The sequence below is a fragment of the Neoarius graeffei genome, chromosome 28 (assembly GCF_027579695.1).
Source record: "Neoarius graeffei isolate fNeoGra1 chromosome 28, fNeoGra1.pri, whole genome shotgun sequence".
Taxonomy (NCBI): domain Eukaryota; kingdom Metazoa; phylum Chordata; class Actinopteri; order Siluriformes; family Ariidae; genus Neoarius; species Neoarius graeffei.
The window spans coordinates 10,860,924-10,933,012 of record NC_083596.1 but is presented as its reverse complement, the minus strand read 5'-3'; the positions used below and the strand labels follow the sequence as shown (position 1 = coordinate 10,933,012).

The window sequence follows — 72,089 nt, the reverse complement described above, 5'->3', positions numbered from 1 at the left end:
CAGTAAAAAGCCCTATTCCACAATACAACTGTAGTAATCCATACAGTATTATGTCAAGAACCAAACAACTAAGTAAAGAGAAACGACATCCATCATTACTTTAAGACAATGAAGTGTCTTTTAATTCATAAAAATAAAGAAAAATAGTTGAATTAGAAGCTGTGTCCAAATTTTTGACTGGTACTGTAGGTGGTAGGGGTCCAAGTAACATCCACATGAATGCTGTGAAATGTCTTAATGAATGATCGTGACAAAATCGGTTTTCCATTTAGTCTTCAATAACCTGATGTTTTCTTTTTTTGTTTACCCAGTCAGTTTTTTTTTAAACTGGCAGATAACCTTTTTTTTTTTTTTAGAATCATTTGGAACAACAACAGGTCCATAATCCCCCATATTGTTTCTCTAAGACGAGGGATTATTGAATTACATCTCTCCTTATAATGCAACCCTACTGTTTTCCGATGGACTGCAGGTAATCTTAATTAATGTCCCACCAAACAAACCACTTCAACACTGCTTGAGGTCTCATCAGATGTTATAAAAAGATTTTGTTCATTATCCATAAAGACGACAAACAGCAAGGCCTGAATCACTTCATCATGGGATAACGTGGCACCTTCAGGTATATAAAAACTCAAGGAAGCAATCGTAGTCAGAGCAATTTGTTGGAGAATCAACAGAAAGCAGCAGAATCAAAACGCAGAATGAAGCTGACCGTCTTCTCCGTACTCTTCACCATCGCCTTCTTGTCTGATGGCAACATAAAATCAGAGGCACTTCCACTGGAGAACATTGAAGACATAGACCTCATCCAAGACTCTACTGGAGAAGGACTGGCTGAGAACACAGTGGGTTCCGGACCAGGCGTTTCTAAAATCATCATGGTGGCAGACGCCGACCTGCTGCTGAGAGCACTGAAGCCTCTGGAAAGGAAAATTCCCGAGAGGATCCTGAGTCCCGAACGCAAAGATGGAAGCCCAGATCTCAGCCCAGGTATCTCCATCATCAGGAGGGACACCAAGCTGTGCATGTTGGGAAGGGTGTACCGACCATGCTGGGACATCTAGTTCCTGTGGAGGAGTCCAGTGACGACTGCAAGGAAATCCAGATCAAAACTTCTGATCCTGTGCAGCACATGATATTTATCTGTATCATTAAATAATTGAAAAAGTATTTTGTCTTGTGTCTTCCATGTTTATTTAATTAACTGTCATTCCTGCTTCGTGTAGATTTGTGCAGCTAAAATCTATGAGGAGAAGATTCTGGTTTCTGTAGTTTAAATCTAAAGCTCCTTATCACATCATTCCTTCACTTTCTCTTGATGTTGAATATGCTGTTGTATTGTTTTGAGTGCAATACAGCTCAAAGATTATCTAAAAATAATTGATTTTGGTGTCAATTTCAGTTTCAAAACCATCCCAACTTTTTCTGATTTGGCGCTGTAAGTTTTTTCAGCACTCATATTTGATGAACATAAAAAGTCTTTGATAAATATTGGTAATCATTAAACAATATCTAAGACATAATCTTTCATAAGACATGACTTTTTTTTGCTATAGCCTGCCATACATAATTTCAAAGCTGAGTTCTATCATTATTTCCATCTAGATCTATGAAATGCAAATAGCTCTTATTGAACGCTGCTGTTCTCCAAGTCAGTGTGATATGAGCACTTTTTTTGAGGTAGCTCGTCATGGCGCTGAGCACTTCTGTTTGTTATTGATCTGCAGGATGCTCTTAATCAGCACAGCTGACAAAGCTGCCAGAGACGGGAAAATTCATGGATCTGAAACACAAGAGGAGAACAACAAGGACGCGGCTTGTGCTGTCCTCCCATTAGTGGAACTGAAATGAGATATTTTTTCCTCGCATCTATCTTAATTTGCATTGTAGGTGTCTTCATGCTGAATAACAAATCACATCAGAGTGGAAATTCACAATATCATTTTTAAAGAGAAACACTGCATGTCGATCTGCCAAAACACTGTCAAGTCATTTTCTGAATATTTTGATCTAATTGGAGGATTTGTGGCTGTAATTTTAATCCCATTGCAGTAGCTGAGGAAATTCCTGTCTTGCTACCATATTGCAGTGTTGACTCTTCAGTGGGCGGCACGATGGTGTAGTGGTTAGCGCTGTCGCCTCACAGCAAGAAGGTCCGGGTTCGAGCCCCGTGGCCGGCGAGGGCCTTTCTGTGCGGAGTTTGCATGTTCTCCCCGTGTCCGCGTGGGTTTCCTCCGGGTGCTCCGGTTTCCCCCACAGTCCAAAGACATGCAGGTTAGGTTAACTGGTGACTCTAAATTGACCGTAGGTGTGAATGTGAGTGTGAATGGTTGTCTGTGTCTATGTGTCGGCCCTGCGATGACCTGGTGACTTGTCCAGGGTGTACCCCGCCTTTCGCCCGTCGTCAGCTGGGATAGGCTCCAGCTTGCCTGCGACCCTGTAGAACAAGATAAAGCAGCTAGAGATAATGAGATGAGACTCTTCAGTGCTTATAGACATACAACACTCACGTAATTTCTAGCACATCATGGAAAAACTGTGAGACAAAATATTCCCGTGTCATAGTTTTTCTTAGTTCAGGCATTTGTTGACATTTTTTGTGGTTCTGAAATCCATCTCGGAACAAAGTCAGGTCTGAAAAAAACTTGGCCTTTTCTTTTTTTCCTTTTGTAATCATTAAATCTCATAGAACGGGTTGTGTTCGAAATGTTAGAAGAGTGATTTATAGAAATTGCACTGGTAAAGAAGCTATACAAAGCAATTACAGTACTTTTTTCACAGGTTAAAATGGGAATATTAGATAGCTTGTTACGTTTTCCTCCAAATGTCACATTTCACTAATCTCTTTAACCTCTCCTCTTCGTTTCCCCTTGGGAGAATCCCAGATGCCATCTTTACTCTATTAGCACAAGTAAAATTTGTTAGATGTCATCTTGGTAGGTTGAGGGAACAAACCAATAGTGTAGCTGTAGACATCAGGAGAAGGAGCTGCCCAGAAATCATTGTGATCTGCTGCAATTTCATTCCTGGTTAAACAAATGGCGCATAAAATGCTGTATAATATAAATTATTCTATCCACATTCACTGGATATGAGCAATCGCGCGCTCTGATTGGCTACTCTACTACTAGGATATCAGCTCATATACCGTGAGTTGAGAAAAACAAAATGGCGGAGCGTGTTGCTGAACCAACCGAGGACAAAATAAAAATTCTACTCAAAAAGAAACCCCCCCCCCAAAATACAAAAAAAGCAACAAAATATGGAATAAAAGTGTTTGATGGCAAAAACGTATCTTTTTTATTTTTCAAGAATTATTATTATAGCATTTTTCACAAATTGCTCCTGTCATTTCGCCGGTTCGTTTACATTCTCAGCGGAAATGATTTCGTCGGACATTTTGTATAAAGTTTTTATTTATCGAATTTGCAAAAAATAAAATAAATATGTTCCTTTTCTCAAAATCCAGTGACTGTGGATAGAATAAAACAGTTATTCCACTCAATCTCGTCGTACATGGATTATAGCCGACTCAGTGCTACGCGCCTCGTCAGCTATCAGCTCATGTACGACTCGATTTCACGGAATAACTGTTAAGTATACTTTGCTAACTAGTTAGTGAGCTTAGATTTGAGCTAAATGTTATGTTATCTTGGGGTTTTTTTTAATGATGAAACAAGGACATGAGAAATATTGATACAATTTTGTTCGTTGTTCGTAAATGTAATGTGCAGCTCACAAGAGAAATTGCTTTATGTACACTCACCCGCCACTTTAATAGGAACTTGTTCTTGATTCTCAGATTCCTGTTCTTGGCTGCAGGAGTGGAACCCAATGTGCTCTTCTGCTGTTGTATGCTGAGATGCTTTTCTGCTCACCACCGTTGTAAAGAGTGATTATATGAGTTGCTATATCCTTCGAATCTGGCCATTTTCCTCTGATCTCTCTTATCAGCAAGGCGTTTTTTTCCACCCACAGAACTGTCACTCACTCAACTCAATGTTTTTGTACCATCTCATCTCATCTCATCTCATTATCTCTAGCCGCTTTATCCTTCTACAGGGTCGCAGGCAAGCTGGAGCCTATCCCAGCTGACTACGGGCGAAAGGCGGGGTACACCCTGGACAAGTCGCCAGATCATCACAGGGCTGACACATAGACACAGACAGCCATTCACACTCACATTCACACCTACGCTCAATTTAGAGTCACCAGTTAACCTAACCTGCATGTCTTTGGACTGTGGGGGAAACCGGAGCACCCGGAGGAAACCCACGTGGACACGGGGAGAACATGCAAACTCCACACAGAAAGGCCCTCGCCGGCCCCGGGGCTCGAACCCAGGACCTTCTTGCTGTGAGGCGACAGCGCTATCCACTACACCACCGTGCCGCCTGTTTTTGTACCATTCTGTGTAAACTCTAGAGACGGTTGTGTGTGAAAACCCCAGGAGATCAGCAGTTTCTGAAATATTCAAACCAGTCCATCTGGCTCAAACCAACACCCATACCACAGTGAAAGAAAGTCACAGTTTGAGACAGAGGTGGACAGTAGCAAAGTAGATTTACTTGAGTGCTGTACTTAAGTACACTTTTTGAGTATCTGTACTTTACTTGAATATTATTTTTTTGGAAACTTATTCACTACATTTGAAAGGCAAATATCGTACTTTTCACTCCACTACATTTCTGTCAAGGTCCTCGTTACTTGTCACTATGAAGCAGCTTTGAAAGTGGATGTTTTTTTCATAGGTGACACTGAGACAGCCGATCAGTAATCACTAGAGTCACGTCTTGTCCATAGACTGTATAAAATCAAGTTCAATGATTTCTCAGCGTTATTTGAACACGATCAGTTGATGGCAGAATGGAAGGAGGCGGTTCTTCTGGAGAATGCACGTACTCATGGCTTTACCTAGAACCCATGTTTCAGTTTTCAGAAAGGATTAAAGATTCATTTCATTTTAAATGTTTGCTTTGTTTGCCGAAAACGAACCATATCACGGCCTACAAAAACTCGCCGTCCAACCTGCGGAAGCATATTGAGGGATGTAAACGTTTTATTCCAAGAGAAAGCTTGTAATGAAGTTGTCTGTGCTTTTAGAGCTAGCGATAACGTTGCAAACGTAGCTATGCAGTCTGGTTAGTCAAATGACTTTCTGTGGATTTGCCCGCCAAGTTGCCGTAGCCTTGTCCACGGCTAACGTTAACACACAGCTAGTTAACTTGGACGCTGTTAGTTAGCATGTAAAAACGGAGTTACGCTAACATAAATGTTAACTTATCTGAATTCCTTTCAGAAATATGTTTTAGCATAATCTTGCCAAATAAACAGAATGTAGAAATCTTTCTTTTCTAGTAGCGTTAGCTACCTAATATGATTTCGAGTTTGAAAAGAGTTTGCTAGCATGTCAGGTGGAGTTTCACTGACTAGCTAGCTTAATGTTAAACCACCATGATGGCACAGCATGCATTCATTTTGTGAATTCACATTTCTGTCTTTGGTAATGGCGTTAGGTTTTGTAAGTGTTCTGGCAATAATATAACGATGCGTTGACAGAAAATTTACTTTTAATACTTAAAAGCAAGTACTTCAGTACTTTAACTTAAGTAGAAATTTGACTGGACAACTTTCATTTGTATCGGAGTAACATTTGACCAGTGGGATCCGTACTTTGACTTAAGTAATGAAGTTGGGTACTTTTGTCCACCTCTGGTTTGAGATCACAGTTGTTCCCCATTCTGATCTTTGAAGTGAACATTAATAAACTGAAGCTCTTGATTTGTATCTGCATGATTTGATGCATTGTGCTGCTGTCAAGGGATCGGCTGATTAGAGAACTGCATAAAACAGAACAGCAGGTGGATGGGTGTTCCTAATAAAGTAGCCGGTGAGTGTGTAAGAAATAGATTTTTCAAGGAGCTTCATTATGTAAAAGTATATTGATACTCACGATATTTACTGTAATGCCAGTTGCAGTATTAATGCATACACTCCATTTAGTTTTAAAAAGCTACAATCTGAGCCACTGAAAGAATGAAAAAGTCCATCTATAAATGGTAACACAGACAATTTGACACCATTTTATATGATACTCGAAGGATTGCCCTTGTGTTCTCTGCTCAACTGAACGGGACCATTCACGTGCATTTGAGTCAAAAATCAATCTAATCGTCATTTCCTTGTATTGAATTAGTGTGTAACCATATCCGATCATTAAAATAATAAATATCACTGCTGGTGTCACTGAGGATCCATTAACCAGTATCATGAACAAACACATGCTTGCATATGGCGTCAAGCTCCACAATCATGCTACTATCCATACGGAGAAGTTATTAGAATTCATAACAAACATCTCCCTCCTGCCAAATCCACTCCCTACGAGATGGTGAACTCATAAAAGCAAATTCCCTGGATGGTTTCCAGGATTTCCAAGTGGCTCCTCAGTGTGACCCAAAGCCAATCATTTAAACAAACCAAACGGTGAATATATTTCCAGCTAGCGAGAGAACTTGGCTGATCTACCACAGCTTTCTTGGAATTTTCTGAAAAGTGTCAGTATGCTCATTTTCCACAGCAGTGGGCAAAAAGGCCTGCTCTGGGAACACGTCGGCGATTCATGTTTCACATAAAATAAGTGAAAATATACTATAGTGCAGATTCTTGTTATAGTCTGAGGACAGAACATTGAGACGCTGTGAAGGAGACGAAGATCTAAAGCTCTGATTGCGATTGTGGTTTCTGAATATCCGAGATTAAAATAACAGCTCCTTCAGTATCGCAACTACGTGGATCCTGTTCCGTTTCTATACACAGATAATGAAATGATGTGCAGTCATGAATGATGGTAAGTACACACAAATCTAAACCTTCTAAAGGGTTCTTTGACTGACACTGTTTAGAAAGCCAGTCAAGTCAAGTTTATTTGTATAGCGCTTTGAACAACAGACATTGTCGCAAAGCAGCTTTACAGAAAATTAAAAACTTTAAACATGAGCTAATTTTATGCCTAATTTATCCCCGATGAGCAAGCCTGTGGTGACGATGGTGAGGAAAAACTCCCTCAGACAACATGAGGAAGAAGCCTCGAGAGGAACCAGACTCAAAAGGGAACCCAGCCTCATCTGGGTGATAACAGATAGCGTGATTATAAATAACTTGCTTCTATAACTGTGTCCTATATACAGTAGTCACAAAGTATAACTGTTAAACCAGGAAATTCATTATAGTTTTAACATGAAGCCTGCTTTTTTAAAGTTATAAACTGTTCGTTGATGGAAACTTGCGTGCAAAACTGTTCATGACAATTGCAGTCCTAAAGTTCACAAGTCAACTGTGGTCTTCAGGCATAAATGTATTACTGTAAGTGTCCAGAGCCGTCTTCCAAGTGCGACTTTCAACTGTCCATATGGGGCCATCCGACACAGGAGCGATGTGATGAGACTCCAGCCATCTTTAAAGCCTTAAAGGTTCATAGTTGAACCCTACAACAAGTAAAATATGTAAGTTCGACAAAAACAGATAAGTAAACGAGACCGTCAGTGACGGCGTAGCTCACTCCGGCCCCGTCTAGTCCAGAAGGAACGATCTAAAGTGGGCCACATTGCGCAATAAATGTTGCAAGCTATATACACTATACAAGCTATATATAGAAGCGATATCCACCCTAGGAATACCGACCTATTTGCAAAAATCCAAAATGGCGAGGAACTGACCAAGAAGAAGCAATTTTTGTTGAACTGCTCATTAAGGCTCAATTAGTCCATAACTTCATTAATAATTGTAATAAAGCAAATCTGGGTAGAAGTTATATGCACCCTGGGTACCCCTACCTTCATGCCAGAAAGAATCAAAATCGATGAAGAACTGAGGGAGAAGAAGAGATGTGTGTGGAAACTGCTCGTTAGGGCTTAATTACTCCATATCTTCATTATTAATTGCAATTATGCAAATTTGGGTAGAAGCTATATGCACCCCAGGCAGACCTACCTTCCTGCCAAAAGGAATAAAAATAGGTGAAGAATTGAGAGAGGAGAAGTAATTTCCATGAAATGTGGACAACGCTGGACAAACGACAGACAACACATGATGGCATAAGCTCATCGCCTATCAGCCAGATTCCTGGCCTGGGTTCTGCTGTCAAAGGACACAGAATAGAAAGAATCCTCCAGAAGACCCAGAACCAGATTCTCAACGAAAGAGTGAGATAAGTATATTTCACCATCAATGCCCTCCAAACCAAGACTGAACTGATGTTTGAAGAACTGACAGCACTTCTTCCCAGGGAAGTGTTGGAATGAGTCTGAGTTCTTTAAGAAGGCACGGATCTCACAACACAACAAAGGCAAAGAACGACAGATATGCAAATTTCAAACATTGCTATCTAAAACCACCTCTTCCCACAAGACAGAAGTGCTGACTTGGAGGAAGAAATCTGACCAGGCAACACAACCTGGCATCCAGTTGAAGAGGGTGAAGAACTTATCTGACAGGGAACTCACCCAACCAGAGAAGGATGTTTTATCCAAAGGACTAAACTTTGCAGTTTCACCAGAGCAGGTATCAATGTTAGATCTCATCACAGCCACAGAGTCAGCCATCAGAAACAACAATTTGACCAACACAGAAGTGGAACAATTTAGACTGAAAGTATCAGCCGCCCTCGCCAGTGCAAAAGCACCCCTCTCCAACCTCACCATCCAAGAAAGGAGGGCTCTTACATTGCTTCAAAGAGACTGGAACATCACCATCCTTCCTGCTGACAAAGGGGTGCTAAACACAGTGGACTACCACTCAAAGATGACCAGTCCCCTCAGTGACACAACCACCTACGAAACCCTGAGGCGGGATCCCACCAACAGTTACAAACAAAAAGTTGTGAGCTGCCTACAACAACTAGAAAAGGACCATGCCATCATCCTGAACATCCTTTCAACATGCCTAATAATATTAGTCTTTACTCTTCTACACCTCTGTAGCGTAATGACTTATAATCCCACTATCCATCCGTTATCTGTAGCCGCTTATCCTGCGCAGGGTCGCGGGCAAGCTGGAGCCTATCCCAGCTGACTATGGGCGAGAGGCAGGATACACCCTGGACAAGTCACCAGATCATCACAGGGCTGACACATAAAGACAAACAACCGTTCGCACTCACAATCACACCTACAGTCAAGTTAGAGCCACCAATTAGTCTAACCTGCATGTCTTTGGATTGTTGGGGAAACCAGAGCACCCAGAGGAAACCCACACAGACACGGAGAGAACATGCAAACTCCACACAGAAAGGCCCTCGTCGCCCACTGGGCTCAAACCCAGAACCTTCTTGCTGTGAGGTGACAGCGCTAACCTCTACACCACCATGCCACCATCCCATTATCCATCACCCAGAAAAGAAAGCTTTCTTCCTTATGTCTTCTCAGGGAGTTTTTCCTTGCCACTAGCCAATGTCTGGCTTACTCATTAGGGTTCTCTGTAAAGCTGCTCTGTGACAAAATGATAAAAGCATGACGGTATTTACCGAAAATGCATAACATGCTATTATCCTGTACAGGAAAACTTCACATAATGAATAATCAATTTACTTGGGAACAGTTAGAAATATAATTTGCTTTAATTTGCTATCTAGGTCTCAGTATTGCCATTACTACATTATTATCAAGCTTATGTATTTCCAAATGCTCCTTCAGGACGCTCTACTCCACATGAATGTATTTTAGAACAAGAACAGCTCTAAATTACTACAGAAATGGAGTGGATTGTAGTGTAAAGCAGCGCCCAATCTTCATCCTGCCATCCCTTGGGAAAGCGTCTGGCTCCGCGGGGTTGGGTGACATCATTAATGGAGGTCTGGCTGGGGGTGGGGGAGACATCCTGAATAATTTAGGAGCCTTGCATGCTGTAGATTGTGACCTGGGCAGCTGTTCAGACTGGGGCCTTCTCCATAAGTGCATTAAGATAAGCTTGGTGGAAACTACCAACGAATCAATACGCACTGTTTCTGTGCTCGTACGGCTTTGGGAGATGAAGCCTTGTAGAAAATGGAGTTAATGGGAAGTATCTGAATTGGATTTGTGCTCATCTCCAGATCTAGTTCCTTCGCATAATTGATATCATCAGGGTGCCAGAACCAAGGGAGTCCTGGTTGAGTACGAAGCAGATTTAACCCCCCCCAAAAAAAATTATGTAAATACAGCAAGAAAACAACAACGATATGATAAATTACGTAATTATATCACATCAGTGGCATATGTCCCCCAGTCATTTGACTCCTGAAGGCACTGAATGTCATTAATGGATAGAGTGTCATCATTCAATCATTCAAACAGCCATCCTGCTGTAGTAAATGAAGCACTCGTCATCACAAACCGACAGGTATAATTAAACAAAGATGTTGTGTATTATTGTGTATACAGTAAATTGATTTTTTTTATTACATTATGGACAAAACAGCTCTCATTTCATTGTATGGCATCGTATCTTTGAAACCAGAACTTAACAGAACACTACTTGGATTAGAGCAAGCCTGGTAATGTGACCCTGACAGGTGATTTACTGTGTGTCCACATTCACACACACACACACACACACACAAGACTCTGTTTAGATTTAAGACAAGTGATTAGAAGTAAAATAAAAACCGATTTTCAAGTACAGTATGACCTGAATGAAATTTTGACAGGATCATTTTCAAGTCTAAATAGAATAAACTTGTATCCAGGCATGTTTTATGTCTTTTCATGCCTACAGTGGTGCTTGAAAGTTTGTGAACCCTTTAGAATTTTCTATATTTCTGCATAAATATGACCTAAAACATCATCAGATTTTTACACACGTCTTAAAAGTAGATAAAGAGAACCCAGTTAAACAAATGAGGCAAAATTATTATACTTGGTCATTTATTTATTGAGGAAAATGATCCAATATTACATATCTGTGAGTGGCAAAAGTAAGTGAACTTTTGCTTTCAGTATCTGGTGTGACCCCCTTGTGCAGCAATAACTGCAACTAAACGTTTCCGGTAACTGTTGATCAGTCCTGCACACCGGCTTGGAGGAATTTTAGCCCGTTCCTCCATACAGAACAGCTTCAGCTCTGGGATGTTGGTGGGTTTCCTCACATGAACTGCTCGCTTCACGTCCTTCCACAACATTTTGGTTGGATTAAGGTCAGGACTTTGACTTGGCCATTCCAAAACATTCACTTTATTCTTCTTTAACCATTCTTTGGTAGAACGACTTGTGTGCTTAGGGTCGTTGTCTTGCTGCATGACCCACCTTCTCTTGAGATTCAGTTCATGGACAGATGTCCTGACATTTTCCTTTAGAATTCACTGGTATAATTCAGACTTCATTGCTCCATCAACGATGGCAAGCCGTCCTGGCCCAGATGCAGCAAAACAGGCCCAAACCATGATACTACCACCACCATGTTTCACAGATGGGATAAGGTTCTTATGCTGGAATGCAATGTTTTCCTTTCTCCAAACATAATGCTTCTCATTTAAACCAAAACGTTTTATTTTGGTCTCATCCATCCACAAAACATTTTTCCAATAGCCTTCTGGCTTGTCCACGTGATCTTTAGCAAACTGCAGACGAGCAGCAATGTTTTTCTGGAGAGCAGTGGCTTTCTCCTTGCAACCCTGCCATGCACACCATTGTTGTTCAGTGTTCCCCTGATGGTGGACTCATGAACATTAGCCAATGTGAGAGAGGCCTTCAGTTGCTTAGAAGTTACCCTGGGGTCCTTTGTGACCTCACTGACTATTACACGCCTTGCTCTTGGAGTGATCTTTGTTGGTCAACCACTCCTGGGGAGGGTAACAATGGTCTTGAATTTCCTCCATTTGTACACAATCTGTCTGACTGTGGATTGGTGGAGTCCAAACTCTTTAGAGATGGTTTTGTAACCTTTTCCAGCCTGATGAGCATCAACAACGCTTTTTCTGACGTCCTCAGAAATCTCCTTTGTTTGTGCCATGATACATTTCCACAAACATGTGTTGTGAAGATCAGACTTTGATAGATCCCTGTTCTTTAAATAAAACAGGGTGCCCACTCACACCTGATTGTCATCCCATTGACTGAAAACACCTGACTCTAATTTCACCTTCAAATTAACTGCTAATCCTAGAGGTTCACATACTTTTGCCACTCACAGATATGTAATATTGGATCATTCTCCTCAATAAATAAATTATCAAGTATAATATTTTTGTCTCATTTGTTTAACTGGGTTCTCTTTATCTACTTTTAGGACTTGTGTGAAAATCTGATGATGTTTTAGGTCATATTTATGCAGAAATATAGAAAATTCCAAAGGGTTCACAAACTTTCAAGCACCACTGTATGTTAATAATACGGTTTTCTATCAGAGCCTGATATCATAATAAAGGGTTAAAGAAAGATGTATTCTGTAGAGTACAGATTAATTTGCGACAACTTTCAAGCTCGCAGTCAGAAAATCTATTTCTCCGAAGCTTATTAGAGATTTCTGATTTTTTTTTCCAAGTAAATACAAGTGTTTAGGTTAGTGAACACTTAAATGTTAATCTATCCTAAAAATATATATATTCATTAATTACTGTAACTGGTGATGCATAAATATTGATATCAGGCCTAATCCTGTGCTCATTTACTCATTCATTTAAAAAAAAAAAAAAAGCAGCTTGGAGGGCGGCACGGTGGTGTAGTGGTTAGCGCCGTCGCCTCACAGCAAGAAGGTCCGGGTTCGAGCCCCGTGGCCGGCGAGGGTCTTTCTGTGCGGAGTTTGCATGTTCTCCCCGTGTCCGCGTGGGTTTCCTCCGGGTGCTCCGGTTTCCCCCACAGTCCAAAGACATGCAGGTTAGGTTAACTGGTGACTCTAAATTGACCGTAGGTGTGAATGTGAGTGTGAATGGTTGTCTGTGTCTATGTGTCAGCCCTGTGATGACCTGGCGACTTGTCCAGGGTGTACCCCGCCTTTCGCCCGTAGTCGGCTGGGATAGGCTCCAGCTTGCCTGCGACCCTGTAGAACAGGATAAAGCGGCTACAGATAATGAGGTGAGATGAAAAAAAGCTTGGATACCAACATCAGATATCACATGTGATGTAAGCCGAGTGTACAGTGCCACAGTGCCACACTAATGAACAGACAAAATAAAACAGCATTGATTTGGACATATTCACAATTAATAATGGCAAACAAATCAAATCAAAGCAAAGCAGACTGCAAACTGCTCTGTGATAAGGAGGAGGAACTACAGCATCATCCAACAATACAAGATTAAAAAAACTGAACTTATTCACTGATCTGTGCTGAATTTCCCAAAAGCATCATAGCACAAATATCATTGTTAAATGGTAGAGCGAGCAGCACAATGAACACTCTCTCTCCTAGTTAAGCTGCTCTTAGTGTTAAGAGGCTTTTGAGAAACCCACCACTGATTGACTCATACTAAGAGGTTTACTCATTTCAGTATCAAAATCTTAATTGTACTCATGTTCAGTATACGGTATTGATGCATCACTAACCGTAGCATATCTTGACGATATTACACAGTTGCACGAAGATATTAAGTTTATCTTCGAGTGGTCAATATATACATTATGAGTAAGCGAAGCAAACGAGTGATACATTTTTCAACACGAGAAAATAAACTTCATATCTTCACGCCACCGTGTAATGTTCTTTATATTATATGGACACATCCACACACACACAAACAAAAATACACAAATTAATCAAAAGAATTTTAATTCTGAACCGGTTCGCCATTTGACAATGCGCATCTAGTCAGCAGGAAAACACTTGGAGTGACATCATCGGAGTGAAATATCGGGAATTATTATCCATACAGGACACTTTTTCGATGGAATAAAAACGTGTTCTATTCCCTTCTAGCAGGTTTCATTCATTTGGTTTGATAGCATGCAATATTGTTAACATATCGCTTATCTTACGTGTATTACGTCACTCTACCCAATGGAGAATGAGCATTGAATATGGTTTACGATATTGCATGGTTGTCAAGACAACATGACGTCACATGTCGGAGACGTAAAACTTCCGCAATACGGAGCGACTGTGACAATTTGTAAACAAACATAGCCACCAGGTTTGCTTTTGAGAGAATTTTGAAAAAGAAAGATGCGTTGAACACCCAAAAAGTATCATCTCATCTCATCTCATTATCTGTAGCCGCTTTATCCTTCTACAGGGTCGCAGGCAAGCTGGAGCCTACCCAGCTGACTACGGGCGAAAGGCGGGGTACACCCTGGACAAGTCGCCAGGTCATCACAGGGCTGACACATAGACACAGACAACCATTCACACTCACATTCACACCTACGGTCAATTTAGAGTCACCAGTTAACCTAACCTGCATGTCTTTGGACTGTGGGGGAAACCGGAGCACCCGGAGGAAACCCACACGGACACGGGGAGAACATGCAAACTCCGCACAGAAAGGCCCTCGCCGGCCACGGGGCTCGAACCCGGACCTTCTTGCTGTGAGGCGACAGCGCTAACCACTACACCACCGTGCCGCCCCCAAAAAGTATAATATGTATAATAATAATAATGGCTTTTTTTAATGGTATTTCCGATATATTCCATTCAGCTAGCATGATATTGAACGAGTCGAAGATGAGTTCAGTATCATACTAGCTGAATGGAATATATCTCAATGCCAGCCAATACTATTTAAATATATCACTCAGATCCGCGATGTATTTCATATGAAAAATATGAGATAAACGTCATATCTTCAATCCAACATTTGATTTTCTTTTTATTATATAGACACATTCACAAACAAAGTACCCAATTTTATTAAAACAATTCATTGATTTCTTCACAAGTGACATACTGGAAAATGTGTCACAGTTTTGGTTCCCCATGTCCCAGATGTAGCTCATATGAAAAATACGAGTGGTGTATTTCCCAGTAAAACATTCGTGTCTACATTATAAAAGAATATCCAGTGTGATTAATAGTGATTTTATTATTATAAAAAAATAAGAAGAACTGTTTAGTTATTAGATAAATTGAAAACCTGAACTTACACCACTTACTAAAATCCCGGTAGTCTCGGATTTTAATTCTCTCAGGCCTGAACTGATTAACTTCTCCGAAGGTCCTGTTCACACCTGGTGAAACTCAATGCCACACTGGGGCACAATAGAGGCCTTTCTTTCCTTCATGTGCCATTGAGCAGCAGAGGTCTGTAAAGTTCAGTAAGCACATTGCGCATTTATTTGAAAATCTATAAATCCTGAAAGCGAAGGCCTCTGTGTTTATTTATGCATGGGGGCTCCAGGCAGCAGGAAGGCTCTCTCCGACTGCCAGCTTCGCTCCTTAGCACCATGTGGAAGCTTGGTGTAAGGCAATTTGAACAAACTGAGGAACACATGTTCTGGAGAGATTCTTGTCTTTAACTGTGGCTTGACGACGCTTACAAGTACACTTGTAAAAATGCGTAGTGCAGTAATATGGGCAGAGTGCAAATTATACAATTACATGTCACGGAGTTTAATATGTAAACCAGCTATCAGGAATGTTTTTTTTTTTGTAGATAGTAAATTCTAGCAAACTAGAATTTCTTAGGAATGGCAAAGACTACTTGCTGTTTAAGAGTTTTACAGATAAAATAGTAATAAATGAATGAGCACAAATTTAGCTAACAATTGAGAGAGGGCTCAACCGTAGCTAGCTAATAACTTAGTGACTAGCTAGTAGCAAGATAAGTTAACCAGCTTATTCAAATAAATAATGAACTTGTTGTGCTTTTACTCAAATGGACACAAAATAAACACAAAAGCTGTTTGGCGACAAATCAAGCACACTTGAGGTACCTAGCCAACAACCTAGTAGCTATCTAGGAGCAAGATAAGTTAACCAGCTAATACAAATACACAGTAAACTGGTTGAGTTGTTCCTGATAGCGGAAATAATAAACGCGTGTGGGGAAAAATTACTGACAAAAATAATCACAAGAGTGACTTAGCTACAAATGAGAGTGGGATCAACCCCACTTGAAGTAAAACATTAGCAGCTAGCCATTAGCAAGATCAGCTAACCAGCTAATATTTACAGCGATCCAGTGTTAATAGTGCATTTAACACATTTCCACTAAATTAGAAAGCTAATTCTCAAGTGTTGAGAAATGGTGTGGTCGGTTGTACGCGAGTTTGAATTTGTCTTTCTAAAAAGGCTGAAGAAACACACGTACTCCCTTACGAAAATTAACCATGGTTTTACCATGGTTTATAGTTATTCATGGTTTTCATGGTTTTTTGGGTAACCATGAAAACCATGGTGCATTTTACCTCAATGTTCACTTAAATTTTTAGGTTCTAAGTAAATGTTAATGTATCTGGGCTGTTAATCGAGATCCTTCTCTACAGCATTGACTGTTGGACGAAAGCATGGTAATACTACAGTTAGTGCATCCTTTTAAAAACCATACTATCCCTTTTTAAACTAATTTCGTAGTTACTATGACCTATTACACATACAACTATGATGCTACCACAGCTACTGCAGTACTATGGATAAACCACAGTAATGCTATGGTTGGTTCATAGTACTTAGAATCACCATGAAATACCATAGTAGATCCATGGTTACTACCATGGATGAACCATAGTAATACTATGGTTGGTTCCTAGTACTTAGAATAACCATGAGATACCATGGTAGAATCATGGTTACTACATAAAAACCATGGTAAAACCAAAGTAAACCATGGTAGATTTTTGTAAGGGCTATAACGTTGTGTACTATTTATACTGACCAGACATCATTTTTAAGAACCCCGCCAATGGTTTTTTTGTCTTTACTTTCTTTGAAACTTATGGGATAAAGTCTTTATCAGGGCTCTCAGATCCCCATAATTCGCGCACTAAATCTATTCAGATTTGGATTAATCTGATCAAGTAGAAAAAAATATCATGATAGCGAACTGTTAAAGAAACATTTAATGTACAGGGCTGTGTAAAAGATTTAGGCACGTGTAAAGAAATGCTGTCAACCAAAATGGCTTAAAAAATAATGAAATGAAATGTTTCAATCTTAAAAAATACTATAATCAGTAAGCCATAATAAATGAAACAAAGTCAATATTTGGTGTGAGACGACCCTTTGCTTAAAAAAAAGTAGTCGTCTCAGGTACAATGAGTGTAGTTTTATAAGGAAGTTTACTGAGCAGGGGTGGCACGGTGGTGTAGTGGTTAGCGTTGTCGCCTCACAGCAAGAAGGTCCTGGGTTCGAGCCCCGTGGCCGGCGAGGGCCTTTCTGTGCGGAGTTTGCATGTTCTCCCCGTGTCCGCGTGGGTTTCCTCCGGGTGCTCCGGTTTCCCCCACAGTCCAAAGACATGCAGGTTAGGTTAACTGGTGACTCTAAATTGAGCGTAGGTGTGAATGTGAATGGTTGTCTGTGTCTATGTGTCAGCCCTGTGATGACCTGGCGACTTGTCCAGGGTGTACCCCGCCTTTCGCCCGTAGTCAGCTGGGATCGGCTCCAGCTTGCCTGCGACCCTGTAGAACAGGATAAAGCGGCTACAGATAATGAGATTAGTTTACTGAGCATCTTCCAGAACCAGCCCCAGTTCTTCTGGACACTTTGACTCTCACACTCACTTCTTCATTTTGCACCAAAACCCAGTAGCCTTCATTATGTCTGAAAAGTGCACTCTTATGGAATATGCTGCTCAGATACAAACTTATTTTTCTGTAACATTTAATTTTGTGCTGGAAAACGAACGAACATTTGGAACTCTAAAATGTTTTGACTCGATAATGAATGTAGAAGTCATAAAATCGAAATCTATAACAAAGTTTGTACAAAAAAAACAACAGGGTGCCTCAGACTTTTGCACAGTACTGTTTACTTCACTTACAGGCAAGAAGCGTGTTAGTAATATTGCTACTATAATAAACACTTTACAGTCTGTTAGTCACCTCCATCACCACCACTATAACAGGCAATATAGCCGTCCATTAAAAAACCTGAACCCAGCTTCACAGCTTACGCTTCCTCTTCTGGAAAGCATTGGCAGTGTAAGATGATCTCACTGGCCAGCAGTGACCTCAGCCTGAAAGAATTAAAGGGACTCTCGACAGTTCAGGTCTTTCAGAGGAACCGAGCTTCATTATCACCACTTATTGGGGTGGAGATATGGAGATAAGCCCCACCTATTACAAGAAGCACACATTCATGAAAGGAGTAGAATCCGTGTCTTACAATGGTAGTTGTTTAAACTATTTTTATCCATCTATCCATCCATCCATCTAAGCCTACACAAATGTTATATACTGGGAACAAAAAAGGAAAAAAAAAAAAAAGTGAATGGACCAAAATTTATTCACTGAACTGTGCTTAAATGATTTAAAAGCATACATTATAAAAGTTTTTACTGCTAAGAATGTGAATTAGTGCTACGAATTTTAATTTATCTCACACATACCCAGTTATTGCATGAAATAGACTATTTCAAGAAAACTTTGTTAGTTTCTAAACATATTTACAGACCTAAAATATGAACAATTAATTTTATGATGAATGTTTTTATTACTACATCACAAAATCATTAAATATGTGCCCAAACCATAACCTATATGCTCTATATTCCTTACATATGCCTACCTTTAAAAAAAAACTTCACATTAACGTACTGAGAAATAGCCTCATATTGTACTTCATTTGAACTTTGTTGACCAAATCTCCAGAAAATAAAACACTTTGAACAAAACATGAGCATTTAATCTCATGCATACAGAGTGTGGATAGTTGGTTTTGGAACAAGCAAACTTTAACACAACTAGTGTTTTTAAATAAACTAAACACGTCCATGTTTAAATAATCATATTTATTAGGTCTTCCTGTGTAGAAGGCCCAGACAGCTGAATTTGAAGCACATGCTGGCTATCTGTCACTAATCAGCCATCTTGGATTTTGCAAAACAATCAAAGGAGCAACAGGAATCAGGATCTGGTTTATATTACGATGGGAAAAAGGCCTCATGATTCAACACTAAGGGTCTTGGAGGTGATTGATAGCTTAGATTTCATTTAAAAAAAAAAAAAAAAAAAAAAAAAAAAGCACGTTAAATTACAGTTTATCCGCAAGTAAAGACACCATGGATTAAAGAGTTGGTTTGGACCTTAATGTATCTACTCTTACTAATGTTTGTGACAGTAGTTGAAGCTAAGACATTAAAGTCACCTATAAGCACAATAATGAATATTTTAGACTGTTTCTCATTAACTGAAACTTCTTTTTTTTTTTTAAAGTCCTTGTTTTTTTTACCACTTAAAAGCATTTCAGTTCACATCCCACTTTGCTTATACGAAACCAATCCCTGACTTGTGTGAAAAGCTAGCAGGAACTTTATAGTTCATACATTTTTCCGGTGGTACATCTGGCCATCTGCTTAAAATAGTGAATGCTAAAGCAGAGGCCCCTGGTTTTTCATGAGTGGGACGTATAGGCTGTGCTCTATGACCGGTGGGTTACAAGCCAAGGTTAGAAAGGTCTGCTTTATCCTAGGAGTATAAATATAGCTGCAATCAAGGTTAAGAGGTTACAGCCGAGGCCTGGTTTATGCCACATTTATAAACATAGCAACAAGGTTAAGAACAATGGGACATTGTGATACTTGATGTAGCACGCTGTACTGGGAGACAAACAGAGCACATCACGTTCACCAAAGATTCCAGTTAAATACAACGGGAAGTTATATGGTTTAGATTCAGTTTTGAAAAAGTTGTAACATACAGAAAAAACAAAACATTCACTGATAAAGAGCTAAAAATAAATTTTGGAAATTGATTACAGGTTTGCATTTATAGGTTTTTAAATCTTACTCTTTCGCTGGACTTGGTATGAAATGTCTTCATTTAAAAAAAAAAAAGGGTATAATATCTAATGTCTGTATACTAGTAAAGCTGACTGACATTGATAAACCAGTTGGAAAGGCAGGTATATACATATTTTTTCCCCCCAGAACAAGGACTAGAATGAGATTAAAGATTAAAATGGTAGGAGAGCACCCTCTCTTGGATGTTCCAAAGAAATGAACCAAATTAGGTAAGAATCATAAATCCCAGTTATGCTCAGGCTAATGAAGTTATTAGGTTCAGATTCCCAAATACTTAAAAAGTTTAATTTAAAACTAGTGATTAATAAGAAAAAAAATTAATGAACACAGCCTTTTGTAACCGGCCATCCCACCAGCATGAGTCAAAACTGCCAGTTTGTAATTCACCAACAGAGCCATTCAAGAAAATCTATGATTAATACAAAATACAGTAAATTGCTGACAATACTATGATACATGAAATAAAGCCACTGACCCAGCTTGTTTGCATCACACAGGAAATAAGTCCAGCTGTTTGATTTTGTGACGGGGAGAAGGAAAAAAAAAATTGGAAAGACATTACAAGAATTTGATGCTTACAATGCGTGTCTAAGATTTTAAAATTTCCTTTATGTATCTTCCAGAAATTTTTGATTCTTATTGGCACTACTTGGAAAAGTATTGAGAAATTTAGATAAGTGTCAAAATGTTCGAATAAAAATGGACGCATCCAGCCAAAGAATGTACTTAAGGGGAAAAATGATCTCTCAAAACATACTGTAGTATTAAAAAGTTGTTTTCATGGGAAAAACCCAAGTAGCTTGCTAATGAATTAGCAAAAAGCAAGATATCCTGTATATAAAAAGAAATAAAATAAACCCCCCCCCCACACACACACACACCCCCCAACAGGGGAAAGCCACAGCCTAATGGTTAGAACTTTGAGCTTCAATTTCACTTAAAGTTAGGGGAGAGAAGAAAAAGCCCACCCACAAACTGTACACTCATGAAATCCCAAGTGCATTGCAATAGATTATGAATTGAACCATAGCACTGAAGGCACGAAGCAGCTTTCAGAAACCATTTCCAGATAAATCTATACCGAAAGAACCAGTTGAAGATAGGTGATGCAAGAAAAACCAAGACAACAGGAACAAACCGTGAGGACCCAGACTCCAAAGGGACATCTGGGTGATAACTCCTGGTGCTCTGGTTTCTAGAATCACACAGTGCCAGTTGTGTTCACCAAAGCTTACAAGCAACTTGAGTATTCGTCTCATCTGACTTCATTAAGATTCAGTCCATTACAGCAAACTGAAATTAATGTTCAATTATGGAGACATCAACAAAACCTTAGCAATTAGCACCCCTAGGCTGCACTCTAGAAGATAAAGAACGTCCTAAATGCTTCACTTGGTAGAATTTAAAAACCATTTACCAAAAACAGGATGCAAAGTTAATTTAAAAAAAAGAAAAAAAAAAAAGGGACCAGTGCACTCTTCCCAGGAGTCTTCGCACCATTTCTCACTCCCATGGATTTACCACCATTTGAAGGCAACACTCCCCCCCCCCTCCACTTTTGTATGATTCAGTTGTAAAAGGACCGCAACTGGAATCTACCACCTCGCAGGGAGGTGCAGAAACCTCTATAAGAGGTTTTTTACTTGACATCACAGGGTCACGTGACACCCCAGTGTCCACCATTTTGAAGGTCAAGCTAGCTAATGTCAACAACATAGTAGCTGGTATGTTACTGTAGCAATGTTTACATTCAGTCATTTGGATGACTGTTAACCTTTCAGTCTCAAGTTTTTCCTTTACTGTATTTACTAGTTTACGGAGCTAGCTTGCTCCGTAAACTAATAAATACAGTAAAGGAAAACTTGAGACTGAAAGGTTTTAACAGTCATCCAAATGACTGAATGTAAACATTGCTACAGTAACATACCAGCTACTATGTTGTTGACATTAGCTAGTGCTAACAGCTAGCTGCTAGTACATTGCTACAACTACACCGACCCTAATAATACAGTTCTTGGTCATTGCCTGGTAACAGCAAATTTATAACGGGCCATGTCTCAGACTAAGAAGTTATTTCAATGACATTTAATAACATTTTGTTTATCCTGAGGACCGAAAGTAAATGAAAATGTGAACAAACCTTAGCTGTAATAAGATGGCGACCACCGGCTCCAGGGACGACCCACTGATGTAGGCATGTTACCCAGCCTGACAAAATATTTGTAGGCATCCAAACTCATACGCTTTCAGATCAATACCTGTGTATGGCGATGGGTTTTTAACGACATAGGTATACAGATCATGTGGGCCGAAGTCAGGTAAAGACGAGGGCTTCGTGTACTTCCGTACGTCAGTGAACAATCCTGGTGGAAGCAAGTAAACATCGTTCTCTAAGCCTGCTAACCTCAATTTTTGCAGATACCTCTCCCTCTGCTCGCCCTGTAAATGCCCTACGTCGCTGGATAGTGAAGGTGTTTTCTGCATCTCGCTCCTTTTTCTTTTGTCACCTTCCTCGCATTCAAACCGATTCAAGCCGTGACCTCCAAAATGGCAGCCTTACATGACTTGGTCACGTGGGTGAAAAACCTCTATTCTGTTCAAAAACCTCCATGCAGGACGCCTAGCTGAAGTTTAAGATTGATTTCAAAAGGGATCAGTGACTTTGCAAGTTCCGCTGCAAAGTAGTCTAGCAGAATAGTGGTCACAGGACCAAAAACAAGCTGGATTTTGGAAAAATGGCAAGTCAACCCCTACAATTTAGGTCTTGATGCCAAATAATCCACAACAGCTCTGCAGGTCATGAACTTGACCTAGCCACTCCTCATCCCATACTAGAAGTAACAGGAACCTCTTTATTTGGTTCACAAAGTCAAGAAATATATCATTAAGCTTCAAAGAGGCTGTAGCTCATACTGTTGAGAGTTTGAAATCCAAATCAATCCTGTGGAAGTAGTGGTGATTTTTTGTAAAACTGCACGACACCCGTGTAGTCTCACCCATGCTAGGTGGCACCACCTGGTGAACAATTCTTGCTGGAATACGTCTAGAGTCTGAGTTTCAGCAAAAACATCAGCAGTTCGCAAACTGTAGTGTTTAAATGTGACGAGTCACCCAAAAATTTCAAACACCCATAAGATTGTAAATGACAGGTGGCACAACCATCTTGGCAACTTATGCACACCCACCTGGAAAACATACGAAATCTGATCAATCCTGTAGGAGGAGCAATTTTTGTAAGTTATGGATGACTGGTGATCGCATAAACTCGTCCAGCCTGGTCTGCAGCCAGAGGAGCTAAAAACCTGAAGTCACACAAGCCTTGATTTTCCTCCACCAAACCCTGTTGGGTTTCACTCCATCAGTATTGGTGTCAGGTTACAGGAGGAGAGAAAAAAACAAAAAACAAAACCCAAATCAGTTGTCGCAACACTTAAAATGTTTATTTTAAAATGCATTAAGAAAGTACAAGATTGCTTCAAACATGAACAGGTTAAATTTACCAAGACATTGGCAGTGTAGAGTAAAGCATCCTGGTAAAATGCACAACTTTAAACCATTCCATACACCCAAAAAAAAAAAATTTTAAAAATTAAGAGGTCAGGTAAAAGCATGCAGTTAAGTTACAATTTTTACAAATCAGCACATAGTGCTGGAGTTTGTTCCAGTCTCATTGGGAGACTTGCTTGGCGAGGTCCTTGACCATTGATGATTTAAGTTGAGACATGGATGCAATCCTCATTTGCTTCTGACTGGAGTATTTGTTCTTAACCGCCTACCAAGAGACATTAAAAAAAATCAATCATTCTGCAACAAACTGAAGAGCTGCTTGAAGAAGTTTCTTTAGATGTTATCCAAACCTCACTCACCAGGTGCTTGGCGAGTCCTTCATTGACTCTGACCACATTCTTGGCAATGTGCTGCATGACCGGGATCAAGCTGTCCTCCGTGTAGCCCATGTAGTATTGCAGTGTGGGGGTCTGTGGAGAGACAAGTAACAGGGTTGGGAAACCCAAAGCCACAAAAAAAGAGTCGGTTCTTACAAAGTGAGATTAAAGGGAAACTTACCCATTCACCACAGTTGAAGACTTTCAACATGAGGGCAAAAGCAGCACTGGCAACGAGAGAGGGAGCAAAATGCACCATGTCATAGTCCACCATGGTAAGCTCCACAAAGTACTTAACCAAAGTGTGCTGCTCTGCTGTAACCTATAAAGACATTTGAAAGTATTTTTACAAAAACAGACCAACAACCCACACATTACCGCAAGGTCAACATGACACCGTACTGCAGGGAGGGGAAAGTCCTAGATTTCAATTTATCCAGAGTTTTAAAAACCCACCCTGAGAAATTCATACACGCATGCTCCTGCAGTACCCATAACCACCAACTTCAAGGTTAGGCCAATTCACTACATGGATTTAACAGCATTAAAGGAACAGTCCACCGTACTTCCATAATGAAATATGCTCTTATCTGAATTGAGACGAGCTGTTCCGTACCTCTCCGAGCTTTGCGCGACCTCCCAGTCAGTCAGACGCAGTCAGACGCGCTGTCACTCCTGTTAGCAATGTAGCCAAGCTCAGTATGGCCAATGGTATTTTTTGGGGCTGTAGTTAGATGCGACCAAACTCTTCCGCGTTTTTCCTGTTTACATGACCAGTGATATGAAACAAGTCCAGTTACACAAATTGAAACGTAGCAAATTTCTATGCTATGGAAAGTCCACGCTATAATGACAGGCGTACTAACACCTTCTGCGCGCTTCGGCAGCGCATTGATACGGAGCTCATATCAACGCGCTGCCGAAGCGCGCAGAAGGTGTTAGTACGCCTGTCATAGTGCGGACTTTCCATAGCATAGAAAATCGCTACGTTTCAATTTGTGTAACTGGACTTGTTTCATGTCACTGGTCATATAAACCTATGCAAACAGGAAAAACGCGGAAGAGTTTGGTCGCATCTAACTACAGCCCCAAAAAATACCATTGGCCATACTGAGCCTAGCTACATTGCTAACAGGAGTGACAGCGCATCTGACTGACTGGGAGGTCACGCAAAGCTCGGAGAGGTACAGAGCAGCTTCTCAATTCAGATAAGAGCATATTTCATTATGGAAGTACGGTGGACTGTTCCTTTAAAGTGCTAGTCTTATGAAAATGGCATCACACAAAAGCTGGGATTTTTATATGCTGTGCTCAAACAGGTTGTAAAGTCCACTGAAATTAGTTAAAAAAAAACCTTCGCATCTGAATTAGTGATTTTTGGAACAGAAGAGCCTGTCTACCATTAGATCGCAGCAATTTATTGGTCAGCAGCCAACATCATATGTGCAACTGCCTTCTTTTGTAAAGCTCTACACACCTTTGACAACAAGGACGAAGAAGTGACTGCGTAAACATGATTTGGTTTGCTTTGACAGCAGTAGTTGTCTATTTGGCCACGAGCTACCTTAGAACATTATTGATCCAACTAAGCAACAGACTAAACACAGGCTTGACCCTTCCTGTGCAGCAGTGCGCTCTCTGGGATGGTGCTTCGGACTCTCGTTTCCATATTGTAGGAACGGCTTCGTGTACTAGACGTCACTCAAATCCTTCCAATGTGAATTTACCTTGCAAATTAATTTTTCCAAAGTGTACGGAGCAGACACCAAACCATCCTGTCAGTTTGAAGTGACCCCTCTGTCCATAGGAATCGACCCCACTCATTCTGCAAGTGTCCTGCTGACTTCGGGCTATAATGGATTGAAATTCTGCTTTTTTTTTTTTTTAAATGAAGTTGATTACACTTGAACACCACCTCAAACCACAAATGGCATAGTGGTTAGTGTGGCCACCTCTCAATTGGGAGGTCGCAAGTTCTACTCACAGTCAGGTCATACCAAAGACCATTTAAAAAAAAGGTACCTACTGCCGTCTGGCAAGGCACATCAATACAGATGCAAGTGGGGTGTCAAACTCACTGTTACCAGAAGACTAGGCACCCCCCACTGTAACCCTAGCTACATAAGTGAGAGGTCGAGGGCTATGGAAACAGATCAGCGCCACCCTATGCGCCACATGGCATGGAAAGGACTTTGAACACCACCTCATAGAAGGCATGCTTTGGTTTTAATTTTGGAATAATTAAAAAAAAAAAAAAAAAGCACGCTACATTTTGCAAGTCAGAAACGCTGGGGAACTTTCAAGCATTGCATGCATGACATCACTTCCTTTGAATTAACAACTTACCAGGAACGCATTCATGTAATGGCAGACTCCAAGAGCCAAACTTTACCAGCTAAATAGAACATGTTCCTGGTCTCATTAAAATACAATTTAGACAGTAAACTATTTAACATGCCTAGTTAAAACTAGGCATGTTAAATAGTTTACTGTCTAAATTGTATTTTAATGAGACCAGGAACATGTTCTATTTAGCTGGTAAAGTTTGGCTCTTGGAGTCTGCCATTACATGAATGCGTTCCTGGTATAATTTCCAGGGGTGACGTCATTTTCATAAGACTAGCACTTTAAACAAAATGCACCATTACACACCCTACAGAACAAAAGATTCGGGGGGGGGGGGGGGGGAACCCCACCCTTTGGTTTAACTTAAACACTTGCGCTCAACATTCTCTACATTGTGACCAAAATTAATGTTTCATTCCAAACCATTATACAGCAATCTTGCTTTTTCGCCAATGCAATAGTCCACCAAGACCCCTTTTCCACCAAATCAGTTCCAGGGCTGGTTCGGGGCCAGTGCTGGTTCACAACTCGTTCAACTTGCGAGCCAGCTGAGAACCAGTTTGCTTTTCCATCGCTCGGTGCTAAGAGAAGACACGTCATTACGTCGCTATGTTTGCATAAACCTTGGCGTGAATATTGAAGCAAAAACACGGAAGAAGCAGCAGCAGCAACAATAATGGATGACTTTGCGTTTGTACAGCTGCTGCTTCTCGTCGCTTAAAAATGGCGATCTTTCGCGGTCTTATTGTTGGTCTTAACAACTCCGCCCCCCACTGACGCAAGTGGTTCTTTCCTCTGGCCCAGCAGAGAGTTGGTGCTAGCCTGGAACCGGTTTTTCTGGCCCCAGAGCCAGTTCTTTGTCAGTGGAAACAGAAAACCCAGTTCCAAACTAAGCACTGACCCTGAACCAGCCCTGGAACTGCTTCGGTGGAAAAGGGGCACAAGTGAGATGAGCCACAGCACCATAGGATGGGCTCACACCAAAGCCAATTAGTCAATTAGGTAGCTACATAAATGCCTGACTTATTAGCCACTACTCTGTACCTCTCCAATTTTTGAGGCCCTGCGTAGGAACTGGAGTGGCAGAGGTCTGCCAAAGCTGAAATTCAGGACTCTCAGGATGTTCATCTCCATCTCCCGGATCTGTGCAGTGGTGTAGGCACGGTCTGTCACAAAGGCAAAGTCTGCAATCTCAGGTGGGTACATTTCCTCATATTTGGAGGCAATGAACATAGCCGTTACACCAACCAGCTGGAGCTGCTTTTTTGGAACAGGATGATCCTACGAGCAGAGACAACCTTTAAACAAAGCACTCGACCACCATTTGTACTGAATTAATCATTCAGCTGAAGCTACCTACCTGAAGAAAGCGGTCAATGATCGCAACAGTCATGTACATGGTCTCCTGCAGCAACCGAAATTTGATTTGGACCTGGACAAGCCAATCAATAAGGATGGCACGCATGTTCCCAGTGATTTCCCTTCCTTCCAGATACCTTGGCCTGACAGCCTGATCAGCCTTGGAGACAAGCGCAACAGAAGCAGGAAGTTAACACAAAAACCAGACACAATTCGACCCGACTTAAAGAAGAAAGGCCGACCTCAAGTTGCCGGAGGTATTTGTAGATGTCCTTCACATATTCGCCACAGAGTATGGGATTGTCATAGTCATCAGCATCCACATCTTTGATATTAAGAAGCACATCAGAGAAAGCCTGGCACAGATCATCTGGGGCACAGCCAGATGTTTCCATGGGCACAGGAGACGATGGCTCAGAAACTATCTAGTGTTCAAAAAGGAAAGAAAACCCGTAAGGCAGGTTTAATTAAACTAGCAACTCTAATGTTGATGTTCTACCATTCTGACCAAAACTGAACTAAAAACAAGATATTTAGAAGTAAAGCAAATTAAAGCCACAGAACCTCCTCATTTTCCACTTTCGGCAGCTGCTTTGGCTCCTGTTTTTTTGCCTCTTGAACTGGCTCAGGGACCTTCTCAACCACCACAGATGCAGCCTTCACATCCTGCTGCAGAAAGTCAGACACATTCATACAGATGGCAAAGTTTAGACAAAACACATTACCACTTTTTTGCCCCCCAAATAGTGATTTCAACCATGTCTGTACTGATACAGTACGCCCTCTGGTGGACAGACTGCACAACTCCACTGTTGGTTACATTTGGAACATGTAGTAAGGGATCTGATCTTCAACTATGGTTTTAACACATTAGGCTCGTCAAAATTAAGATTGTTGTACTTTTGTTCAAGAGTACTTGTGAAACTAAGACAAGCCCCCCCCCGCCCCTTTAAACTGCATTACATCTGGGTTAGGACTTGCATTTCTGAAGAAAACAAACATACCAGCCAATATCATGAGCAGATCTTTGAACCTGCATTGCTCTTAAACTATAGCGGTCATACTCAAGCTCTTGCCCTTTCCTCTGGAGGAATCATTCCTGAGGCTTTCATGTGTTTACCAAGTATTAACCGAGCCATGAAAAGGGATGTATTAAAGGTCCCATGGCATGAAATTTTCACTTTGAGGTTTAATGTTAAAATGAGTTCCTCTGACCTTCTTAAGTCACCCCAGTGGCTAGAAATTTCATAATGTGTAAACCAAACTATGCCCAACATTTGAGAATGGCGCGTCAAAACGGCGCATTGATAAACTCTTCCCTTTACTACGTCAGCAAGGGAGATGATCCCCACGCCCCCCCTCTGGATTCCCACCCACTGTATGAATTGCCCGCCCAGTTGTAGTGAGGAGACCATAGAGGACACAACATGGCATCACCTAAGCGAGCAAAACATGGAAATTGCGCTGTACATGGATGTGACAACACAGAAAAGAGTCCGCTTTTACTGCCGACGGGAGAGCCCCTGAAGACGCAGTGGCTTAATTTTATTTACTTCAATAATACGCCGTCGAGTCTACCTAAGACAGTGTATGTTTGTCAGAAGCATTTTCCTGAGGAATGTTTCCACAACTTGGGACAGTACAGGGCAGGTTTTGCACATCAACTGTCACTGAAGCCTGGGTCCGTACCAAGCATCCCTGCCGCATCAGCCACAAACACCGAACAAGTAAGTGTATAACTGTTAAGTCGTTTTGCCGTGTTTTAAAATCGGTGCCACGTTAGCCTCGCAATGTGCAGCTAACCACTTCCTACAGTTAGCCAGGTACTCTGTGCTACAAAACCAAAAAGCATGCAGCATGCTCTGTTATAATAGCCAATCAAAACAGTTTTTACAAAGACACCCACATTCTTTTTAAGTCACTCGTTCATTTTATTTGTTTTAGTAAAAATCCAAACATTTGTTGAATTTATTTTTTCCTCGCATCGCACCTTAATGACTTCAGCACGCAGTATTTTTCCCTTCGCGGTTTGTTCCTTCTCTCTCGCTATAGTAAGACACCCACATCCGCTTGTTCTGACCCACTGGAGGTAGCATCACAGTGCTGTTAGCCAATCAGGTAACGTTTACATGTCATGAATATTAATAAGCCCCGCCTCCACCCTCTACCCTTCCCCGCCTCCTGCTTCTCATTAGCAAAACGACGCACTGGGAAAAGCGCTGAAATGGGGCTTTCTCCCAGGAGGCTATATCTACGTGCCGAGGGCTCATTTCGAGAAAGGCTGCGGATATAACATCCGGAAACCTCCACGAGCCCGTTTAAAGCATCAACAAACCACCATGCCATGGGACCTTTAATGCAGAAAATAAGGGTGCGTGTAGAGATGGATTTCAACCTCAGGATCTTGAAATTAGTGTTTGGGGTAAGAAGCAAACTGAAGTGCACCATGGATGGTTGGATAGTTGCAAGGTTTGGACAACCCACTGAAGTGCAGCAGACCCCCCCCCCCAAAAAAGCAAGAGCAAGGACGCCTTGTCCTACACATTAGTGGACTCGACGTGAACCCAACTTTAATGCAGAGTCCGTTACAAGCAAGGAAGACACCAGGACTGTAAACTAGCAAACAATATAGTAAACACACTAACAATACCTTTTCTGTTTTTAAAAACAGTGGTTCCTAGTAAAGAGACGTTAATTTGGTGGAAGAACGCTAGCTTACGCAGGTCCCAAGTTATAGAATACTTTGCTGAGAAAACTTAAGTCATGTGTCAACTAGGGCTGTAACGATACACCCAACTCGCGATTCGAATCGCGATTTTTGACCCACGATTCAATACGCCCACGATTTTTTTTTAATGTTTTTTTAAAGTAGTAAATTTGACTTAAAACATTTACTTACTTACATTAACTATTTAATAAATAATTCAGACCACTGCAGAGAATGAGTAATATGTATGCAAAAATGAACAAATGTATATCCAAAGACTGTTTTATTTCTCAAAATACTGTTGAGCCGGAAGCTCTGTTTTTCGGTTCTGAAAAAGTCATTTTTCCAAATCGTGTAAATCCGTTAAGATTTTTTTTTTGGGGGGGTGGCTCTCTCACTGTCTCACATAGGGCCAATGATTTTCTGTGATCGCGGAAAACAGATGGAAATTACGGAATTTTTATGGTGAAACATTGCTCGCCTGTCAAAGTGTAACTGCCGCAGAAGGCTTCCGCCCAAGCAGACATGCCTTCAGTGTTGCGAGATATTGCTAACGTTTTCCACCCCAAAATATGTTCAAAACCAGCCAAAAAGCACCTAAACCTGCCCAATCTGGCAACACTGCATGCCTTTCCGGTCAAGTGATTGTGATTGGCTTGTGGCACACCTAGCCAGCCAATGAGCTGCTTGTTTACATATTCGCTCCCCGCGTCGCAACCAGAATGGCGACCGCTTAAAAGGAACGAATGCTCTGCCAGTGGCGAGTGTGGACGTTGCGTGACTCGCAGAAGATTGTCGCAGGTCAGCGAAAAAACGACTTGCTAATAGATAAAAAAAAAAAAAAGTAATTTAAGCAAGTTTAAAATGTAATTTAAATAAAGTATTCATAAATTGAAGTTTGGAAGTGCCTCTGTTTTTGGGCTGAGAAGTTTGAAAGGGTGTACCGCGATTCTGCCTTCTTGTATCGCGATACGGATCGTGGCTCTGCATATCGCGATTTCGATACGCATATCGTTACAGCCCTAGTGTCATCAATTTCAACAAACAATTGAAAACCTTCCTATTTAAAATCAGCTTGTGCGTTTTAGACTGACTTGTTCACTGAATTTTTTTATTCTGTAGTAATTTTAGATCATTTATTGCTCGCATTGTAAAGCACTATAGAGTGTACATATGGGTAGTTCTTTAGTAACAACTGAACACATAGCAAGATGTGGCACCTTTTAGTTGCAGTACTCAAGATAGTGCTATTAAATTTAAAAAAAAAAAAAGGGCATCTTGACTTAAGCAGAAAAAAAAAGGCCATTTTAACAACGTAACCTTATGAGGGGAAAAAAAAAAAAAAAAGTCAGTAACAGAATCACATCAGAAAAAGACCTCATTTCTTAAAATTCTTCCATCTTCCCCAGTTAGGCCTAAACACCTGTCAGTTGAGAGCATTTGCTGAGCTGTGCATCCTGGTCCAGGAAGACACCCTCCTCTAGTCCGTCAATCCTCCCCAGCCTTCCTCGTGTTGGGTACTCGTACAGAATTATTTAACATCTAGCATACAGCTTGCAGGGCCTGTCTAAGCCAACAGATGATCCTCCTTTTAGCAATGATCCAACTACCACCCCCTCATTTGAGGTTACAGAATAGGAGTTTACACCCATCCTAGGTATTGGTTCTTAAAGCATATACACAGAACCATGGCCTCACTTTCATTTATAAATGCCTTGAGACCAACTATTTGTGCCATTCTTAAGTGTTAAGAATAAGTCTAATATAGTAATTTTTACGATTAAAGTGATTCATATAGGAAACGGTCCGAGTGAATGACCTTGACAGCTGTAATGTCACAACAGGAAGTCTATCGGCCTCCTCTGCCATCCTAAAACAGAGCTGACTGCAACTCCAAGCCTCCATTTTAAGCCAATTTATCGCCATGCCACATAGAGGTGTTGCTGGCGAGTGCAGTAACATGACAGAAACTGGATTCATGTTGCATTCATGGCCCAAGAACGTTCAAACTGCAAAGATTTGGATGTGTTTTGGGAGAAGTTCACATGCCCCTTTTCCACCAAAGCAGTTCCAGGGCTGGTTCGGGGGCCAGTGCTTAGTTTGGAACAGGGTTTTCTGTTTCCACTGACAGAACTGGCTCTGGGGCCAGAAAAAAAAAAAAAAAAAACCCAGTTCCAGGCTAGCACCAACTCCCTGCTGGGCCAGAGGAAAGAACCGCTTACGTCAGCGGGGGGGGGGGCGGCGCAGCGGAGTTGTTAAGACTAACAATAAGACCGCGAAAGATCACCATTTTTAGACGACGAGAAGCAGCAGCTGTACAAACGTGAAGTCATCCATTATTATTGTTGTAGCTGCTGCTTCTTCCATGTTGTTTTCGCATCGATATTCACACCAAGGTTTATGCAAACGTAGCGACGTATCTGACGTGGCTTCTCTTAGCACTGCGAGCTATGGAAACGCAAACTGGTTCTCAGCTGGCTCGCAAGTTGAACAAGTTGTGAACCAGCACCAGCCCCGAACCAGCCCTGGAACTGATTTGGTGGAAAAGGGGTAACAGACATACTGGCTACCTATGAAGTGGTCTCTCCTCTGCACATTTTATACTGAAGACTCAAACCAAGATTTCTGTGAAGCGACATTGCTATAATTGGAGTGATAGTTTTCAGTCCAGTTTGTCTTGGATTTCATATTTTAGCAAGATCACCGAATTGACAGGTTAAGGTGAGCTTAACTTTAATTTTAGCCTCCGTTGACAAATTACCCATACAAGATTTATTTTCCTGCGAGTGAACTTCTAACATGCATTGAGTCACACGAGTCTCTAAACACAGACAAGGTACCCATATGGCCCTTTTCCACTACCCTTTTTCAGCTCACTTCAGCCTGACATGGCTCGCGTTTCAACTACCTCAGAGCAGCACGACTCAGCTCGCTTCAGCCCTGCTCAGCACCCAGAACTCGCACGGTTTTGGAGTGGGGCTGAAGTGAGCCAAACCGAGCCGAGTGGGGCTAGGGGCGTGAAGAGACACTCCCCGTGCACTGATTGGTGAGGAGGCGTGTCCTCACATGCCCACACACGCCCTGCGAGCACGCTGGGATCTGTAAACACCGTAAACTCGGAAGAATTACGAGAATTTCTGAAGCCTTATGCGCCTCGCCTCATCTATACGCTCTTGCCAGTATCTGTCCGCGTTGTCGGTGACAACAAGCTACAGCACCAAGACCAGCAACACTAACGACTCCATGTCCTCCATGTTTATTGTTTACTCTCCGGGTCATGAGACTACCGCTTAAAAGGTCACTGATGTCACTGTTTGCGCCGCCTAACGACATCACGTGACGTCCACCCACTTTCGCTAACTCCACCCAATGTGTCCACCCACTTCCAGCCAGCACGGTTGTAGTCGAAATGCAACTCCAACAGCCCTACTCAGCACCACACGGCTCAGCCCAACTCAGCCGCGTTGGTAGTGGAAAAGCGGCATTAGAGTAGGATAAAGGGGCAGCACAGTGGTGCAAGTGGTTAGTACGGTCATCTCACAGCAAGAAGGTCCTGGGTTCAAGCCCAGCAGGGGCCTTTCTGTGCAGAGTTTGCATGTTCTCCACGCATGTGTGTGGGTTTCCTCCGGGTGCTCCGGCTTCCCCTGCAGTCCAAAGGCATGTGGTTAGGTTAATACGGGACGGCCTTGAGTGAGGCACCGAATTCCCAACTGCTCCCCAGGTGCTGTTAGCATGGCTGCCCACTGCTCTGCGTATGTATGTGCATGTGTGCGTTCCCTGCTTCAGATGGGTTAAATGCAGAGAGGAATTTCACAAGTGTATGATGAATAAAGTCACGCTTGCTTTCTTTCTTTAAAAAAAGGTCCATAAAAGGACATCTGCACCTTTTCAGGTAAGGCTACAAGCAAGAAAGGGAAAAAAAGGCACAAGTTTGAGGGCACAACCCAAACAAACCAGAGTGTTCTTATACGCTCAGTACCATTTTCGGCACGGTGGTGCAAGTGGACAGCACAGTCGCTTCACAACAAGAAAAGTTCTGGGTTAGAGCCCAGCAGGTGCCTTTCTATGTGGGTTTCCTCCGGTTTCCCCTACAGTCCAAAGACACGTGGTTAGGTTAATATGGGACAGCCTTGGGCTGAGGTGGCCTTGAGCAAGGCACCGAACTCCAAACTGCTCCTCAGGTGCTGTTAGCATGGCTGCCCACTGCTCTGGGTGCATGTGTGTTAACTGCATCAGATGGATTAAATGCAGGGAGGAATTTCACAAGTGTGATGCATAAAAGTTGTGCTTTCTTTCTTTCAAAAAGGTCCATAAAAGGACATTTGCACCTTTTCAGGTAAGGATACAAGCAAGAAAGGGAAAAAGGCACAAGTTTGAGGGCACAACCCAAACAAAACGTGCGTTCTAGTACCCTCAGTACCGTTTTCAGCACGGTGGTGTAAGTGGTCAGCACAGTCGCTTCACAACAAGGTGGTTCTGGGTTCGAGCCCAGCAGGGGCCTTTCTGCATGGGTTTCCCCTACAGTCCAAAGACATGCGGTTAGGTTAATATGGGACGGCCTTGGGCTGAGGTGCCCTTGAGCGAGGCACAGAACTCCAAACTGCTCCCTGGGCGCTGTTAGCATGGCTGCCCACTGCTCTGGGTGTTCACTGCTTCAGATGGATTAAATGCAGAGAGGAATTTCACAAGTGTGTGATGAATAAAGCTGTGCTTTCTTTCCTTCTTTAAGAAGTCCATAAAGGACATTTGCACCTTTTCAGGTAAAGATACAAGCAAGAAAGGGAAAAAAAGGCACAAGTTTGAGGGCACAACGCAAACAAACCGGTGTCTTCTAGTACCCTCAGTACAGTGGTGTAAGTGGTCAGCACGGTCGCTTCACAACAAGAAGGTTCTGGGTTCGAGCCTGGCGGGGGCCTTTCTGCATGGGTTTCCTCCAGGTGCTCCGGTTTCCCCCGCAGTCCAAAGGCATGCGGTTAGGTTAATATGGGACAGCCTTGGGCTGAGGTGCCCTTCAGTGAGGCACCAAACTCCAAACTTCTCCCCAGGCGCTGTTAGCATGGCTGCCCACTGCTCCGTGTGTGTTCACTGCTTCAGATGGGTTAAATGCAGAGAGGAATTTCACAAATATGATGAATAAAGATGCTTTCTTTATTTTCTAGCAGAAAGAAGGGTGTGGTTTTGCACAGTGGCATTTTTTTGTTCACAACTATTTGGGTTGTCTTACAATCAGGGTACAAAGTTTGTGTCACAGGGGTCCAAAATTCAAATTGATTCAAACTGGTTCTTGTAGCAGTTTTTAAGTGAAGGACGAGTTAAAGAACAGATTTCAGGTAATTTTTTGACATGTGTGTATGGTAGTTTTGTGTAATCTGCTATAAGATAAAGAAGATTAAGTGGAGCTTTAAGCAGGGCTGGGAGAAACAAATGAAGTGATTCTCGGAGAGGACTTTTTTTTTTTGACAATTCAGAATCCACTACTTCCATAGCGCTTTTAAATATAAGGCTGTAAGCTTTGTGGTAGTTCTCATCTCATTATCTCTAGCCGCTTTATCCTTCTACAGGGTCGCAGGTAAGCTGGAGCCTATCCCAGCTGACTACGGGCGAAAGGCGGGGTACACCCTGGACAAGTCACCAGGCCATCACAGGGCTGACACAGACAACCATTCACACTCACATTCACACCTACGGTCAATTTAGAGTCACCAGTTAACCTAACCTGCATGTCTTTGGACTGTGGGGGAAACCGGAGCACCCGGAGGAAACCCACGCAGACACGGGGAGAACATGCAAACTCCACACAGAAAGGCCCTCGCCGGCCACGGGGCTCGAACCCGGACCTTCTTGCTGTGAGGCGACAGCGCTAACCACTACACCACCGTGCCGCCCTACCTTTGTGGTAGTTGTCTCTAATATTTATGTCCCAATATCTCAACCACATTTTAGGATGAAAAATAATCATTTTAGATATGTTGTTAGTTTATATTGAAAAATTAGCTGTCTCGGAGAGGACATTTTTTTTGACAATTACATACTAATTTGATCAAAATAGTCTGAAAACTTACTGGCATTCAACATTAAAACTTAACTACTGTATGTTTCCAATGATATGGAACCAAATATGTGTTTTATGGTATAAAGAATGATGTAAGTGCATCCCTTTTGGAGCTACCTGTGGTCAAAAAAAGCACTTTCTAAATGACACGAGTAATTTTGCTAAATATGACACATATTGCCATACAGTCACCAAAAATAACGTTATCACCACATTTTTTTTTTTTTGCATGGTAAATAGAGCTATCACAGGGCTACAATAAACAACCAAACTTATTTAGTCAAGCCTTTTGATATTGAAGATAATAAGTGTTAAATGTGATTTTCAGCTTGCGTACCCTGATTGTAATGCTTCATATCAAAGTTATTGTGCTAAAAAAAAAAAAAAAAAAAGACTTTTTACCTTTTTCCTCAAAGGCTGTCGAGGCAAAACCGCGTTGCCGATTTCCCCCAGAGCGGCCCTCGGCCTCAGCACAGGCCTGCTCACCGTCACCGCTTTCCCAGCCACGGGGTTCGGGTTCTCATTGCTGGGTAAGCGAGTGCTCTGCCAGGACACAAAATTACAGACGTTAATAAAAAAAAAAAAAAAAAAAAAAATCACTGTAAAGGAGTAAAGCTCTTCCTCAAACAAACCGGAAGTAGCCATCCTATAAGACACAAGAGTGCATGCACACATACACCATTAAAAAGGCACTAAAAGCTCACGTGCGTTTGAGTTCCGCTAAAGAAACTTTACTATGAATGAAATAAAACTTAAAATATATATTAAAACCGCACACACCCTTGTGACACGCAACGCCATTTCTGAACTCCCTTCTCTTCACAATTCACAGCACAAACTGGTTTAAATTGCTCCACTCCGCCTCGCTACTGGTTTAAATTATCGCTCCTAAGAATCTGATTCGCTGCGTTCTAAAAATTCCGCCATCTCTGATTGGTGAGCGGCGCCTCAAAACAATGCGTTCATACGGCGGCTCATGGACACGTGACTCCGAGTGGGCGGAGACTCTTTGGTTAAAAAACTTTTCTTCTATCAGTAGCAAGGCGCGTGACTTGTTAGAGGAGACGTGTACCGCCATCTACAGCACCGGAGTATAAGAACCGATGAAGAATAATAAAAGTATGTCTCATCTCATCTCATCTCATCTCATCTCATCACAGGGCTGACACCCAGACAACCATTCACACTCACGGTCAATTTAGAGTCACCAGTTAACCTAACCTGCATGTCTTTGGACTGTGGGGGAAACCGGAGCACCCGGAGGAAACCCACGCAGACAACATGCAAACTCCGCACAGAAAGGCCCTCGCCGGCCACGGGGCTCGAACCCAGAACCTTCTTGCTGTGAGGTGACAGCACTAACCACTACACCACCGTGCCGCCCTCATAGTAAACTGTGGGTGGTAAAAGAGCAACTGGACTTGCTTGAAGATTCTTGAAGACGTTTCACCTCTCATCCAAAAGGCTTCTTCAGTTCTGTCTGACTAATAGGGAGTATCAGGTATTTATCCTCTCATGGATGAAAAGCAATCCTAAGGTGTTGTTGAGTCATTCTGTTGGTGTGGGTCACTGGGGGCTGGGTGTGAACGGCCTAGAGAGTCGTTGGGGTGATCAGTGGATTGTTGGTTCTCTCTGTCCTCCTCTGAGTCAATGAAAACAGCTGGGTTTTGGTGAATGCACACCAAAACCCAGCTGTTTTCAGTGACTCAAAGGAGGACAGAGAGAACCAACAATCCACTGATCACCAAAACCCAGCTGTTTTCAATGACTCACAGGAGGGCAGAGAGAACCAACAATCCACTGATCACCAAAACCCAGCTGTTTTCAGTGACTCACAGGAGGGCAGAGAGAACCAACAATCCACTGATCACCCCAACAACTCTCTAGGCCGTTCACACCCAGCCCCTAGTGACCCACACCAACAGGATGACTCAACAACACCTTAGGATTACTTTTCATCCATGAGAGGATAAATACTACCTGATACTCCCTATTAGTCAGACAGAACTGAAGAAGCCTTTCGGATGAGAGGTGAAACGTCTTCAAGAATCTTCAAGCAAGTCCAGTTGCTCTCTTTTACCACCCACAGTAATAACTCAGGGTGTGAAATAAAAATATTGTCCTGGAAAGTTGTCTTCCCAGTGACTAACGGGGTCAAACCATTCTTGCCAAAAGGGGCTAGAACAAAAAAATATTGTCTTCCCAGTGTTCTTGCCCCGACACTATTCAGCATGTATTTCTCTGCAATGCTTACTGACAGGGGTGTAGTGTAGTGGTTAGCACTGTCGCCTCACAGCAAGAAGGTCCGGGTTCGAGCCTATTGTCTTTCTGTGTGGAGTTTGCATGTTCTCCCTGTGTCCACGTGGGTTTCCTCGGGTGCTCCGGTTTCCCCCGCAGTCCAAAGGCATGCAGATTAGGTTAATTGATGGCTCTAAATCGACCGAGAGTGTGAAAGGTTGTTTGTCTCTGTGTCAGTCCTGCGATGACCTGGCGACTTGTCCAGGGTGTACCCCGCCTTTTGCCTGTAGTCAGCTGGGATAGGCTCCAGCTTGCCTGTGACCCTGTAGAACAGGATAAAGCGGCTAGAGATAATGGATGGATGGATAAAACCACTCAGGATGTGAAATAAAAATATTGTCTTGCAAAGTTATGATATGAAACTACATTCAAAGTCATAGGAAATTTACAAAAGAAAAGACTTTTGAATGGAAATGACGCTTATAATATCCACACTGAAAACTAAGGGAAAAAAACCCCTACAAATGTTCTGGGGTGGGTTTCCCAAAAGCCCACAAAGATCATTGTTAAATGGTAGAGCGAGCAGGACAATGAATACCTTCTCTCCTAGTTAAGAGGCTTTTAGCATTAAGAGGCTTTTGGGAAACCCACCACTGCTTGTTTACTGTACCACTGTGTCCCGTCTGGCTTTTATTACTGGACTTTTTGTATGGGGGTGGCATGGTGGTGTAGTGGTTAGCACTGTCACCTCACAGCAAGAAGGTTCTGGGTTTTAGCCCAATGGCCGACGAGGGCCTTTCTGTGTGGAGTTTGCATGTTCTCCCCGTGTCCATGTGGATTTCCTCCAGGTGCTCCGTTTTCCCCCACAGTCCAAAGACATGCAGGTTAGGCTAATTGGTGGCTCTAAATTGACCGTAGGTGTGAATGTGAGTGTGAATGGTTGTTTGTCTCTGTGTCAGCCCTGCGATGACCTGGTGACTTGTCCAGGGTGTACCCCACCTCTCGCCCATAGTCAGCTGGGATAGGCTCCAGCTTGCCTGCGACCCTGTAGAACAGGATAAGTGACTACAGATAATGGATGGATGGATGCTTACTGACACCTTCCGTGATTGCCAGGATGGCATACAGATCAGATACAGGACTGATGGCGAACTGTTCAACCTCAGATGCCTATAGGCTGCCACCAAGGTAACAGAGACTGTTGTCAGAGACCTTCTGTTCGCTGACTACTGTGCCTTCAATGCGAACTCGGAACAGATGATGCAACATGAAATGGACTGTTTCTCACAGGCATGTGACAACTTTGGACTTACCATCAGCACCAAAAAGTCTGAAGTTATGTACCAGCCTGTGCCAGGAAAGCCCTATCAGAAACCTCGCATCCAAGTTAAGGGCCAGAACCTTCAGGCAGTGGAAAGCTTCACTTACCTGGGTAGCACACACTCAAGAGCGGTGAACAGCAATGTTGAGATCAGCAATAGGACTGCCAAAGCAAGTGCCGCTTTCGGTAGACTCTGCGAGAATGTTTGGGATCGAAGAGGGCTTAAGGTCACCACCAAACTAAAGGTCTACCGTGCAGTGGTACTCACTACACTGCTATATGCTTGTGAGACCTGGACTGTCTACAGTAGACACGCCAAACAGCTAAACCATTTCCACACAAACTGTCTCCGCAGACTCCTTAACATCAAGTGGCAGGATAAAGTTCCAAACACTGAGGTCCTGGAACAGGCCAGCATCCCTAGTGTCCATACTCTCCTTCAAAAAGCCCAAGTCAGGTGGGCTGGCCATGTCATTAGAATTTCTGATAGATGGTTACCAAAACAGCTCATGTATGGACAACTGAGCTAAGGTAGGCGCACAGTTGGAGGACAGAAGAAGTGCTTTAAAGACTGCCTCAAAGTGTCCCTCAAAAACATGGACATCAACCACCTGGGAGTCCCTGGCTCAGGACCACTCTACCTGGCGAGGCAAACTTCATAGCGGAGCCCAAGTATCAGAGACCAGACGCACTGAAGAGGCCAAGAGAAAACGCACAGCACGCAAGGCTCGAGTCACATTCACTGAAAATCCAGCACCCACCATCTTGTGTCCCACTTGTGGACGTAGTTTCATGGCCCGGATCAGACTCATCAATCACCTCCAGGGACACAAAGACAATCCAACGCCCGTCAACTGAAGTCATGGTCATCTTTGACACTGAAGGACGAACAACATAGCATCGGAGTATATGAACTGATGAAGAATAATAATAAAAGTAATAAAACGACTCAGGGTGTGAAATAAAAATATTGTCTTGGAAAGTCATGATATGAAACTACATTCAAAGTCATAGGAAATTTACAAAAAATGACTTTTGAATGGGGGCGGCACGGTGGTGTAGTGGTTAGCGCTGTCACCTCACAATAAGAAGGTCCGGGTTCGAGCCCCGTGGCCGGCGAGGGCCTTTCTGTGCGGAGTTTGCATGTTGTCCGCGTGGGTTTCCCCCACAGTCCAAAGACATGCAGGTTAGGTTAACTGGTGACTCTAAATTGACTGTAGGTGTGAGTGTGAATGGTTGTCTGTGTCTATGTGTCAGCCCTGTGATGACCTGGCGACTTGTCCAGGGTGTACCCCGCCTTTCACCCGTAGTCAGCTGGGATAGGCTCCAGCTTGCCTGCGACCCTGTAGAACAGGATAAAGCGGCTAGAGATAATGAGATGAGATGACTTTTGAATGGAAATGATGCTAATAATATCCACACTGAAAACTAAGGAAACCCCCCCCCCCCAAATGTTCTGGGGTGGGTTTCCCAAAAGCATCGTAGCACAAAGATCATCGTTAAATGGTAGAGTGAGCAGCACAATGAACGCATCTCCCATAACTCGGTACGGAACAGTACCATCATGTATTTTTTTATATTTGCCTTCCAGGTTTTTGCATGCTATTTCTTGCCTCTTCCCCTACTTCTACCTTTTCGTTTCTTCAGCTGACATTGTATACATTTCAAGTTCTTGTCTTTTTTGATCTGTGCTTCTGTTTTATGACCCACGTTTTCACAATCAGTGTGAAACCACATTTTACATTCATTGCACATAAAATACAAATCTGAATCTTCTGGTAACTTACAACCACAGTAAAGCCGTTCTACATCATGAATGGTTCTATATCTATCAGTTTTCTCAACAATTTTATGTGGGAACATGGTAAAGAGTTTGTTTTGCATACAAGTATGTAAGTGCTCTCTCGTGACCCGAACATCATACCGTACTTGACAGGACATGGGTCAATGCCATGTAAAATAATGACACAGTTTGCTATGGCAAATACACCACAGGAATTAGTATCAGGTTGGGACTGAACATCTACAAAGGTGAAAACCAGTGACATTGATGACACTGGTCTTGCAAACCGAGCCACACTTCTTAAACGTGTTAATCTGAGATAGTTGCCTCCTCCACTGTATAACACATCAACATCTCCATCATGACAGTTAAAAGTGGAGACAAATATCCAGTGAGAACCCATCCCAACAGGATGGCGCTCTTTCCGCCACACGGGATTCCTTTGTGAGGTCACACCGAGGTATATTCCGTAATTGGAGTTCCAAGCTTTTAGAGTTCCGGGCTTTTAGATCAATTTCGATTGAAAATATAGTGAATATAATGTTAATACGACGTGACGGGATATAATGATACTGGATAATCAAAGAATACATGACAGTGATACGTGTGAGTACAAGATGTTAAGTATGAAACCCCTGAATATTTAGAAAACGTGACTTTATTGTAATGTACCGTCCCGTTCTGGTTCATACTTTCCATACCGGGTTATAGGAGACACCACAATGAAGACTTTCTCTCCTAGTTAAGAGGCTCTTAGCGTTAAGAGGCTTTTCAGAAACCCACCACTGTTTGTTTACTGTCCCACTGTGTCCCATCTGGCTTTTATTACTGGACTTTTTGTACAAGGTGTGTCACAAAAGAAACAGGACTGGGGTCACAAAAAATTATGTCAAATCCAAACTACAAGTTTTCCCCATTGAAATAATCCCCCTCGAGTCTAACGCACTTTCCCCATACTTTTCCGCCATGCCTCCACGCGCTCCTGGAAGGATTCTCCCAGGATTCTCTGCAGCAACATAGTCGTGGTCCTCTTGATGGCTTCTACATTGGGAAAACGGGTCCCCCTTGCTCTTGGGGAAAAGGAAAAAAATCACATGGAGCCAGGTCGGGTGAGTAGAGAGGTTGCTCCAACACGGCAATGTTCTTCTCGGCAAGGAACTGCTGGATGCTCAGGGCGTTGTGAGCCAGCGCGTTGTCCTGCCACAACTCTCGCCACTTCTCGTGCACTGAATGAAGCAAACGCCGCAGGATCTCTTGATAGACATGCTGGTTGATGGATGTTTTTTTTCTAAAATGTGATGGTTTTTCCGCAGGTGACACTGAGACAGCCTATCAGTAATCACTAGGGTCACGTCTCGTCCATAGACTGTATAAAATCACGTTCAATGATTTCTCAGCAGCGTTATTTGAACACTATCAGTTGATGGCAGAATGGAAGGAGGCGGTTCTTCTGGAGAATGCACGCACTCATGGCTTTACCTAGAACCCATGTTTCAGTTTTCTGAAAGGATTAAAGATTCGTTTCATTTTAAATGTTTGCTTTGTTTGTCGAAAACAAACCACATCACGGCCTACAAAAACTCGCCGTCCAACCTACAGAAGCATCTTGAGGTCTGTAAATGTTTTGTTCCAAGAGAAAGCTTACAATGAAGTTGTCTGTGCTTTTAGAGCTAGCGATAATGTTGCAATAGCTATGCAGTCTGATTAGTCAAATGACTTTCTGTGGATTTTCCCGCCAAGTTGCCGTAGCCTTGTCCACAGCTAACATTAACACATAGCTAGTTAACTTGGACACTGTTAGTTAGCATGTAAAAATGGAGTTACGCTAACACGAATAATGTTAACTTATCTGAAGTCTCATCTCATTATCTCTAGCCGCTTTATCCTGCTCTACAGGGTCGCAGGCAAGCTGGAACATATCCCAGCTGACTACAGGCGAAAGGCGGGGTACACCCTGGACAAGTCGCCAGGTCATCACAGGGCTGACACTTAGACACAGACAACCATTAACACCTATGGTAAATTTAGAGTCACCAGTTAAACTAACCTACATGCCTTTGGACTGTGGGGGAAACCGGAGCACCCGGAGGAAACCCAGGTGGAGAACATGCAAACTCCGCACAGAAAGGCCCACGCCGACCACGGGGCTCGAACCTGGACCTTCTTGCTGTGAGGCGACAGTGCTAACCACTACACCACCGTGCCACCCTTATCTGAAGTCCGTTCAGAAATATCTCATCTCATTATCTCTAGCCGCTTTATCCTGTTCTACAGGGTTGCAGGCAAGCTGGAGCCTATCCCAGCTGACTACGGGCGAAAGGCGGGGTACACCCTGGACAAGTCGCCAGGTCATCACAGGGCTGACACATAGACACAGACAACCATTCACACTCACATTCACATGCAAACTCCGCACAGAAAGGCCCTCGCTGGCCACGGGGCTCGAACCCGGACCTTCTTGCTGTGAGGCGACAGCGCTAACCACTACACCACCGTGCTGCCCGTTCAGAAATACATTTAGCATAATCTTGCCAAATAAACAGAACGTAGAAATCTTTCTTTTCTAGTAGCGTTAGCTACCCAATACGATTTCGAGTTTGAAAAGAGTTTGCTAGCATGTCAGGTGGAGTTTCACTGACTAGCTAGCTTAACATTAAACCACCATGATTGCACAGTATGCGTTCATTTTGTGAATTCACATTTCTGTCTTTGGTAACAGCGTTAGGTTTTGTAAGTGCTCTGGGAAGAATATAACCATGCGTTGACAGAACCTTAAGTATTTTTAAAAGCAAGTACTTGAGTAAAAAATTTGACTGGACAACTTTCACTTGTATTGGAGTAACATTTGACCAGTGGGATCTGAATTCTGGCTTAAGTAATGAAGTTGGGTACTTTGTCCACCTCTGGTAATAACTCAAATTTTATCATGTTTTCTGAGATATAAATGAGTCATCACAAGACCATCAGGTGATTTTCTGAAATGAACGACTCTGAACTATTTCTTAAAAGTTTTATTTACAGGGAAAAGGAAAAAAAAACAAAAACATACATCTTTAAATAATACATTTTTACATGATACATGTGCCATCTTTGTAATACTTCATCGACTCCATCTGCTGCGTCATTGCCAGAACCTCATGGAATCCTGTGCTGAGGCCTGACATGTGCTGGAAATAAGCTTCCTTCTCCACCTGGACAGTCAGATTATTCACACCCGCATCCTTTAGCACTGCAGTCACCTGATCAAAATAAACAGCAGCACTTTTTAAATATCACTAAATGTAGGTCAAAGCCAGGTTATCTTCAGAAAACAGTTTTAAAGGAAGGTTTGATCAGACCTGCTGAATAATTCTTTGCTCCACAACATCAGACATGATTTGTAGGTGAATGGTCCCGGCGAGGACGTTAGCAGAATGCCTCCAGAAGTGTGGGTCACGGTAAGACAAAATGCCTTCGATTTTCTGAATCTGGAGCAGGGGAGGGAAAAAAAATAAATAAATAGAATTAGTCTAAGGAGATTTTATTTACCGCCTGCCATAAACAAATACTGTAAAGCCTACATTTTAGTATTCTCTTTTAACTAAGTCAAAATTATTTGTTACACCACAATGCTGTCAAATTCACAAATCTGATTGGTCGGAAGTCATTGATTTTCTATAAGAGCAGTTGACAATAGTTGCAATGCCAGGTTTATATTAATGCATTAATTTTAATACATTATAATTTCTATAGTATCAGGGTGAACACTCAAACAAGGTTTTCAAAATGTAAAATTGTTAATATAGAGAGGTTTTCTAAAAGGAAACGTTTATTTTGCGTTTTTGGAAGGAGCCTCCAGTGCCAGCGCTTTGTAACAGTCAGAGGTAAAGCTGTAACTTTACCGCTTTCTGCCACAGTAAAATCTTCAAGCCAGAGGGCTTTGCAGTTTCTCAGAAACAAAAAAGAAAAACACAGCATGTCATGTATTATTTACTTTGAAAGTGAGGGGGGGAAAAAAGGAGAGAAAGTGGTGAGGGAAATGCTGTTTATAGCTGCTATAGCGCAAGTGATAACAAGAACTGACTCGTTTCAAAGGTGCTCCACACCATTAAATGTATCTATTAGTGGATAAAAAAAAAAAGTATGACTTTGTGCTTTAATAAATAAAAATTGTAATCATTGACAAATTGCTGTGGTACAAGTGGAATAAAAACACTTTGGGACATGCTGTTATAGGAAAATAATCAACTCTGTAAGGTCGCAGTAACTCAGCTATGTATCCCAGCACATCACATCATAGTTATTTCTGCATCACAGAACTCCCCACTGCGTTCCGTTTCTAACTTAACAGGACTGGTTTCAATTCCTCAGAAGATTAAAGTGCATATTCTGGACCAATTTCTTTTTTTTTTTAAATATCCAAGTATGTCCCTTTACACACTCATCCAGGAGGCCAATTTTGCACAAGGCCATCTGTCTACAGCAGAAAAAAATTAAATAAAACGCGTCTGGAAAAATCCCAAGGGAGTCTGGAGCCTGAATCGCAACGTTACCTGCGGAAGCGCCAGCAGGCTGCGAGAGCTTGCACGGTTTCAGTGCACAGCTTGTGTAGACCAAGCGCTCCCATTTCTCGCTCATTGTCCGGTCTTTTGGAAAACGCCGAGTACTAATCCCATCATGATTGGTGTTACTACACCCTCCTACGATACATCTGTTAACCATTTTAATAATTAGGCCTAGAAAAAAAAAAGAAAAAGAAAAAAGTGCGTTTCCAGTCGTCCGCCTGACCCTGCTAAAACCTCACCGACCCTGTACATATTTTAACTGTTCATTCAGTAAAGAACTCAATTTCTAAACAAAATACATAGAGAAAATTATCAACAACGCGACATGCAGTCTGTGTGGACTCAAATCCGTTCCGGGCGCTGCCATGTTGATCGGTCACATGACCACGTGTTATCGCGATCACATCACTTACAGGAGTTTGTCGAGACAAGAACATGGCGACCACCAGTGGCACCATGATTTTTAAAATTAACTTGTGTTGTAATTTTTCAATAATTTCATCCTTTAAATCAAATCTCAATTTAATTCAAATTTATAATTTACACCACCCAACACAAGATATAGCACACAACCTTAAAACATCCACTGTATCAGAAAACATACAGTAGGTCACACACGACCGTCTACAACAGCCCCACATGGAATAGAAATAGCCGAGGATATAAATCTGGCCGATCTGCTCCATCGGTAAGTATTTTATCACTAGTGTGAAGCCGCATAGTCAACATAGAAAATTAAAAAAAAAAAAAATCCGACCGTCCTACCCCAAATTTTTTTTGAAGGGTTGACAGGAAACGCAAATTTTTTTTTCTAGGCCTTACGCAATAACGTTGAAGAAATTTGCAGAAAACCACCAGGTCGTTTTCTCATAAACAAACCAGCGCTGATGTAGGATTCAGAATGAGGCGTCCCGCAGATGACGCCACGAAAATCAATGTTTGCCGGGAAATCCAAATGCAAAATTTTCAGAGGCGGACCAATTCACCTCAAACGGCTTGATTTCAACTGAATTTTTCTGGTATTGCGCAAGGTAAAAAAAAAAAAAAAAAAAAACACTGCAGAGTTACAGATATTTGACCAAAGTTTAATATAAAATAGGAGAATTACATTGATCTTGCTCCCGAATTTACCCGTGATATGCACTTTAAAAGTACTGGCACCCTTGACTGTACCAATAGTCACATGTCATGCTCAGTAGTTTCACCACACTGACAGCGCCATGCACATTTTAACACGAAATAATCCACACAACTGGTTTGGTTTAGTTTTAGAGGCATCTGTCTGGATGTGTATGTCTAATCAAGTCGAGCGCATTTAAGAATGCAATTGGTGTGCCAGCCTCAGGTAGGCCACGGTGTGGCGCCACTGCGTACTGACTATGCAAATGCCACGTTACATAACCTCAGTTCATGACGCAATCCTCCATGGCTGAGCGGTCAAGAGCTCTGTCTGGGAAAGGAACAGATTTTGCTACGTCGGTTCAAATCCTGGCATTTCTGAGTGGGATATTATTTTTTTTCCATTTATGCACCATAGCTTCTACAGTGAGGCAAAAAAGTATTTAGTCAGTCACCAATTGTGCAAGTTCTCCCACTTAAAAAGATGAGAGAGGCCTGTAATTTTCATCATAGGTACACTTCAACTATGAGAGACAAAATGAGGAAAAAAAAAAAATCCAGAAAATCACATTGTCTGATTTTTAAAGAATTTATTTGCAAATTACGGTGGAAAATAAGTGTTTGGTCAATAACAAAAGTTCATCTCAATACTTTGTTATATACCCTTTGTTGGCAATGACAGAGGTCAAACGTTTTCTGCAAGTCTTCACAAGGTTTTCACACACTGTTGCTGGTATTTTGGCCCATTCCTCCATGCAGATCTCCTCTAGAGCAGTGATGTTTTGGGGCTGTCGCTGGGCAACACGGACTTTCAACTCCCTCCAAAGATTTTCTATGGGGTTGAGATCTGGAGACTGGCTAGGCCACTCCAAGACCTTGACATGCTTCTTACGAAGCCACTCCTTCATTGCCCGGGCGGTGTGTTTGGGATCATTGTCATGCTGAAAGACCCAGCCACGTTTCATCTTCAATGCCCTTGCTGATGGAAGGAGGTTTTCACTCAAAAATCTCATGATACATGGCCCCATTCATTCTTTCCTTTACACAGATCAGTCGTCCTGGTCCCTTTGCAGAAAAACAGCCCCAAAGCATGATGTTTCCACCCCCATGCTTCACAGTAGGTATGGTGTTCTTTGGATGCAACTCAGCATTCTTTCTCCTCCAAACACGACAAGTTGAGTTTTTACCAAAAAGTTTTATTTTGTTTTCATCTGACCATATGACATTCTCCCAATCCTCTTCTGGATCATCCAAATGCTCTCTAGCAAACTTCAGACGGGCCTGGACACGTACTGGCTTCAGCAGGGGGACATGTCTGGCACTGCAGGATTTGAGTCCCTGGTGGCATAGTGTGTTACTGATGGTAGCCTTTGTTACTTTGGTCCCAGCTCTCTGCAGGTCATTCACTAGGTCCCCCCGTGTGGTTCTGGGATTTTTGCTCACCGTTCTTGTGATCATTTTGACCCCACGGGGTGAGATCTTGCGTGGAGCACCAGATCGAGGGAGATTATCAGTGGTCTTGTATGTCTTCCATTTTCTAATAATTGCTCCCACAGTTGATTTCTTCACACCAAGCTGCTTACCTATTGCAGATTCAGTCTTCCCAGCCTGGTGCAGGTCTACAATTTTGTTTCTGGTGTCCTTTGACAGCTCTTTGGTCTTGGCCATAGTGGAGTTTGAAGTGTGACTGTTTGAGGTTGTGGACAGGTGTCTTTTATACTGATAACGAGTTCAAACAGGTGCCATTAATACAGGTAACGAGTGGAGGACAGAGGAGCCTCTTAAAGAAGTTGTTACAGGTCTGTGAGAGCCAGAAATCTTGCTTGTTTGTAGGTGACCAAATACTTATTTTACCGAGGAATTTACCAATTAATTCATTAAAAATCCTACAATGTGATTTCCTGGATTCTTTCCCCCCATTCTGTCTCTCATAGTTGAAGTGTACCTATGATGAAAATTACAGGCCTCTCTCATCTTTTTAAGTGGGAGAACTTGCACAATTGGTGGCTGACTAAATACTTTTTTGCCCCACTGTATCTCTCAATCAAAGGCTGAGCTCAGACCTGTATAGGTCTGTAGTTATTTTAGGATTCTCACATGCACATGACCTACTCCACAAATACTACCTTTTCAAGAGCAAAGTTAAGCTCCTTCTCATGCTCAGGTGGAATTCTGAGTAAAAGGACTTCGCAAGCGTCCTTCAGCAGGGGGATGACGCTGAGGAAGATGAGTACGGCAATGAACAAAGAGCATATGGGGTCCGCTATGAGCCAGCCAAACTGACTGATCAGAATTGTAGATATGATGACTCCAACGCTGCCCAGTGTGTCCGCCAGAACATGCAAGAAGACTCCTGAAACCATTCAGTAGACATGCATCAGCACCAGTTAAGGAATGGAAAGATGCTGCCGGTTTCAATTAGGCAAAAAGAATTCTCATAAATTAATCACGTCACATCACGCAGAGCTACCTCTCATGTTGGTGTTCATGCCTCGTCCTCCGGAGCCGTGGGAGTGCCCGTGGCCGTGAGAGTGACCGTGTCCCCCGTGACTGTGCCCGTGACCTCCATGTCCGTGCTCTCCGTGTGCATGACCATGGTGCGAGTGGCCATGCTCATGACCTGAGCAGGAGCCCTTTGAGACCCCATGGGAGTGGGCGTGGCTAAAAGCACAAATGCCCAAAAGATTCACTATCAGGCCGCCTATAGACACCGGCTGGCGAGAGAGTGGACAAGAATAAATATCAGGTCAATATACATGGAGTGCCAATTTATAAAATAACTGTCAAAATCAGTTTTATTACTTGAGCTATGATGATTTAGGAAATAAAATGCACTTCCTGCCCCAAAGTAGACATCCTGGCACAACATAGACAGAAGGGGTGGGGGGGCGACCCTTACCGCGAGCATGACGGTGTTGATGTTTGGAGGGTCAATCAGTCTGGACAGCGACTCCACAAACACAAAGAAGGCAATGACCATGAGGAACAAACCGTTAACGAACCCAGACAGGATCTCAACACGGCCGTATCTAAAAACATTAATGCAAATATCAGCACCGCGCCAGGACAAATCTAACATTTTTTTTAAATAAATCATAGCTCTAGAAAACAAAACTATTCGTACCCATAAGAGTATATTCTTGTCGCTTTCCATCGGGTCATGAGGGCAGCAAAGAGTCCGAGTACCAAAGCTGAGCAGTCAAATAGCATGTGGAAGCCGTCGGAGATCAGACCAAGGCTGTTGGTCCACACGCCATAGAACAGCTCCACAAATGTGAAGGCCTGGAAGGAGAAGAAAAAAAAAAAGCAACCAGATGATGACTTAATCCTGCAATACTATCGTGTACATTGTGCTTGAAAGGTTACTTCAGACAATATCTATTGACCAGTAACACCGTAATCAAGAATATGGAATTCAACTGTAATCCATTCGTACAAACCAGTATTAAAGAAGGACTCCGGTGTCTTTCTTGCGTTATTACACTACCGTTCAAAAGTTTGGGGTCACCCAGACAATTTTGTGTTTTCCATGAAAAGTCACACTTTTATTTACCACCATAAGTTGTAAAATGAATAGAAAATATAGTCAAGACATTTTTCTGGCCATTTTGAGCATTTAATCGACCCCACAAATGCGATGCTCCAGAAACTCAATCTGCTCAAAGGAAGGTCAGTTTTATAGCTTCTCTAAAGAGCTCAACTGTTTTCAGCCGTGCTAACATGATTGTACAAGGGTTTTCTAATCATCCATTAGCCTTCTGAGGCAATGAGCAAACACATTGTACCATTAGAACACTGGAGTGAGAGTTGCTGGAAATGGGCCTCTATACACCTATGGAGATATTGCACCAAAAACCAGACATTTGCAGCTAGAATAGTCATTTACCACATTAGCAATGTATAGAGTGGATTTCTGATTAGCTTAAAGTGATCTTCATTGAAAAGAACAGTGCTTTTCTTTCAAAAATAAGGACATTTCAAAGTGACCCCAAACTTTTGAACGGTAGTGTATATGAATCACGAATTTTGAGAGAAAGTCACAGTAGCTAATGTATTAAGCACAGCATTTAACACTAGACGGCCTTTCGATTTCATAAAATCGGTGAAATTTATTGTGATAAAGTTCATTTCTGTAATATCTCACAAAATATGGTCATGTGACTTGCTAAGCACAAACGAGGTGTATGTAGTATGCATGGACAACATGTTGAAGACTCTCCCATGTGTGCGATTTATACAGCGATCGCTTCTCCAGCGTGAATCGATCATAATTACGACAGACGTCCTCCTCGCCGTCACGTCTGATTCGCACTCGAGGTTGTTTTGATCCTCTGGGATGCTTCTTCACCACCAGATCTTCTGAATCTTTTCTAATCGAGCGATTATTTTGCATTATTATCAGCGAGTGCAAAGGAATGTATTTATCCAGTATGATGGTGTGGTTTATACAGTACCAGTCAAAAGCATGGACACATTAATTTAATGTGGTTTTTTTTAAATAAATTAAAAAACACTTCTTCACGTCGTTTCTCTTTACTTAGTTGAGCGGTTCTTGATGTAATATGGATTATTACAGTTGTGGTGTTGAATAGGGCTGTTTAATAGGGTGTTTATCATTTACTATGATCTCAAATGCATTAAGGCGGCAAGAAACTCGTTCACTAATTAACCTTTGACGAGGCGCAGCTGTTAAAGCGAGATGACCTTTCGGTTTCATAAAATCGGTGAACTGTAGTTCGCTCTGAAATGTGGTCATTGTGATGTATGTTTATTTCTGTAATATCTCACAAAATATCAGGCCGTTCTGTGGCTGGGAAGTTATTTAATTTGAGGGGATTAAAGCAAATAATGTGCATGAAATCACTCGCTTCGCGCAGTCAAGCAGACAGAGGAAGTCCGTGTGTGCGCGCATGCGGAGGTTTACCTTCTTCTTTTGGGTTTTACAGCAGCTGGCATCCACAGTGTTGCATTACTGCCATCTACAGGTTTACCTTTGAGCGTGCACTGACAGTTCCATCATTCTGTCGCTAAACGAACAGCTGATCACACCGAGGTGCTCGCTGACCACCGATATTTATTAGTTTGGTCCGGGATTTCCTTTCCTTCGTATGTACAACCCCGATTCCAAAAAAGTTGGGACAAAGTACAAATTGTAAATAAAAACGGAATGCAATCATTTACAAATCTCAAAAACTGATATTGTATTCACAATAGAACATAGACAACATATCAAATGTCGAAAGTGAGACATTTTGAAATGTCATGCCAAATATTGGCTCATTTGAAATTTCATGACAGCAACACATCTCAAAAAAGTTGGGACAGGGGCAATAAGAGGCTGGAAAAGTTAAAGGTACAAAAAAGGACCAGCTGGAGGACCAAATTGCAACTCATTAGGTCAATTGGCAATAGGTCATTAACATGACTGGGTATAAAAAGAGCATCTTGGAGTGGCAGCGGCTCTCAGAAGTAAAGATGGGAAGAGGATCACCAATCCCCCTAATTCTGCGCCCACAAATAGTGGAGCAATATCAGAAAGGAGTTCGACAGTGTAAAATTGCAAAGAGTTTGAACATATCATCATCATCATCTACAGTGCATAATATCATCAAAAGATTCAGAGAATCTGGAAGAATCTCTGTGCGTAAGGGTCAAGGCCGGAAAACCATACTGGGTGCCCGTGATCTTCGGGCCTTCTGTATTGGAAATCACAAAATGGGCTCAGGAATATTTCCAGAGAACATTATCTGTGAACGCAATTCATCGTGCCATCCGCCGCTGCCAGCTAAAACTCTATAGTTCAAAGAAGAAGCCGTATCTAAACATGATCCAGAAGCGCAGACGTCTTCTCTGGGCCAAGGCTCATTTAAAATGGACTGTGGCAAAGTGGAAAACTGTTCTGTGGTCAGACGAATCAAAATTTGAAGTTCTTTATGGAAATCAGGGACGCCGTGTCATTCGGACTAAAGAGGAGAAGGACGACCCAAGTTGTTATCAGCGCTCAGTTCAGAAGCCTGCATCTCTGATGGTATGGGGTTGCATTAGTGCGTGTGGCATGGGCAGCTTACACATCTGGAAAGACCCCATCAATGCTGAAAGGTACCGTATATCCAGGTTCTAGAGCAACATACGCTCCCATCCAGACGACGTCTCTTTCAGGGAAGACCTTGCATTTTCCAACATGACAATGCCAAACCACATACTGCATCAATTACAGCATCATGGCTGCGTAGAAGAAGGGTCCGGGTACTGAACTGGCCAGCCTGCAGTCCAGATCTTTCACCCATAGAAACATTTGGTGCATCATAAAACGGAAGATACGACAAAAAAGACCTAAGACAGTTGAGCAACTAGAATCCTACATTAGACAAGAATGGGTTAACATTCCTATCCCTAAACTTGAGCAACTTGTCTCCTCAGTCCCCAGACGTTTACAGACTGTTGTAAAGAGAAAAGGGGATGTCTCACAGTGGTAAACATGGCTTTGTCCCAACTTTTTTGAAATGTGTTGTCATGAAATTTAAAATCACCTAATTTTTCTCTTTAAATGATACATTTTCTCAGTTTAAACATTTGATATGTCATCTATGTTCTATTCTGAATAAAATATGGAATTTTGAAACTTCCACATCATTGCATTCCGTTTTTATTTACAATTTGTACTTTGTCCCAACTTTTTTGGAATCGGGGTTGTATATAACATAACATCTTTTCTTCTCACTTTCTTTCCGTTACTGTAGTCGGTCTTTCACGTTTCATTCGCACACTCACGTCCTCCATTTTTCTCTCTGGTTTCAAATTTGTATCCCACAATGCCTTGCGCGAACGGGCAAAGCCCACCACGTCATGCATCACACGGTATCTTGTATTGTATCATGGTGAAGCAGGAAAAAAAATAAATAAAAATAGTGGAGAATTTAGGGCCACGCTGCCTTAGATTCATTAATTGTTCGATTTAAAAAAATAACTAATAAAATTGGAAGTCTGTGATTCGAATTCAGTAGCTTTCAGTCCACTAAACAAAAAGAATTTTCCCCAGCACCCAATTTTTTATGACCTACACTTAAAATCTGAAAGGCGGTCTAGCTTTAACATGTAAATCAAATTTATGTATATTTTAAACAAAACTGGTACATACAAGTAGAATGCTGTAGGCTATACATTTTGGAAATTTAAAAATAAATAAGTCGGTGCACAGCTACAAGTTACTACAGTGGTTGCGACTGTAGGGAGTTACAGATAAACAGCACTGTTAAGAAAAACACTGAAGTATCCCTAAGATGCTTGTATTTCACTGATTCACGAGGATTCAACCCCTCACCAAGTTGAGGCACAGGAAGTAGAAGATCTGTCGGGAATCATACTCCTCGAGGATTTGCTTGAGCGAGTCTTTGATGAAGCGAGGGAGAGACTGAGAGCTGTGCTGCAGAGCGTCGCCCATTAGATTATACAGAGGAGTTCCTTCAGGTGAATATCCCACAAGCGTTCCCTTCTGCCCTTTCTTCGAGGGAGAGGACAGGATGCTGTCGGCTGCAAAACAGATCCACACAAAGGAAAAACATGAACCCGGGTGTCAGGTTCAGAAAGAAGATTTGCTAACGACAAACTGAAATCACAGTAATGTTGATGTATTATTGTTGTATTCAGTAACAGTTGAAAGCTTTTTTGCATTTTCATTTTGGGCACGTTGGCAAGAAACGGAGGAGGTTATCAAAGAACTTCTGATGTAAAAACTTCCTTGTTCATATGCACGTCTTGATTTAGTACCCCTGATTCAATGTAGAGAGAAAAAACAACTACTTTTTTAGGCGTAAGGATGGAATACGTCCTGAATGGGACACCAGGACATCAGCATTTACATTAACAATTTAAAGCAGAGACCTGGCATGTTTTTGGGAGGAAACCAGCTGGACACGAGGAGAACACAGACAGACTCGATAAAAGTCAGGATTGGGTTTCGAACAGTGCTTTGTGAGCATAAGGCGTGTAACTCACACATGATGAAGAAGCAGGCGCTGACCAACACTCCTCCAGACAGCACATGCTCAGTGCTGGACTGCTGGCCGCCCGTCCTCATGGTCCGGAGCTGGTCCGTCAGCGGGTGAGTCCAGAAGTTGGCCAAAAACAGGCCACTGAAGAACAGGAAGTAGGAGCTGTAGCGAGCGCAACGTGGGGCCTCGAGCTTCGTCATGCAGACAGACTCGACGTAGAAATCCAGGATCATCACAGAGAAGACGATCATGGCAAAAGACAAGACCAGGCTGGACCACGACTCCACCTTGCTCTGGAAAATTTAGGAAAGTTCTCAGTATACATGCTCTTTAGTGGAAGGATGTGTTCTAAGTAAATAATAAAATCACAATACAAAGGTTGACCATTCAAATGGATGAAATAAAAAAAAAGTATTGCGATCAACAGGCTGCATGATCTCTTGGTTTTCCGTAACTGTAATTGCATTCTTTGGACAGCAGAGGGGGCAATAACAGTAGCAGGAATGTACATGACTTCACGCTGGGTGGAAGTAACAGCTCTAACGCCACGAGAACACACAAAAACAGATCTAAAACGGGAAAGAGCTGTTGGGCGATTAACTAGGCTACACAAATTTAACAAGAAATGAGAGCTCTTTTTTTTTTTTTACAGACTGCTGAAAGCTAAAGAAAAGAAGCAACGGAGATAAAACAACTGCTCATAAAAAGTTTAAGAAAAGGCCTATTTGTTATTAATTTTTCTTTTTTAATAAATGCAATATTTTAGTGAATAGGCCATTTTATTTTTTCGCGCTCCGGTTTCCATCAAATCCTGCGCTCTGATTGGCTGGCGAGCGGGTCCGTATCCTACGATACGGGCCCCAGTTACGGACATCTGGCGACTCGCTCGTTCACAACAACAACAAAGTAGCATTTTTTGTCAACATTTATCTTTTTTTTCCAAGATTTATTTATAAGATTATCAAAAATCTTATAACTTTTTGCCAGCATTTCTCAGGAGAATAGCGTTAATTTTACAGCATGGATAGCGATAACGACAGTGTTCACAGCGAAAGCGAGTTTGACTACCCTGAGGAAGAAGAAATAAAATAAAATATTTCAGGAGAAAGCTAAAAACCTCTAACTGTTGCTAACGCCGAGTAAAAACATGGCTGAATCCTGAATGACCCAATTTTGTATAAATAGGGGACTACATAGGCGGCAAAACGTAGTTTTTTTCCTGCCATGGAAGTGCACTTGTATACCGAGGAGGAAGCCATTTGCATTCCAGCCGTGAATGAGGATTCAAAATGGCGGCTCGGCTCGGTTTTCCCTTTCGGGCGCTCTCGTTTTCTGTTAGAATTTGGTAAAGAAAAAAATAAATATATTATTTCCCAGCTTAAGGTCGGTCCGTATGGTGAAATACCGTGACCTCGGCCTTGAATACTGACCTCAGCCCAGAGGGCCTCGCTCAGTACTTTCAAGACCTCAGTCACGGTATTTCACCATACGGACCTCCTAGCTGGTAAATATAACACACACACTTTTTTTTTTTTACTCCAACTTTTACAAATGTGGATAAATAATTATTGGTTATGAAAATGAAACAAGTATTTTTTTATTTAACAAAATGAATATTTTAGTTGATAAAGAATAGGAAAATAAATGTAGCTTTTTTTGGTAATTTTCTTCATTTCTTCATTAAATTTTTGCTCAAAAAATATTGTGGGAAAATTGCATCATGAACTCAATATTGTGAATCAAAACAAATCGAGAATTGTTACATGCTTAATAATAATAATAATAATAATACCAACAAAAATATGGTCTGAGCTGATATAGGAAAAAATAATCTGCACATTCTGATCAATCATATGAGAATTCCGTAAACACTGTAGTATATTTAACAGTTATTCCAAAAAATCGAGTCGTACATGAGCTGATAGCTGACGAGGTGCATAGCACCAAGTTGGCTATAATCCACATACGACAAGATTGAGTGGAATAACTGCTTTATTCCATCCACATTCACTGGATTTTGAGAAACTGAGCATTTTTATTTTTATCAAATTCAATAAATAAAAACTTTATACAAAATCATTTCTGCTTAGAATGTAAACAAACCGGCAAAATGACAGTAGGAATGTGTGAAAATGCTATAATTCTTAAATTTAACAAAAAAAAAAGTCTATCATCAAATACTTTCATTCCATATTTTGTTGATTTTTTTTGTGGTTTTGTTTTCGAGTAGTTGTTTTTATTTTGTCCTTGCTTGGTTTGGCAACATGCGCCGCCATTTTATTTTTCTCTACTCACTGTATATAAGATGATATCCTAGTAGTAGAGCAGCCAATCAGAGCACACAATTGCTCATATCCAGTGAACGTGGACCAAATAACTAATATATTATTCATTATATACTTAACATGTTATTTTTGGGTAAGATTTTAGAGGATATAAGCTCTAACATTCCCGTTCCAAACATGACGACACTTGTGTTCAAATCTTTTCTCCACAGATGTCAGTTACGAACCTCCGTGGTGACAGACAGCACAAACACCCAGGGCAGCAGCAGGACAGACGCGACCAGGTTGGACAAAGCGTAGAGGCGTTTCGCTCCACCGATTTCCACCGACAGCTTTCTGGAGTGTGTGTGGAATGCCACCTTCAGACACAGCGCCAGAACCAACAACACAACTCCACCCTGAAGACAGAGACACACAAAAAAAAAAATCTCTACTCATCCAAACCTGAACAGGAACATCATAACGATGTTTTACTCACTTTATGGTCGGCCACGCCTAAAAACGAGATCCCTGTGTATAAGGCATGGGTGAGAGCGCTGTCATGGTGTCCCTCAGCTGCAAGTCAAACAGTTAAGGGTACGAGTACGAGACACACTGAAAGAAGGGAAACAACACAGTGTAGAATCTGACATGACTAGGAAGGATACGGTGCTCCGCCATCTTGGCCATGAGGTCATCGTTATCGAAGAGCAAAAGACAGATCACTGCGATGATGAAGAACGCAGCACCTCTCGTCTACGAAAAAAGTCCATCAAGTTAGCTCCTGATATACTTAACAATAGTTACAGCAGCTATAAACAGTTGCTCCTTCTTGATTTAAATCAATAATCTAAAAATATGAAATTTAATTTAAAAAAACAAACAAAACAAAACCTCATCATTTAACCAAGGGCCCGTTTACACGAGGACGCTGTCGGGTAAAAACAACTAAATATTTTATCGGAAGTGCCTTTCGTCTACACGGGGATGGCGTTTTCGAGGCTGAAAAACGGAAAAATTTGAAAACGCCTTCCAGAGTGGATAAGTTAAAAACAGCCCCCGTTGCATATCCGTCTAAACTACCCAATACGCGAAACTCTGCTCGGATCTGCTCATGTCGGGTACGCGTTTACGTCATAGTAAGAGCATGTGTGGCAGCGGGGGCGTGGTCAAGCGCCGGTCTGTGACAGGAGGGTGGAGTCAGGGAAGGTAAGTGGAAGAATCACTACACCTGATGTCAATTAACCTGTGTTTGTGTGTCTTCCCAGTGACCGCGCCCTATTTAAAGAGGGAGAGCAGAGAAGCTCATCCCCAAGCTAGACGCCGGTTGCGTGCGTCTCTGTTGGTTTAAAAATCTTGTTAGACTGAAAAGTGTGGCAATAAAGCCTATTTGTAAACCTGATCTCTGTCCTGCCGTCCTCTGTGCTCCACCCACTCATATAGAACGGCTACAGCATGTCTGATTACATCGATCCAACGGACCTTCAAGCTGCTCTGGCAACCTCACGAGTAGCCATAGCCAGAGTAGTCAAAGTTTTCGCGGCGCAGATGTGCAGATCAGACAAGACGGAAGACGTTGCGCATGCGAGCAGACATAGCGGAGGTCTTTCACAGCACCACTAAGCCACCTGGCATGCACATCCAATTGAATTCCACACATTTATGCGTCACCGTATAGACGCAGATTTCCTCCTTGAAAATGGTCGTGTAGATGCGGAAAAAAGTGAGAACGAAAACAGACTTTTGCGTTTTTGTTTCAGACCGTCCCCGTGTAAAGTGGGCCTAAGAAACTGTAAAGCTCCGGTCCTGAGCCACAACTTAACTTACATTTCCCTGCGTACCTTGTTACTATAGAAACATCTCAGAAGGAGTCCGTTAACATAACCCCTGTAGCTGGGACTAGCATCGGGGTGCTGTTACAGAAAATTAACCAACAATCTCATTTCCATCCTGACCTTCGAGGGGCCGCCGTCTGAGGTGGTGAAGAGAACGGTGAGGAAAGCGATGACCACCACATCGTTGTGTTCAAACAGCAGCAGCGTCCTGAAAGACAACATCTAGACTTGGTTCTCTTCCCATGAGGAGTATTAAAAAAATAAATAAAATAAAACAAAAACCACACTACGTAAAGGAGAACCGTGTGCGAACAGCAGGCGTTGACGGGTTTACCTTAGCGGCCCACAGAGCGTCAGACCAAAAAATCCCAATAGAGAGATCACACAGCTGATCACGGCGTGCTTGAAGATTCTGATCCACTGAAACAGAAGCATTTGATATGAACACATCCAAACATGATTAGTAGCCCAGGAGTAACAGGGTTATACCCGGAACAAATTAGTAACAAGCTGAAAATTTCAGAATATGTTCAGAATACCTTTAGGAATAACATACTAAAAAAGTCCCCGGAAATCCCCCTTGTGCTCTCTGAGAAATTCAAGATGGCGTCCAAAATGGCCGCCAAATGGAGACCTGCCCATATCTCAGGCCCAAAACAAAATATTAATGCAATTAAAAGGTCAGAATATATGTTTTGTAGGGTAGGAGAGTAAATTCCAACATGTGTGTATTAATTACATTGTGTATTAACATTATATAATAACAATGTACACATTATTATAACAGTATATTTGTGTATAATGTGTTCGCTTGCCATGTCCGGTTAGATTGTCATATTTTTGGCACTTCACCAGTTCACATTTATGAATGTGCACAGTACTATGAATGTGCGTAGGTTTCATCCAGTCCGATCCTTGAATCAAGTATCAATCTTGAAACGCCCTGGCCCATAAATTCACATCCAAGAAGAAATAACAATGACTGTCGTGACAAAATAATCGTTATGGTATCATGAAGATATCTTATATGTTTTTGAAATGGCTTCAGTTCTTAATGTTTAGGACTAATAATTACAGACTTATAATTGTAAATCTATACACGTGCTATTTAATGTACACTACCGATTATAGTGTGGATCCATTGGTTACTCGTTCACTCCGTATCATCCTATTCTGTTCACAAAACAACAAACACAATTACTAGGGGTTGGAGCACTTATTTTCATTAATATTAATTAAAGTAAATTGGTGGTGTAAAATGAAAAATGGCATGTTAAAAGGTCATGCTGAGTTCAGTCATTTTTAAAAGGTCATGCCGAGTTTAGTCATTTTTTGTCCGAACACACTGGCATTGCTAGTAGTAAAGACTGGCGCTAGAAACTCAAAGATTAATTTTTTTCCACCCTTAAACAAGCTTGAACAAATTCCCTACTTCATTGATGGTACAACAAAGGTCCGAGCATTACAACTGAGGCACTGAGAAGTGTTTAAGTCTACTCATTGTTTATAAGCAAGAGCTTTTATTGAGGCAGACCTTTTTGTCATGAAAGTCGCCGGAATGTTGAAGTGTACTGAAACAGCTTGCCATTGTAGTTTTAGAAGATAAAGTTCTCAAATTTAATTTCCCTTTAATATTTTATCAAAGCTTAAAGATGCACTAAATATTAAGGAAATTGATGTCTAATTGTTGTCTTACATTATGTTCATATATGTAGGTAGCCTACTAAGCTAATCTGTCAATCATGTCAACCATCAAATTCCATGTAATTTCCACATTAATGACCTTGTAATCTTGGTTAATTTTAATTTTAACAGTGTGACAATGGTGAATTTGCATTGCTTGTATGAGAGAACATATAATTTAACATTTTAATTGCATTTATATTATGTTTTATCCCTGAGATATTGAAAAATCTCCAATCGGCAGCCATTTTGGACGCCATCTTGAATTTCTCAGAGAGCACAAGGTGGATTCCCGGGGACTTTTAGTATGTTATTCCTAAGGGTATTCTGAAAAATTCAGCTTGTTACTAATTTGTTCTGGGTTGGACTCAATTTTGAGCTAATGCTCTTGGGCTATAGGGATAATTGTTTTTTTTTTTTTTTTTAATAAGCGTGTGAATATTTTTTCCTCTCAGTATGTACCTGTCTTTTGGTGACCACTTTTCCTGAAGAGAATGGCTTTTGAAAGAAAAGTAAAATCATTGCACACCTGTGTTGGAAAAAAAAAAAAGGACAAATCACACACACACACTATTAACATACATTGTTTTATTCCCCTTATACTTTATACCACAGCAATCTGATAACGCCAACAAAATAGCAAATATTACTGCAATTTTGGGGAAATCAAGACACATTCTGGACTATAAATCACTACATACTCTGTATAATGCACTCATACTTCCATATCTGAGCTACTGTGTGGAGATATGGGGTAATACCTACAAATCTAACCTGCAGCCGTTATGCACATTACAAAAAAAGAGCAATAAGAAGAGTCAATAATACGGGATATCTTGAGCATACAAACGCATTACTCGTAAAAGCACACACTCTGAAATTAATCTGGTTAAACACAAGACTGCACAAATTATGTATAAAGCAAGACATAACCTTCTTCCGGGTGAGGTACAAAATATGTTTATGGAAAGGCAGGGCGGGTATAACCTGAGAGGGGAAATGGATTTTAAGAGAGTAAATGTTAGAACAGACCTGGGCATTTTACGGCCCGCGGGCCGCATCCGGCCCTTTGGTTCATTCTGACCGGCCCGCGTAAGGTTAATTAGAAATAACAAAATAAACGCATTTTCTAATTTTGCCTCATGCATGGACTGAATGTGCATTGCTTTTATTTTGAAGTTGTGTTCAACAAAAACGCAATGCGCGCGACATGAAATCCCACGAAACCTAATCCCGTGATAACTACTTCCATAATTTGTTCAGACCGACCACAAACTTGTACGTCATCCTTCAAACGGTCCAGCCAATCACATCGTGTGACGTCACCAGCAGGCGCCGGAGCCCGAGCCGATCTGTAGATCTGATTCCTACACCGAATCGACGTTGTTGCGAGCAGGTCACAAGAAGACTTTAGCCCCCAAAATGTCCGCAAAAAGAAGAAAGGTAGATGCCGAATGCAGGGCTTTCAACAAAACATGGACTGCTTAGCATTTATTTACTGAAGTCAGAGATAAAGCCGTGTGTTTAGTTCGTGGAGAGCAGATCCGAAAAACTGAAAAACACCAAATGAGGTGATTAGAGTACAAATGTGGGCATCATTATTATAATATGATGTATCTTGCTTGATATTTGGAGTAGAAAGACAATATTGTGATGTCTTTATTGTGTTTTGGGGTGAATGTGACTGAAAAAAAAAAAGGTACAAACGTTCACATTTTGTTAACCATTGTTTTGGGAAATTTGATTGAATAAATGACATTTTTTGTAAGGCAACCTCGTTTTTTCCCCATACTCTTACCAGTCTTAGCGGCTTGTAAAAACAGTGTTATTTACTGCTTTATATAAAGAAATACAATTAATATTATGCAGAATTTAGTTCAGCCTTTTGGTCCGGCCCTCCGCAAAATTCTGTTTCTCATGTGGCCCTATGGAAAAAATAATTGCCCACCCCTGTGTTAGAACAACTATTGGTCCTTTTCCACTACCCTTTTTCGGCTCACTTCAGCCCGACACGGCTCGTGTTTCGACTACCTCAGAGCAGCACGCCTCAGCTCGCTTCAGCCCTACTCAGCACCCAAAACTCGCACGGTTTTGGAGTGGGGCTGAAGCGAGCCAAACCGAGCCGAGTGGGGCTAGGGGCGTGAGCAGACACTCCCCTGTGCACTGATTGGTGAGGAGGAGTGTCCTCACACGCCCACACACGCCCCGCGAGCACGCTGGGATCTGTAAACACCGTAAACCCGGAAGAAGAAGAATTACGAATTACAAGAATTTCTGAAGCCTTATGCGCCTCGCCTCATCTATACGCTCTTGCCAGTATCTGTTGGCGTTGTCGGTGACAACAAGCCACAGCACCAAGACCAGCAACACTAACGACTCCATGTCCTCCATGTTTATTGTTTACTCTCCGGGTCGTGAGACTACCGCTTAAAAGGTCACTGATGTCACTGTTTGCGCCGCCTAACGACATCACGCGACGTCCACCCACTTTCGCTAACTCCACCCAATGTGTCCACCCACTTCCAGCCAGCACGGTTCAGCGCGGTTGTAGTCGAAATGCAACTCCAACAGCCCCACTCAGCTCGACTCAGCACGGCACGGCTCAGCCGCGTTGGTAGTGGAAAAGTGGCATATGAAAAGTATGTGCATAACAGTCTGTGGGGTGAAATTGTGGAATGGTCTGGATAATGAACTCAAAAATAGCACCAACATAAAACTGTTTAAAAAATTATATAAAAAACATGTTAACAAAAATATATGAGAATTAGGACAGGTAGACTATATAGGGGATGATGAAATTGAGAGTAAGTCTGTGACTGGTCTTGTATTTTGTGTATAGTTATAGGTATTAAGTGTATATGTATGTACTGTATAGATGTATTTTATGTGTGTATATATGCATAACAAGCATCTGTATATATGATTTGGTCGATATTATACCATGTCGGTATGTTTTCTTTTTGTTTGTTGCTTTTGTTTTCTTTTGTATATATAGTTTATTATGGCGGAAAGTGATGTTTGATTAGCGGTGGTATAGAGGGTTAGGATTGGATAAGTTATTACTTCTTCCTAATCCTTTCTGAACATTATTATGTTACTGCCTTGTGGCTACGCTATTCTGTTTGTTTATGACGAGGTTTTGATTATTGCATTTTTTATTTAAATTTTTTTATTTTTATATCTTTCTTCTTTATTGTTCAGAATAAAGTAATCAATCCTTTCATTTATTAAAGAACAACCTGCTGTAACCTTTTAACGATTTAGATTTCCAATTAATGATGTGGAACGTTTGCAAAACAACTCGGCTCCTGATATCACTTATAAACCGACGTCCCTTCACCAGCCTCTTTTCTTCTTCTGTCTAAAAGTTAATGACTACAGCTGACTGCTTAACTCAATCCGAGTCAAGAATTCAACAACACTGTGGAATAATGCACACTATATCCCTCATGAAAAAATTCCTGTGCAGGGATTGGCCGAGGATGGCTCATGTGACATAAAATAGTTCCACCACTGATTAAGCAAAGTATCTCATGACGTCAAAAAAAAAAAGGATATGATGTGAGTTAGTCATGGTATATCCTGGATATACTACAAACTGACGTCACGATTTTAAGCTTATGGCTGGCTTGAGTCACAGCCGTGGTGTAGCTCTATGCATCATGATCATGCCTAGCGAGGCGGGCGATAGCATGGTACAGCAAACATGGCTGCCTCCACGTTTAATGAGTTTATGCCGAGATTCAAGCTTAAAGGAACAGTCCACCGTACTTCCATAATGAAGTATGCTCTTATCTGAATTGAGACGAGCTGCTCCGTACCTCTCCGAGCTTTGCGCAACCTCCCAGTCAGTCAGACGCGCTGTCACTCCTGTTAGCAATGTAGCTAGGCTCAACATGGCCAATGGTATTTTTTGGGGCTGTAGTTAGATGCGACCAAACTCTTCCGCGTTTTTCCTGTTTACATAGGTTTATATGACCAGTGATATGAAACAAGTTCAGTTACACAAATTGAAACGTAGCGATTTTCTATGCTATAGAAAGTGCGCACTATAATGACAGGCGTACTAACACCTTCTGCGCGCTTCGGGAGCGCATTGATACGGAGCTCAGATATCAATGCGCTGTCGAAGCGCGCAGAAGGTGTTAGTACGCCTGTCATTATAGTGCAGACTTTCCATAGCATAGAAAATCGCTACGTTTCAATTTGTGTAACTGAACTTGTTTCATATCACTGCTCATATAAACCTATGTAAACAGGAGAAACGCGGAAGAGTTTGGTCGCATCTAACTACAGCCCCAAAAAATACCATTGGCCATGCTGAGCCTAGCTACATTGCTAACAGGAGTGACAGCGCGTCTGACTGCGTCTGACTGACTGGGAGGTCGCGCAAAGCTCGGAGAGGTACGGAGCAGCTCGTCTCAATTCAGATAAGAGCATATTTCATTATGGAAGTACGGTGGACTGTTCCTTTAATACTTTTAGTTTGGAACTTTTTGATGAGGGATATAAATCAAATATACCATCTACTGAGAAGCAAATTACGGATTCTCTTCGGTGACTGGCATAGTACTGCGTCCCTCAGAAAATAATACTCTTCCAGTCAACTCAGAGAATCCATAATTTCAACCAGAGCCTCTCAGTGCACGGTATATTTGATTACGAGAATTAGGTACATAGTAACATGAAGGATATGATTACACTTGGAACTGCTTACCCAAATTTAAGTATGAAGAGAAACTGCACAACATGTACAACCTTCAGAAGGTCATAAGATTCAAAAATTCCTAGAGCCTTTAACAACTTGGCAAAGAAGAGCAACACTATGTATCTCGTCAGCCTGAAATAAAGAAAAAGATGGAACACAGACATGAAACAGCAAGAAGAGCAAATAATTGTTTTTGCTATACAATATGACTTCAAGTGCAATTATACTTAGAGGTATTGGTATGCTTATGAAAATAAACCACTTAATGAATTTGAATAAATTCAAAAATATTTTCTGCAATTGTAAAATATCTTGCAGTACATTTGTTAAAACCATTTTTTTTTTAATTTACACAATTTTAAAAAGATGCAAGAAATTTACATGTTCAGCTACTACCAATCAGATTTTAAAAAAGTGTTTAAAAAAAAGCGCACACACATCAGGGGATAAGATACAAAGATTTAATTTTTTTTCACGGTGCGGTTTCCATCAAATCCTGCACTCTGATTGGCTGGCGAGCGGGTCCGTATCCTACGGTACGGACCCCGGTTACGGACCTCTGGCGACTCGCTCGTTCACAACAACAAACATGGTAGCAATTTTTGTCAACATTTATCTTTTTTATAAGATTTATTTATAAGATTATTAAAAATCTTATAAATTTTTGCCAGCATTTCTCAGGAGAATAGCGTTAATTTTACAGCATGGATAGCGATAACGACAGTGTTCACAGCGAAAGCGAGTTTTACTACCCTGAGGAAGAAGAAATAAAAGAAAACATTTCAGGAGAAAGCTAAAAACCTGTAACTATTGCTAACACCGAGCAAAAACATGGCTGAATCCTGAATGACTCAATTTTGTATAAATAGGGGACTACATAGGCGGCAAAATGTAGTTTTTTTTCCTGCCATGGAAGTGCACTTGTATACCGAGGAGGAAGCCATTTGCATTACAGCTGTGAACGAGGATTCAAAATGGCAGCTCGGCTCGGTTTTCCCTTTCGGGCGCTCTCGTTTTCTGTTAGAATTTGGTAAAGAAAAAAATAAAAAATATATTATTTACCAGCTTAAGGTCGGTCCGTATGGTTAAATACCATGACCTCGGCCTTAAATACTGACCTCGGCCCAGAGGGCCTCGCTCAGTACTTTCAAGACCTCGGTCACGGTATTTCACGATACGGACCTCCCGGCTGGTAAATAGCATATATAACATATATACACAAAAAGAAAAATTATATAAAGGAGAAAATAAAAAATAAACCAAAAAATTTGCAAGACAATTTTTAACCCCGCCGACAGTAGTCGGAGGGGTTATTATTTTCACCTGCGTCAGTCTGTGTGTGTGTGTGTATCTGTCTGTCTGTCTGTGTGTCTGCAAGATATCTCAAGAACCAATGGATCGATTTGGACCAAATTTTGTACGTGTTGCCAATCACCCAGGAAGGAAACCATTAAATTTTGGAGGTCAAAGGTCAAGGTCATGGCAGAACTTCGAAATTTTCGCCCAATGTATTTTAATAGGGAAAAGGCGGGGTTTGCACTCGTTAGAGTGTCCCTGTCTAGTTTTTATATAAAAAAAAGAAGAAAACAAAATCCAACAATTCTAATAACAGATTTAAAATGTATTTTATTAACTAATGATATAAAATTTTGTATCATCATTTTTGTATCAAAACTTCAAAATTTTGTATCAAAACTGCTTCCAATCAGAGTGATGCATGACAAAAAGATCCAGGAAGCATCCAGTAGAAATACATGTTAATTATAAAATAAAGCCTTTCGTTTTAGCATTAAAAGTTACATTTTAAAAGATATAAAATTTTAGTATCAAACCAACTACTTCCAAATAAAACCGTAAAAATATCACGATATCTGGTATACCTCAGAGAAAAAAGTATCAAGTCTAATTTATCACGATATTATATCATATTGTCCAGCCTTGGTTAGCATTAGCATTTAGCTTACCTGGCATTAGGGACTTCCACACGGCCCAGCTTTCCACCTGAAATAACATTACTGCTGTACTTGTCATCCATTGTGTTTTTTTTAACAATGCCTAAAAGTTTATACACCCCCTCTTATTTAATCTACTGCTCTATATGAAGAGTTAGCTAACCTGCCAGAGGCTAGCTAAAGCCCTGACTGCAGAATAACATAGCTTAGCTAATAGCAGCTAACAACTTCCGCCCTATTTAAAAGCTCTAATCTGGACTCAGAGCCGCTGTGTACAATAAACCAAAACACCCATCATCTGTTTACTAACTGAACAAACAGACTTAAAAGTTCCACAAACCCAAGCAACCTGTTTAGATTAAACATTGCTAGCCAACGTCATCACTTCCGCATAGCTGGTTCTTCTTCTTCGTTGAATTGCCGCCAAACAAAAAGTGTGTATCAGCGCCCTCTATCGGACTGCAGTGTGAATAAAGCCTATACATTCACACCATCATATCGCCATAAACAGTGAATTGATTTAAATTTATTTATTAACTTACAACCATTACATCAGGAGATCACAAATTTTATTTTGAACAAACGATCCCAAATGAAGACAGAGATGTTAAAGGTGCAATAACCAATTTTTAAAAATTCCTTACATTACAGGACCTTCTTGCTGTGAGGCGACAGTGCTAACCACTACACCACCGTGCTGCCTGAAAGTCTTCTTCTTGAAGACTTGTACAATTCAGGCAGCACGGTGGTGTTGTGGTTAGCACTGTCGCCTCACAGCAAGAAGGTCCGGGTTCGAGCCCCGTGGCCGGCGAGGGCCTTTCTGTGTGGAGTTTGCATGTTCTCCCCGTGTCTGCGTGGGTTTCCTCCGGGTGCTCCGGTTTCCCCCACAGTCCAAAGACATGCAGGTTAGGCTAATTGTGTTAACCCTGTGATGACCTGGCGACTTGTCCAGGGTGTACCCTGTCTCTCGCTCATAGTCAGCTGGGATAGGCTCCAGCTTGCCTGCGACCCTGTAGAACAGGATAAGCTGCTACAGATAATGGATGGATGGACTTGTACAATTCACCTGGAAGATAGAGTTAAATACGTAATTAAAATACAAAAATAGATTCTTCTTCTTATTATTATTATTATTATTATTATCACCCTCCTCTCAGCGCACTGGGGCACAGCACCCTGGTTCATTCGCCAGAGGTCAACTAGACCTCTCAGACTTTTTGATCAGATAGGTATTCAGCGAAGGGTTCAACGAAGGATGTGTGCCATCCTGAGGAGTGCGATCTTCTGGATCTCTTTCACACTCATCTTGCATGGGAGTTTGTCCAGCTGGTCTCAGAACCTGGTTTTGATAGTGCCCAGGGCGCCTACTACTATTGGGGCCACTCGTGTCTTCGTGTTCAACATGCGTTGCACCTTGATCTTCTTGGCCTCCATACTCAGTATTTTATTGTCTTCCGGGATGGCCACGTCAATGAACATGTTTTTTTTTTTTTTTATCCTGGAACACAATGTCCAGCCTGTTGGCAGCTGTGGTTCGGTCCGTGGGCACCATCTTATCCCACATGACCACGCAGTCTCCGTTATCAACGACCGCATCTGGCTTGTGTTGATACCAACTGTCCACCACAGGAACACCCAGTTGCCGACACAGCGCCAGTGCACATAGGTACCAACCCAGTTGTGTTGCTCAAGATACTCTTTTGGGGCTATTATTATTATTATTTAAATTATTTATTTTTCATGTTTTCGCAAAAGTGTATTGGGTCACTGAGAAAACCTATTTGGCTGACTTCCGGTCCAGAATGCTTATTTATATGTCATTCATTTTATTTCACTCTGTGGTCTACAGTAAATCCGAGGAGCAAAGCTTCCACGAACATGTGTGCGAATCATTTAAATGTCAAACCTACCTCATATTTAATAATAATAATAATAATAATGCACCTTTAAACACACCGACAGGCTTTGGTAAAACTTTCCGCTCTCATCTTGATCGTTGTCATGAGCTTCTGCTCAAATCAAAAATTCTGACCTTACATTCAAATGTATTTTTATTCTACAAAATCCAGAAGACTGATATGCAACAAAGGCTACATGAGATCTTTTTAAAATATCGCCATAATAGGAAACGATTGGCTCATACTCAATAACGAGAACAGCAGGCTTCATAAGTTTGCAGTTGTTGAGTGGAGGTAGATAGACATTTGGACATTTGTCCGTTTCTTGTGCTGGATACTATGTGAGAAGTGTACAAGGCCATGCCTGGTACATATCGATGCTGAGTACACACCCTCCTGTGCCTCTGTCCATCGCTCATCTGTGAAACCAATCCCCAAGTCCTCCTCTCAAGCAGATTTCAGAAAATCTCGGGCTATATCTAATTACTCAGACGTATGATTATAGATATATGAGATTACCAGCCTAGACAAAGGATCAACAGAAAACAAAAGATTCCGTCTGGGAGCTATTAGGTGCATGAGGAAAGGTACGCCGAGTTGCATTGGATCTAATATCATTGCAAAGTTGGAGAAACTGAAAGAAATGGGTTTTGAGGCAGATTGAATTTACTTGGCAGTCATTCAAAAGAAGGGAATATGCCTTTAATATGAAGCGTTTTCATTTTTATAATGCCATAACAGCCACGTCCAGTAATTGAAAAGCGCTAAAGGTGATCATCATCATCATCATCATGAACGCACAAGTTATTACAAACCCCATTTCCAGAAAATGATTTTTAATGTTTTGGCTGAACAACCTGATTATATTTTGTAAATATAAACAAATTTTGAATTTGATGCCCGTGACACACTCAAAAAAATTGAGGTTGGGGCAAAATGAGAGTGAAAAGTTTGTAGAAAATTCAAGTTACACTGTTCTGAAACATTCCGTAAAAGAGCAGATGAACTGGAAACAGATAAAGGAGCATCCACCTAGAGATGGGTTATGACTCAGCAGTTTGTGCCAAACTTCACGAGAGAATTGTCGATTGTTTCGAAAAGAACATTTCTCAACGCAAAGATTACAAAGAATTCAGGTCTTTCACAATGTATAGCATATAATATTGTGAAAAGGTTCAGGAAATCATGTAGAACAAGACCGGAAACCACGACTGAATGCGTGTGATCTTCCAACCCTCAGATGGCATTGCATGAGAAACCATTATGCTACTGTGATAAATATAGCCACATGGGATCAGGGTTACTTCAGAAAACTGTTGTCACTAACCACAGTCTAGTGCTGCATCAAGACCTGCAACACTGAAACTATTACGCAAGAAGAAGAAACTCAAGTCAAGTCAAAGTCCTTCTCATGCCAGAATCTGGTCTTCCCAGGCAGTCTCCTGTTCCAATACTAACCAGCTCTTGACGCATATAGGTGCGGCACTGATCTCTGTTTCAATAGCCCTCAGCCTCTTGCCTATACAGCTAGCGTTAAGGCCAATTTATGCTGACAACCCAGTCCTCGCAGATGGCGTCGCAGATAGCGTCTGCGTAGCCCCCCCACCTTCGCAGACGCTCTGCGCGCACCTCCCAAAAATTGTGACCACCGCAGAAGCCTCGCAGACAGCGTCGCAAACAAGAGGGCTCTGATTGGTCCACTCTACATCCGCTGTACACGCACTTCCGCTTCCCTACTTTCCCAGTTTAGTTTGTTTTCACTACCGCCATTTTTAAAAACACGAGCGAAGATGGAGCAGCACAAAGAGCGGTTGATCGAGGAAGTACGTACATCTATACGACTCCAGTTCTAGTCATTATAAGTAACCAGAGGATAAACACTCCACTAACCACACCCACCAACTACTCCTAGCGATTTCGCGACTTCGCGCCCCCTTGCGTTGTGGCGGTGAATAACATCGCGCACGCCTATTACTCCCCGCTCAACGATAAATTACAACTGTCTGCGAAAAGCTATCTGCGAAAGCCTTGTCGCAAGAGCATGCAGAGGCCCTTGGGGGGCTGGTTCTCTGGTAACCGTGAGAGTTTGACTTCCCCACTCGCATCTGTATTGCAGCGTGCCCTGCCAGACAGCAGTAGGTACCATTTTTATGATGGTCTTTGGTATGACCCGACTGCGACTAGAACTCACGAGCTCCCGGTCGAGAGGCGGACACGCTAACCACTAGGCAAACTCGCGATCACGCAAGAAGAAAACCAGACATCAATTTGATGCAGAAATGCTGCCAAGTTCTCCAGTATACAGTATATTACAACTCCAACTCAGAAAAAGTTGGGACAGTATGTTGGAATTGAAATTAAAACTGAAAATGATGATTTGTACAGTGGTGCTTGAAAGTTTGTGAACCCTTTAGAATTTTCTATATTTCTGCATAAATATGACCTAAAACATCATCAGATTTTCACACAAGTCCTAAAAGTAGATAAAGAGAACCCAGTTAAATAAATGAGACAAAAATATTATACTTGGTCATTTAT

General features: G+C 41.7%; 3 protein-coding genes across 4 annotated transcripts; 1 reads left to right on the top strand and 2 right to left on the bottom strand.

The window, feature by feature from the left end:
* The first annotated feature begins 704 nt into the window (after window positions 1-704).
* On the top strand, window positions 705-1,067 carry pmchl (pro-melanin-concentrating hormone, like). The gene has a single exon (XM_060912277.1). The coding sequence runs from the start codon at window positions 705-707 to the stop codon at window positions 1,065-1,067; it is 363 nt and encodes a 120-aa protein (XP_060768260.1).
* Window positions 1,068-23,281: 22,214 nt separating this feature from the next.
* On the bottom strand, window positions 23,282-37,104 carry ccnb1 (cyclin B1). 2 transcript variants are annotated; one of them, XM_060912792.1, is made up of 9 exons: window positions 36,996-37,104; window positions 36,618-36,758; window positions 28,021-28,125; window positions 27,699-27,881; window positions 27,458-27,616; window positions 27,142-27,378; window positions 23,933-24,073; window positions 23,734-23,844; window positions 23,282-23,639 (listed from the first exon to the last, which is right to left on the bottom strand). In XM_060912792.1, exons 1-9 carry the CDS (start codon window positions 37,014-37,016, stop codon window positions 23,535-23,537), a joined length of 1,203 nt encoding a protein of 400 aa, XP_060768775.1. In that variant the 5' UTR covers window positions 37,017-37,104; the 3' UTR covers window positions 23,282-23,534. The 2 variants fall into 2 exon arrangements, with proteins under 2 accessions (XP_060768775.1, XP_060768776.1); XM_060912793.1 differs by having other exon boundaries at window positions 28,021-28,122.
* A 7,449-nt stretch (window positions 37,105-44,553) lies between these two features.
* On the bottom strand, window positions 44,554-68,063 carry slc30a5 (solute carrier family 30 member 5). The gene is made up of 16 exons (XM_060912791.1): window positions 67,666-68,063; window positions 65,711-65,833; window positions 61,456-61,522; window positions 59,645-59,730; window positions 59,431-59,518; window positions 58,144-58,231; window positions 57,975-58,051; window positions 57,724-57,894; window positions 55,216-55,504; window positions 54,542-54,750; window positions 50,345-50,502; window positions 50,120-50,249; window positions 49,691-49,934; window positions 49,347-49,573; window positions 44,896-45,024; window positions 44,554-44,796 (listed from the first exon to the last, which is right to left on the bottom strand). The coding sequence occupies exons 1-16, from the start codon at window positions 67,734-67,736 to the stop codon at window positions 44,626-44,628; spliced, it is 2,328 nt and encodes a 775-aa protein (XP_060768774.1). The 5' UTR covers window positions 67,737-68,063; the 3' UTR covers window positions 44,554-44,625.
* Between the last annotated feature and the right edge of the window lie 4,026 nt (window positions 68,064-72,089).

What these genes read in the sequence shown, in the direction of transcription:
- pmchl (XM_060912277.1), top strand. Translation starts at nt 705, where the DNA reads ATGAAGCTGACCGTCTTCTCCGTACTCTTCACCATCGCCTTCTTGTCT.
- ccnb1 (XM_060912792.1), bottom strand. Translation starts at nt 37,016, where the DNA reads ATGGCGTTGCGTGTCACAAGG. An exon ending in GACAGCCTTTGAGGAAAAAG is followed by an intron (nt 28,126 to 36,617) that starts GTAAAAAGTCTT and finishes GACTTTCTGCAG; the next exon opens with CAGGATGTGAAGGCTGCATC. An exon ending in CGAAAGTGGAAAATGAGGAG is followed by an intron (nt 27,882 to 28,020) that starts GTTCTGTGGCTT and finishes TTTGAACACTAG; the next exon opens with ATAGTTTCTGAGCCATCGTC.
- slc30a5 (XM_060912791.1), bottom strand. Translation starts at nt 67,736, where the DNA reads ATGGATGACAAGTACAGCAGTAATGTTATTTCAGGTGGAAAGCTGGGC. An exon ending in CGCCTGCTTCTTCATCATGT is followed by an intron (nt 54,751 to 55,215) that starts GTGAGTTACACG and finishes TCTGTTTTGCAG; the next exon opens with CCGACAGCATCCTGTCCTCT. An exon ending in TCAACACCGTCATGCTCGCG is followed by an intron (nt 49,935 to 50,119) that starts GTAAGGGTCGCC and finishes CTCTCTCGCCAG; the next exon opens with CCGGTGTCTATAGGCGGCCT.